This window comes from Solanum dulcamara, chromosome 6 (assembly GCF_947179165.1).
Source record: "Solanum dulcamara chromosome 6, daSolDulc1.2, whole genome shotgun sequence".
NCBI classification, from domain to species: domain Eukaryota; kingdom Viridiplantae; phylum Streptophyta; class Magnoliopsida; order Solanales; family Solanaceae; genus Solanum; species Solanum dulcamara.
Window position 1 is genome coordinate 76,768,807 of NC_077242.1, and position 62,448 is coordinate 76,831,254.

General features: G+C 33.7%; 3 protein-coding genes, 1 long non-coding RNA gene and 2 pseudogenes across 4 annotated transcripts; 3 read left to right on the forward strand and 3 right to left on the reverse strand.

Moving 5' to 3' along the window:
• Positions 1 to 8,009: 8,009 nt before the first annotated feature.
• LOC129893138 (defensin-like protein) lies at positions 8,010 to 9,487 on the forward strand. Its single transcript, XM_055968632.1, has 2 exons — positions 8,010 to 8,122; positions 9,021 to 9,487. Exons 1-2 carry the CDS (start codon positions 8,059 to 8,061, stop codon positions 9,281 to 9,283), a joined length of 327 nt encoding a protein of 108 aa, XP_055824607.1. The 5' UTR covers positions 8,010 to 8,058; the 3' UTR covers positions 9,284 to 9,487.
• A 2,173-nt stretch (positions 9,488 to 11,660) lies between these two features.
• Positions 11,661 to 12,749, reverse strand: LOC129893139 (EG45-like domain containing protein). The gene is made up of 2 exons (XM_055968633.1): positions 12,452 to 12,749; positions 11,661 to 11,849 (listed from the first exon to the last, which is right to left on the reverse strand). The coding sequence occupies exons 1-2, from the start codon at positions 12,691 to 12,693 to the stop codon at positions 11,843 to 11,845; spliced, it is 249 nt and encodes an 82-aa protein (XP_055824608.1). The 5' UTR covers positions 12,694 to 12,749; the 3' UTR covers positions 11,661 to 11,842.
• A 12,380-nt stretch (positions 12,750 to 25,129) lies between these two features.
• LOC129893211 (defensin-like protein) lies at positions 25,130 to 25,793 on the forward strand (annotated as a pseudogene).
• A 1,547-nt stretch (positions 25,794 to 27,340) lies between these two features.
• Positions 27,341 to 28,306, reverse strand: LOC129893530 (putative EG45-like domain containing protein 1). The gene is made up of 2 exons (XM_055969080.1): positions 28,198 to 28,306; positions 27,341 to 27,615 (listed from the first exon to the last, which is right to left on the reverse strand). The coding sequence occupies exons 1-2, from the start codon at positions 28,304 to 28,306 to the stop codon at positions 27,341 to 27,343; spliced, it is 384 nt and encodes a 127-aa protein (XP_055825055.1).
• An 8,176-nt stretch (positions 28,307 to 36,482) lies between these two features.
• LOC129893001 (uncharacterized) lies at positions 36,483 to 37,901 on the reverse strand (annotated as a pseudogene).
• Positions 37,902 to 41,650: 3,749 nt separating this feature from the next.
• LOC129891612 (uncharacterized) lies at positions 41,651 to 44,457 on the forward strand. Its single transcript, XR_008767217.1, has 2 exons — positions 41,651 to 42,710; positions 44,112 to 44,457. It is a non-coding gene; the product is annotated as an uncharacterized LOC129891612 (long non-coding RNA).
• Positions 44,458 to 62,448: the final 17,991 nt, after the last annotated feature.

Genomic DNA, 62,448 nt, shown 5'->3' on the forward strand with positions numbered 1-62,448 from the left:
GTATAAGGATGCATGATGTTGGAAACAACTAAATTAAAGTCGTAGTAGCTAAATCGAAGTCGCGTAGTGTGTTGTTGTTGTGGCGCTGCGGGTGCAGCTGGTTGGGTTGTATGTTTAGGGATTTAAAGTGTTTTAAAAAAGGTGTGGGTGCTGCTGGTTTCAGCCACACGACCCCCCGGTTGGTATGGTTAAAGATTTTACGAAATAAAGGTTAAAAACTCTATTTTGGTATCGTGGTTTTATGCTAGTTGTTTGGAGCTTGTGTTGTGTAAAGTTGGGGTGATTTGATTGTATATATACTGCTGGTTGTTGTTGTTGATATGGTTGTTGACATGGTGGCCGAGTTAGATTCTCGGGGATGGTGTATTTATAGGGGAGATGCTGCCGAAATTTCGGCGGATTAGAAATTAATTTGTTTGAAGGATTAAGACAAGTATATGGTGATGAATCTAATGACTATGTCAACTCTCTTGAATGTATACAAACAAGTTGGAAGCATAAGCGTAGATAGTAAGGCGCGGCACAGGTATGTTAAGTCCAGAATTCCTTTTGGCATGTCTTTAGCATAAGTATGTGAGGCTTACCCTTTTCTTTCAAGGCATGATCCCGATGTTATAATTTCATAAGTGCTTCCATATTTTCTTTGTTTTCAAAAGTTAGGTGTCAATGGTCCCAAGGAAATGACTACTTTTTCTATAACCCGTCAATGTTTTCTAAAATGTCTATAGTTTCCCAAAACAAAGGTTTACCCTTCTTTCTCTTGGCATGTTTTGACATAAGTATATAGAGCGACCCTTTCTTTTTGGCATGGTTTTTATGAAATAAGTATATGACGTTTTATACAATTTCAAGGAAGTCCTATTCGGGGAGCCACTAGGATGGCCAATTTTCTTGAGTTTTCAAAGGATATTTTCTCGTGCTTAGATATGTGTATATGATTCCAAAAGTTTTATTTTTATATAATCCATGGTAATTTTCGAAAGGTACTTGACATGACTCTTGTCCTGATTTTTGAATCATAGGTCATTCCGATTATTCTACGAGTCTTGAAAATTGGTCCTATGTGCATATGTATACGATTTGGCGCCTTACAAGATTGTGACCTTATTCTACGTTCTCTTAATATTATCCTTCGTTGATAGTCTCATCTTATAATAATTGTTCCTTCAAGGTGAGACAAAGTGACCATGGTTAGTCTATAATACAATCGGAGGTTACCGACCTTTCGTCACTCCGATAAATACACGACTTTCGTTGGGCTCTCGTGTATGCTGTCTATATGTATATGTATATGTATATGTATATGGGGGATATGGGGATATGTATATGTGGCTCTATAGATGCATTCCCACCTGATCAGTTGAAGTAATTTTCATCCCGGACGCGGGATGCCCGGACGCAGGACATATATGGGCGAGCCAACGTTGTTTGGTGATATGACTTTTATTTTCTATTTATATGAAAAAGAAATATTTTTAAAGATAAGACAAGTATGCATGACATTCGGCTTAAAAGGAACTCATATGTACAAGTTACTTCTCTACCTCGTGATATGTTCTATATTTCTACCATGTTATTATTCATATTTATTGTAACACCCCAATTTTTTTTTGCCAAGATTCGAACCATTCTTTATGTGTGTAGGATCGAAATCGATGACTTCGAGTTGTGCATGAGTTAGAATCACTTCCTAAGTAATTTAAGGGTGTTAGAGTTGATTTAGGGTTATAAAGGATCCCTAAACCAAGCCAAGTCCAAAGAATTCATCTTGGCTAAGTTTCCAAATGAGTTCGTATAAGGGTCGACTTCCAATGACCATATCTTTTTTTATATGATGAACTGGGTGGACCATGACCTATCAAATTAAATATCTTTGAGTCTTCTTTCCAACTTCACCAAGATTGCAATTTTTGAAGTTCTGAGTCAAAAGTTATGACCATTTTACTGGAGCCGCTCTATCCTGGCAGAAGTCTGACGAACGACGCCCCCTTTATTTTTTAAGGGTATTTTTGTCCTATAACCCTTTGGGGGTTATTCTAATATCCCTAAACTTGTAGAAAACAGTTTTACTTATTAAAAACCCTCTCATTCACTTCTAAACATCAACGCTCAAGAATTTTCAAAAAAGCATCAAGTTAGGGTTCTTTTTTTCAAGATTCTTCAACAAGGTAATTCCTTCACAAATTTCAATCTTTCCAAACCAAACTTCTTCATCTATTCATGAATCTCTAAGAGAAATCTTAAATTCTAACCATAGGGTTTTCAAGAAAACAAAACCAAGATTTTCAAGAAAGGGTCTCTTGATTGTTCTTCTTCAAGTTAAGATTTTTCATCAAGATTTATGGAGCTTTTAAGGTATGTAAGGCTAACCTAAAATATGGATTAAGTTCTTCCATATGTCTCATAGATGTGTTTGATAGAAATTGTGAAAGACTTGAACCCTCCATGAACGTTTTCTTGAATTTTCCTAAAACCCTAGAATATCTTCACATACTATTAATTAATTGATGATTTTCATGACTTGAATTCTTGAATAATTTTCTTTCATATTTATTTCACAAACCGTAATTATATATTGACTACAATGATTTTTTGTATATAAATTCATATGTATTGATAGTGCTCTCGAGTTGAGTTTTGTTGAGAGTATGAATTCATGTATTCATTCACATGAATCCAAGATGAGACTTCTTTTTTTTATAATTTGTTTTGAGGTTGAGATTGATAGTTTTTATGTAAATATTGCTTCCAAAGGGAGATGATGTATTTTTGTAAGTGAGTGTGAATGAAATTGAATATAGAAATAAATGGAAATTGTGGAGCAAGATGTTTGATGATGATGTGAATAATGGTTATCTTTAACATAGGTAGAATGATTGATGAAGAGGTATGTTGATGATGATGTTTGAGATGAAATGGATTGGAGTCTAATATGACTACATAATATGTGATTTGCATAATTTGATTTGACTCGAGTCATATGAGTATAAATGATTGTTTGAGTATGAGTTTTAAATAAATAATTTGTGAACATTTTGCATAAACTATTTATACACTATTTGAGTTTAAAGAATGATTATTTTCATCTTTGATTTAAAAAGAGTTTAAGCATGAGTTGAGTTTGAGAAGTCTTTAAATTATCATTTTTTTGAACATGAGTATTTTGAGTATAAACGAGTTGAGATTTTTTACATAAAAAAATATCGATTTTGAATTTGAGTTGAGGAGTTGAAATTATGTTTTAAATGCATCTAATATTTTCTTCATTGAGTTGAGATGGTATTAAATTCAAAAAAGAAGAATTTGATGATTGAGATGAGTTGATTGTGAATGAAGGTCCAATGAGGCCAGATTTGATTGAGTTTTGAAAAGAGTCCAATGAGACTAAATGAATTGATTTGAAAAGAGTCCAATGAGACTAAATGAGTATTTTGAGTATTTTACTCACTTGATAGATATGAGCATATTGAGTCTTGGGAGGAGTATCGAACACCGAATTGGGTAAGAGTATAGTCCATACTTGAACTAATAAACTACGTCGCCAAACGTAGGAGGAGATTGAACCGTTAAAGTCGGATGTTTTCCATTTTATTATCCTGATATAATAGGACTTGATTGGTTATGGATCCATGATTGGTTGATCGTTTATATCCTGGCAAAGTATGGACGGATGTGGCAATAACGTCGGATTATTGTACTATCACTCGCTCATATAGTAATAGTTGTCGGTTAGAGAAACTCTCAATTGAATGGATTGTGCTTGATATGATTGGCTTGATTGTGATTGTACATGATTGAGTTGAATTGTAAAACATTGCATAGTTCAATTTGCATATTTATTGAGTTGAGTCCTTTGAGTTGATTGTTGAGTTGATTGTATATGATCGGATTGGGTTAGATGAATTGTGATTGGATTGTACATGATTTGGTTAGATACGTGATCGGATTGGATTAGATGATATGTGATTGGATTGTGTACGATTGGATCGGGTTAGATGATGTGTGATGGATTGGATTAGGTGATATGTGATTAGGTTGAATAGAATGATACATGATTGGATTGGATTAAATGATTTAATTGAATTGTATCGTACATGATTAGACTAGATTGGATGGTTTATGATTGGTCTTTGTCTAAAATGTATTCTTACTTTAGACTTATGATACTTTGATTGAGTCTCTCTTATCTTTCTGATTTTGAGATATTTGAACCAATGTTATTCTTTCTTGAGGTATGTTTCATTCTGCCATATTACATACTCGTACATTCCACGTACTGACGTCCATTTGGACCTGCATCACTTCATGATGCAGATACAGGTTTAATAGATCGTCAATAGGAGCACCATTGAGGATCTATTCACACTCAGCATATTGGTGAGTTCTATCCTACATTCGGAGGACCCTGGAACTGGGTGGTTTCATCTTTTGAAACCTCTTATAGAACTGTTGATCAGCTATAGTCATAACCATGTCTGAGCAATCTATGCATCAAAAGCTGGTGCGGGAACCAATGGTGGCTGACCCACCTGAACCTAAGCCATGAGGAGCTGACGCTGCTATGGAGTTTGTACACCAACTCTAGTCTGTAAACCATGTGGTATGCCTATAGCATTCTAAGTAAAATTCTTTAGCACGACATCGAGTAGGTGCCGCTCCTTTGGAATGACCCCTACCTGCAACCACTCTACGGCCTCGGCCTCTCACTCGGCATCTACCTCTACCCCTAGCTGGGGTCTCAACAGCTGCCTCAGGGACTGCCTTCTCTCTACCAATAGACGTGGATCTAATCCTCAGCATCTGCCAAAACAACACATCACACTCAGCACTAGCGATAATAACTTGGCACGATAAGAAAGAATGAATAAAGGATATTTCCTAACAGTCTAAGATAAGTACAGATGTCACCATACCGATTCTTGAGATTCTACTTAGACTTGTCCTGTACACGTAAGACCTATGAACCTGGAGCTCTGATACTAATTTGTCACGATCCGAATCCAGGTATGATGACACTTGTCATTTCCCATCAGAAAAGTCACCCAAAAAACCCAACATCTCGATAAAATAAAGCAGAAATAATCTAAATAAGTAAATAATACGTGGAAGTCTTTCACTTAAATATCCCCAAAGATTGGTTGTCACGTGTACAAGCCGCTAAAGAAAGTAAAATTAAAATGAATGTACAAGTCTCAATATGTCTTCAACTCTCAAATAGAGTAAAGCATAAAAATACAGGAAGTACGAGAGTTCGCTGGATATCGATGGCTACCTCTCTTATCTCCCAAAAGCCTCGAATGATCAAGAAAAGAGACAATGATCAAAGTCTAGGTTCGGAACCTACACAAATATAGAAGCAAGGGTGAGTACCAAACAGCGCGGTACCTAGCAAGCTAACTAGAAAAACTAAGTAAATCTAAAAAAATACACGAACTCGTTTCCAACCCAACCGAACCTCCAAACTACAAGCTTCACAGAAATCATCCCAACCTAATAGTTCATACTATACAGTTCAATAAGATACAGATCACAACTCAATATCATAAGATGTATCGTACAGGTACTCACAAGTCACAAATAAGCATCAAATTATCAACATAGATATACAGAATATGTATATGCATAATCAATGATCACGCATGTGTGAAATTGCCAGCAAAGACCTCAGCATGATAAACTCTGACCGAAAATGACCTCAACCTTATACTCTCTGAAAAAATGACATCGATCCCATAACCTCATCGAAAATGACCTCGTCCATATGCTCTCACTGAAAATAACCTCGACAATAGAATCTCACTAAAAATGACCTTGGTGTATCAATCTCTCGCCAAAAATGACCTCGGTAATGTAATCTAGCCGAAAATGACCTCGATAATGTAATCTCATCAGAAATGACCTCGGCCTAACAATCTCTCGATTGAAATAACCTTTGCAATATAATCTCATCGAAAATGACCTCGACCTATTAATCATATACCTCTCATCACAGTGTTTCAAAACCAATACAATATCATGCTCATACAAGAAATAAGGAATAATTAATGCACACAAACCGCAATCACAATTAGACTATCAAGTATTTCATCAAATACACATAGATATCTAGATTACGGCATGTAAGTTTCAACACTCAACAATATCACACATCATCTTTTATTAACCCCGTCGATTAATTTTTAGATTAATTCATATCACAATTAAACCCATATTCTCATCCCCATTACGCCCCAACACATATACAATGTGATATTTAGAAATTCTAAGAGATTCACAGAGTTTTAAAATTTCACTTGCCTTAGCTAATATGAGATCGGTCACTATACATGAGCTTTTCCCTTCCGAATGCACTCTAATTCACCACAATCTATACAAATTCAAGTTCCCCATCAAAATACGGAATCAACGATATCAATATAATATTTTCAGAAATCGAGCCGAAATTGACTCGAAATGCCCGAAAAACCCAATTCTGAAACAAGCAGAAAATTTCAATTTTTTTGCATAAACAACATCCTCAAGGTATTTGGAGTTTACTAGTGAAAACAAAAGTAAATTTGAACTTAAAACGAGCTTACAATCATCAAAAAATTGAAACTAATTCATGATCTTGAAAACCCCAACCTCTCCAATTTAAAAACCTCAATTTCATGCTAAAACTCTCAAACAATCAATGGATAATCAAGATGGGAGGTTAGAATCACTTACTCCAAAGTTTTCCCATGAAATCTCCTCTGAAAAATTGCCTCCCCAAGCTCCAAAATCACAAAAAATGGTGAAAATAGACTAGACCCCGACTTTGTCATTGTTCCGGGTAATTTGCACTTCGCGAACGAGGATCACTAACTCCGCGAACGCGGAGGCTAACCAGACGTCCCTCCGCGAACGCGGCATAAGCTCCGTGAACGCGGAGGAGGGACAACTATCCTTCCGCAAACGCAGAGAAGGACTCTCAGACACCAGATAATAGCAATGTTACTTAAGTCTCCAAGTCTCCGAATAACCCTCGGGTTTCGTTCGGGATTCCGTATACATAAACCATATATGCATCCACACCAAACTCGATATTCTAAACTCAAGGGAACCATCGGAATTTGATTTCAAAGCCTCCTTGACCCGGAAACCAAAAAGTCACAACTATACCAACATTATGCCTCAAAAGACCAAAACGCCCTCGAAGCTTCTGAAAATTACACAAGAACTCTCCCTAGGCCTAAAATCACCTTCCGAATTCAACGCAGTCGTCGAAATTCAATTCCGAGCATCTGATACTGAAATGTTGACCAATGTCAAACCTATGGCGAAAAACTCAACTATTTCCAACTCAACCCCTCAAATCCACGATATGACCCCAAATGCGATTCCGTCAACTCTCATAGACCAATTTCAATGTTCCAAAACTGATGAAATTGACAGAATTCTATTTCGAGACTCGAAACTCCGAATGACCTCAACTTTTGAGTCATTCTAAACCTCTAAAACTCAAAGTTTACCAAAACTCTCAACTTTTTAAGAAAACTACGAAACCAACATCAGATATCAATCAAATATGACTTGAAAAAACTACCGGAAGGTGTAAAATAGTCTTTTTACAAAAAAATTCAAAAATGACCTTTAGGAGACATTGCATAAAGATCATTTTTGGTAGAGTAGATTGTGATAAGGATGAAGTCACTGAGAATTAGATTGTCTATAATTGAAAGTATTTAATTCCACATATAGTGAGGATTTTTTTAATACAAATTCAAATTAATTGAATTTTAAAATAAATATCAACCATCGGCTGAAAAATTTAAAAATGGCAATGGGAAATTTGTTTCTTTGTGTCATTAATATATTTCCAAACTTCGTAAGTACGAAATGCGGCTCAATAATTTGCTTCACATAGTTGTTGGCCCAATAAATGTATCTTCTTTTTTAAAAAAAAAAATTATTATCTTTTGACTCTTATTTCACTGCCTATAAATTACCTTCATTGTGTTACTGTTTATTCACAACTCTAAATTGAAATCTCTTTTATTATTAAAAAATATATTTTTTTACTCAAAGAAAGAGACAATGGCTCGTTCCATTTGCTTAATGACATTAGTGGTCTTGGCAATGATGCTCTTTGTTGCCTATGGTTTGTCTTCATTTATTCCTCTTAAACATCATATAAAAAATAATGGAAATTGAAATTTAATTAATTCTATGAGTTTTCCAATTTATATGTTTGTTTGATGAGTTTAACTTACAGATACTGTAAAGAAATTTAATTTATACTATCAGGTATTTTTTTTATTTGTTGTAGCAGATATTCAGTTGTCATATTTTTAAGATTACATAAGCGTGTGAACAAAAATTTAGTTGAAACTTGGTAAAAGAAAGTTTTCGAAACTGAAATTAGAAAGATGGTTCGCTGCTGTTATTGTAAATTTTTTATATATGTTTTGTAGTGTTTTTATCTATTATTTGTCATGTTTTCTTTATTGTCGTATGCACTTTATTTTGCGTGCATCACTATTTTGATTTGCTTAATTCACTAGAGCTCAGGATTTTTTAGAATCAGTTTTTCTACCTCCACGAGGTAGAAGTATGTGTTTGTGTATACTCTACTTTTCCAATAACTTATGGGTTACAGTATTGGATATATTATTATTATTGTTGTAAGTTAGAAAAATGATGTTTGAAAGTTAAAGTTATGTATGGATCGGATTCCACTTGGAAAAAAAAGAGTTGAAGTTTTGTACGTGGAAAAAAATCTTTTTTTATTCTTATTTAAACCCAACAAGCATTATACATCCCTTACATATATTTCCACAAATTAAAGTTACACCAGTGAGGCTTTGCCTTCACACCAAAAGCAGTTGAAAAACTCTTCTTCAGAAAACTAACTAGAAAACTAACTAAATCTTATGGATAACCTAATACTTTATAATATCTTTATAATACTAAGTTTAATATAGTCAAACATCTCTATAACAATATTAATTACGTCTCTTTTTTTCCTAATATTTGTTACTACTTGTGAATGATTGTAGAGGTGCAAGCTCAGAAGAATCAGCAAATTTGCAAAACAGTAAGCCAAACTTTCAAAGGAGTATGTATTACCAACTATCCATGTAGAAAAGCTTGTCTCAAGGAGAAGTTCACAGATGGACATTGTAGCAAACTCCAAAGAAGGTGCCTATGCACTAAGCTTTGTGTATTTGAGAATATTTCAAGTGAAGTTAAAACAACTTTGGTTGAGGAAGCAAAAACTCTAGGGGAAGCTTTGCTTGAAGAAGAGATTATGATGGAGTAATTAAGTGAGATTAAGGATTTAAGTGTCACACATAATTAATAAAGTGCTCCCTTTGTTAAAAGTCTGGTAGCCAATATAATGTTGTGCATTAATGGCTTTTAGTAACCATTTTGGCATATTAAATAAGTTGTGACACATCATTAATCCTTTGGATCTTGTACAAAGTTTATCTATGTTTCAATGAAAAATGGTCTTCTATGGTGATCAAGTTGAGTGTGTGTGAATGATATTTGGTTGAAATTTCTAAAAATAATATTTGATGTTTGAAGATTACTTAAAAGGACCGAGTGTGGCACAAATTAAAATATCGTTGCCTTTCTTAAAAGGGTAGCTAATGTTGTGTACTAATTGGAATAAAAGAAAGGGAAAAAAAATTGCGATCACAAAATTAAGCCTGAAATAGTATTTCTTTTGTCGCAAATAATAAGAGGCTTTTAGTAACCTTTTTATAACATTAAAGTAAGTGTGTGGGCTTGTGGCACGTAAATCCTTTGGATCTTGTATAAAATTTATGTATGTTTTAATGAAAAATGATCTTCTATGGTCATTGAGTTGATTGTGTCTGAACAATATTTGATCAAAATTGGAAATATAAAAAGTATTTCATGTTAAAGTTACTTGAAAGGTTGTCACATATAATAAAGGGTTGACTTTCTTAAAAGGGTAGTTATTATGGTTTGAACTAATTGGCTTTTGGTAGCCATTCGACACATTATAATAAGTGCGACACATCAATTCTTGTTGGATTATAGATTATAGTTTCTTCAAGTTCATGTATATATGTTTTAAATAAAATTTAAAATTATCCTCTAGGGTCTTTGTGTGGATTTGATTTACATGTTTTTTATTGTATAATCCTCTAATATTCGAAATCTACTGAAGCAACTATAATCTACTTATTTATTTATTTTTTACAAAAATGGTGATTTAATTGGAGCAGTCCGTCGGACATTTCTTGGACTTTGAGAACACTGACTCGTTATCCTTTCACTTACATAGAGTGGGAGTTGTTTGTTGATTTGTAAAACCAACCTCACGCGGTCCGGCCCACTCTAAGAACCAAGCAACCCATGTTTTCATTTGGACCACATAGCCCAACTCTATGCTTGGGCAGGGCAGGCCAGAAAATAGCCTACATAGCCTGCCTTCTGGAGTAGCCCACAATGCAAGAAAGTCCATTGTGGAGGCACCGTCCAAGCAATCTTTTCAAAAGTTGACAGCAATTTTTGAAAAAGTTGTTGTCCCTTTTTGACATAAAAAGTTTGGCAAGTAAAATTAATGCATAGAAAATTAATGCGTAGAAAAATTGATGCATAAAATTTATTACGCGTTTTGTTTTTCCTATAAATAGAGGATCTCGTGCCCTCATTTAATTCATTCAGAAAAAGAGTAAGTAAGAATACAAAGAGAATTATACACCAAGATAAATATTGTATTCTTGAGTGTACTCTTTAGTAGTTGTTCCTTTTAAAAGAAAGAAGTGTTAATTGTTGTTTTCTCCTTGTACTTAAGAGCAGTGTACTCCTATATTATCATAGTAAAATCCTTCTACTCCGTGGTTTTTCCCTTCTCTGTTTGAGGGGTTTTCATGTAAAATTCTCGTGTCTAATTTATTTTCATTAATTATTATCATATCAAACTTTAGTTGTGGTGCTTCCTCCTCCCAACAACATAGCCTGTCTTCTGGAGTAGCCCACAGTGATGTAAGAAGAACCCTAGATCAGTGCCTGACTTGCTATTATTTCGGATGAATAATACGGTGTTACTATTCTCCTTTCTCAAGCTCAATGTTGAATTATAGGTAGGAGGGATAGCGCTTCCTTTTCTCTTTATATATCTACTTTTTTCACTACTTATGCCTTATAGCGAGAAAGAGGCATCTACGGTAGGATCTGTCATCTTAGTAGGAATCTCGACGAAAAAAAGAAAAAACAAGTACATCCTTAAAGGCCTCTATTTTTAATGTGAACGGTCACTTTTTTGGAATTCTTGAGTTAACTCCCGACATGTTCAATAGTGATCTTTGGCCATTGAAAGGGAACCCAATGGTAAACCGGACTTTGGCTTTAGGAAGAAAGCCCGACTTCGAAGCTCGGCTTAATTAGCCCAAAACTTGAGAATAGAGCGGAAAACTCGACGACTATAATTTTTATCTTTCTTTCTCTTTTAATATTTTTTTCTTTCTAGAAATCGATAATATATAATTTTGATTTATTAAAATACCAAATAATGTTTACGCTACCTGATAAACCAACTATAGATAATACAAATCCTGGTAGGGAGCTTTCACTTAAATGACCTCTATATATACAATGTGAATATATATGAATTAATCATGTAATAGATTTCAAATATCAAATGGTAATACCAACCAAAAATCAGTAAAATTGTTGATATATTAAACAACACATGATATATAGGTTACAACAATTAAACATGTTGCTTCAATGAGCATATAGTAAAAGAGCCAAGATATATGGGTATTTCTTGGCATGCACAAATTTGTGTTTTATTCCAATTCCCTATTAGACGATTTTGCATTAAACGTGGCCTTGAACTTTAGATCCTGCACATCATATCAAAGAATAAAAAAATTTAAAAACTTTAAATTCATAATGCTTTATCAGAAATCTCATATTCGATCCCAATTAATAAAGAAAAATCTTGGTTGGGAGCATTTTTTTCCTTTAATAAACCTCGCTCACCAACATGAATATGGATTATTCAGGGGCCTAAGCAAAACTAGAGCCAGAATTTGAAATTTCTGGGTTCGAAATTCTAGTCCTTTTACGTTATGGGTCTCTAAATTAATAAGTTATACATATTCACTGAATTTCTTAAGACAAATACATATTTAAACCGAAATTATTGGGTCTGACTGAACTCGTAAGATACACACTAGCTCTACCCCCGACCCTAAATAGGGACGCTAGAATTAGCTAGAGACCAAGGTATGGGTTCAGCTGCAAACCCAATAACGTTGGTTCAAACACTATATTTATCTTAAGAAATTCATTTAATCACTATTTTGAACCCATAATCTTCAAATCCTAACTCTACCTTTTACCCTAAATTGAGTATCGGACACTGGATAATAAAAAACCTAATAAAAGAACAGAAAAAAAAAAGACCTTATCATAAGTGATTGAAAGAGTAGTTTCAACTTACTGATTAAAATTAATCTTGATTTTTCCAGCATCTATATTGGCAATTTGGGAAAATGCTTCTTGAGAAAGATCAATTGTTCCTCTACATCCAGGAGGACAATAATCTACAACTTTAACAACAACACTTGTTCCAGTACAAGGCTGTGGAACACCTTGATTAGTAGGACCAGTACAAGTTACTCTATACATTCTTCCACATGCTGCCCTATTTCCCCATATTGTATCACTTGCTGCAGCTATCATTACTCCATTGTCTTGATATCCATAACATGATGAGGCTGCAAAACAAAGAATTAATTCATCGCTAATCTGTAGCTAAATAATTTGTGTTAGATAGGATAAGTGACTTATTTTCATTGTAGTGTTTATACAATCACAAAATTATGTTTTGGTCAGATCAAAGTAATTGAACTTTTTCCCGTTATAACAGTAAAGTCATACGGTAATACTTTATCCATAACAACAAAGTTTTTTTGTCAATTAGTAATTTCCCGTATAGTTACTAAATTTTTACAACAAACAAAATAACAAGAATTATCTGTGAAAATTCGATAACTTAAACTGACAGTGTATAACTTAAACTCAATCATAAATCTTATAGAAATTTTTTTGTTCATGTAATAACTGTCACGCCCTGGGAGGGTACCCTAGACGTAACCGGCACTCAGAAACTATTTTTGGCTCCCAAGGGAACCACATAGCCTAATCACACGTCTGTTCATTCATTCATTCAGCGGAAGATTTAAAAATAAAGAAATAATTTAGCGGGCAATCCAAACTAACGATCTAACTCAAGAAGGAAAGGCCATGAGCCAACAAATCAAACTCCGATCTTTGTCATTAAAATAGTTCGACAAAAATAATTCAGGAAAAGAAAATACTCAATCGACCCATCACTATGTAGTCTATGAAGCCTCTATCACTACTATCTATTTGGTGCCAATGTCATGTTCATGGCTACCTCAAACCAAAATGAAAAGGGCTAACTCGATGCAAGAATGATATAAGCGGTGTCCTCCGAATGTAGGGAAGGACTCACCAATATGTTGAGTGCGAATAGATCCCCAATGATGCTCCTATTGACGATTTCTTAAACCTGTCTCTGCATCATGAAATGATGCAGGTCCAAATGGACGTCAGTACGTGGAATGTACGAGTATGTAATATGGCAGAATGAAACATACCTCAAAGAAGAATATCATCGGTCCAAATATCTCAAATCCGAAAGATAAGAGAGACTCAAATAAGGCGTCATAAGTCTAAAGTAAGAATACATTTGTAGACAAAGACCAATCACACATCATACCATCCCATCCAATCATATACAATATAGTTCAATCAAATCGTATATCCTCCGATTCAATCCAATCGTATACAATCGGTTCAATCCGGTCATATACGATCCGATCCAATCCAATCATATACCCTTCCATCGTACACTATCCAATCACATATCATATAATCCAATTCATCGCACATCACCTAATCTGATCATATAAAATCAACTCAACAATCAACTCAAAGGACTCAACTCAATAAATATGCAAATTAAATTATGCAATGTTTTTCAATCCAACTCAATCATCAACCAATCTCAATCAAACCAATCATATCATGCACAAACCACTCAATTTGGGAGTTTCTCTAACCGACAACAATCCCACCACCTATATATATGTGATGCACAACGAGTCACGTCGTTGCTCCGTCCGCTCATACTTGCCAAGGTATGAACTGTTCAAACCAATCATGGATCCGTCAATCAATCAAGTCCTATCATTTCAGGACAATAAAATAGGGAAACATCCGACACGGTACAATCCCTTCCTACGTTGGCGGCGTAGTTTATGGGATTCGAGTATGGACTATACTCTTACCCAATTCGGTGCTCAATACTCCTCCCAAGACTCAATACACGCATAGCTATTAAGTGAGTAAAATATTTAAAATACTCATTTAGCCTCATCGGACTCTTTCAAATCAAATCATTTAGTCTCATTGGACTCTCTTCAAAACTCAATCAAATCTGGCCTCATTTGACCCTCTTTCAAATCGACTCATCTCTAATCATCAAACTCTTCTCTTTAAAAATCTATATAAATCTCAAAATTTACATTTTTAAGGAAAATAATGCTCAACTCATTTATACTCCAAATACTCATGTTCAAAAATATTTAAAATGACTTCTCAAACTCAAATCATGCTTAAACTCTTTTTAAATCGTAGATGAAAATAATCATCCTTTAAAACTCAAAATAGTGTGTAAATAATTTATGCAAAAATGTTCACAAAACATTTATTTAAAACTCTTTCTCAAAAGATTATTTATTTTCAAAATATTTGTAAGACTCCAATCAACTCAAATTATGCACATCACATACCACAAAATCACATTAGACTCCAATCCACTTCATCACACAACATCGTCAAATACCATTATTCACATCGTCATCAAACATCATCATCACATTATCATCATCATCAAACATCATCATCACATCATTATCAAATATCATCATCACATCAATCGTCAAACATCTACTCCAAAATCTTTATTTTAGTCCTATGTTCAATTTATAGAAGCAAAAGGACATTCTTAACTATCCAATTCATTCTTTTCATTCCAATCAATACACATATACACAAAACCATCCATCTCAACTTAAGAAAAATTATGACCAAAGAAATCTCATCTTGGGTTCATGTGAATGAAACATAAATCCATACTCTCAACAAAACTCAACTCAAGAATATCGTCAACATCTATAAATCTATATGCGAAGGTACATTTGAAATCAATAATATAAAAGATAACTATTTAGTAACTCAAGTCATTAAAAACATCAATCAACTAATAGTACTTAAAAACATTCTATAGTTTAGGAAAACTTTCAAGAAAACCTTCTTAGAAGGTTCTACTCTTTCACAACTCCTATCCAACACATCTATGGGCATATGGAAGAACTAAATCCATATTTTAGGTTAGCCTTACATACCTTGTTTGAAGACTTGAAGAAACCTTGATGTTAGGTCTTCAATGGAAGGCTTGAATCCTTGAAACTCTTGTAGACAATCTTTGTTGGAGAAGGATTTGAAGAAGACGAGGAAGAAGAGAGGGAGAATTTCTAGGGCTTTTTAGAGAGAGAGAAGCTGAATGGTCCAAAATGCTCGAGGATGGTGTATATATAATTTGAAAAAAGTCCAAGTTGCCCCTCTTCCAAAAATCTGGAAATTTGGGCAAAAGTCTTGCTGGCGCTATAATGGCACGTCGCGCCACTACAGCGCCAAGCCAAAATAGGCTTAAAACCCTGCACATCTACTAGTGGCGCGTCGCGCCAAGCCCCAAACTACTAAGGTTGTTTTCTGGCGCTATAGTGGCGTGGGGCGCCACTGGAGCGCCAAGCCCAAATTTCGCCCAGGCTTGAAATTTCTGCAGTACTAGTCTGTAGTAAAATGGCCATAACGTTTGACTCCGAACTTAAAAAATTACAATTTTGGTGGAGTTGGAAAGAAGACTCAAAGACCTTTAATTTGGTAGGTCGTGGGACACCCAGTTCTTTATATCCTAAGAGATATGGTCGTTTTAATTTGACTCTTATACTAACTCGTCCGAAAACTTAATCGATTGAAGTTCTTTGGACTCGACTTGGTGTTAGAGATCCCTTATGACCCCTAAACACATCTAACACACTTAAAATACTTAGGAATTAATCCTAACTCATGTGTAGAATTACAAGTCCTCCGGTCCGAGTCTACCCACACGTAAAGAAATGTTTGAGTTTTTGCGAAAAATTTTCCGGAGTGTCACAATAACCCTGAAGGTCATTTTTGGATTATTTGTAAAAAGACTATTTTACTCCTCACGGTAGTTTCCCCGAGTCATATTTGATTGATATCTGATAAATTACTATAGATAATTAATACTCCCTTATGTCCCAATTTATATAGCAATATTATTTGACTAGACAGAGAATTTAAGAAGAGAAAGAATTTTTAGAATTTTTTTGAACTTGTATAATGTTAATCAGGTCTTAAATATATATGTGTCTTTTAGCTATAAATCATCTCGTTCAAGTTAAATGAGTTAATTCAACACCCTCTGGGACAAAGCTACATAAATAAAAGAGTGGTAAGTTGAATACCGTTTATCAAAAAATTATATTTCACATCCCCCAATTTTATATGAAAACACACAAAAAGAAACACAAAATTGGAAAATTTATCTCTTTAAGTTCTTAACCGAGTTTGTACATGTGTAGTTCATTAAGGAACTCTATAATAAAATCAAATTAAGGTCCATTATTTATTAGATTAATTGTTATTCTTTTGGCTCTTTATAGTGATCAATTCAATTTAGAATTCTTTAGCACTTGAGTTATGATGAGAACATTTGTATAGACATAGCATAATTTTCGTAGTATTATTTTTTTAGACTCCAATTTTATCGATTTTTATGTTTATATTCATGAATTCTTTAATTGTTTTTATTTATAATAATAATATATGAGTAAGTTTGTGCACACTCAAATCTTCAATTTTATTTCATCATGCTCACAAGAACAATAAGCATTTGCATAGATAACACATTTTGAACAATGAACTCTGGATTTTATCTTTTGAATTTTGAATTTAAATGTCTTATTCATAGATAAACCTAGAAAGCTCATTTGATTATTGAAGAATCAATATGAATATGATATAGTGGTAAATACTTTCAAAAATCTCAAATTTGAACTTTCAATATGAAATTACCTTTATTAGGGAACGATTTACTTCCCAATTTGAAACTTTTTTATTTAATTTTGAATTTAATTAAATCTCAATATGGATACTGAACACATAATTAAAAATGTCATTGAAGAAAAAATAATTAGCTGAGGAATTTAAACTTTAAAGAGGGGTCTCAAATTTCAATCATGGTGAAAGACTTTTAATTTTCTTTCCATAGTGTTCTCTTGGAAATTTAAACGAAAAAGTCTTTTGTTAGACCAATATAATCTAATGATACTCTTAATATGGTGTAATATGTTTTTGTTTTGAATTAAGCATATAACAGTTTTTCCAAAGATCTAATTTATATATAGCTTTTCGATTGTTTCAATTATCAATATGAGACTTTATTCATGTAATGATCCTGAAGGTCATTTTTGGATTTTTTGTAAAAAGATTATTTTACTCCTCCCGGTAGTTTCTCCAAGTCATATTTGATTGATATCTAATGTTGGTTCCGTAGTTTTCTTGAAAAGTTGAGATTTTTGGTAAACTTTGAGTTTTAGAGGTTTAGGATGACTCAAAAGTGGTATTTGAGGTTATTCGGAGTTTCGAGTTTCAGAACGAAATTCTGTCGATTTCATCAGTTTCGAAACATTGAGGGGTTGAGTTGGAAATAGTTGAGTTTTTGACCATAGGTTTGACTTTGGTCAACATTTGAGGATCGGATGCTTGGAATTGAATTGCAATGACTCCGTTGGATTCGGAGGATGATTTTAGGCCTAGGGAAAGTTCCTATTTAATTTTCAGAAGCTCCAACGGCGTTTTGGTCTTTTGAGGCAAAATGTTGGTCTAGTTGCGACTTTTTGATTTTCGGGTCAAGGAGGCCTTGAAATCGAATTCGGATGATTCCGTTGAGTTCGGAATGTCGAGTTTAGTGGGGATGCATATATGATTTGTGTATACGGTATCCCAAACGAATTCCGAGGATCATTCGGAGACTTGGAGACTTAAGTAACATTGTTGTCATCTCGTGCCTGAAAGTCCTTCTTCGCGTTCGCGGAGACTTTCCCGCGTTCGCAAAAGGAACGAAGTTCCTTCTCCGTGTTCGCGGAGGCTTGTCTGCGTTCGCGGAAGGATAGTGTTACACCCCACACTCTCGAGCTCAAAATGTCTCTTAAGTTCCTTAGACATTATCATGTAAGCCGGATAAGCTACGACACTATAAAACGACTGTAAGGAAGGGAGAATGTGATACCCCATAATAGAGAAGGTGGGAAATAGAGTCATAAGAATCCGGAAGGAATTGGAGGCCAAGTAATGAGTCGTAGAACTCGATTTACCTACGTAAGCTACTAAATTAGAAGTCCTACATACTTGAGCTACTTGAGGACATACCAAGATTACGTAGCACGGATTACATAGGCTATTAAAATAAGATGAGATTACGAACCCACGAGGGAGGAAAAAAGACGACACATGACAACCAATGAAGGAGTGACATGTGGATACAAACCCTCCTTCAATGCATGGATACGGTGGCCAATAGGGGCTGGACACGTGGGCTGACACGTGCCACCTCCTATGACCACATATATACATGTATATGTGTCTTATACTTCAGTTGTGATCCATTAAACTTCAGCAAAAACTCAAGAACAAAACCCTAGTTTAGAGAGAAACTAGCGACGACTAGGAGGAAAAAAAGAGGTAAGTCCCGATTTCATTCCGTAAATTAATTATCTAGCATATACCACGATGATATGGAGGTATTATAAGTATAACATCACGGCTTGGTGCAGCCAAAACGGACAGCAACCAGTCCACACAGTTTCAGCGCGCTAAAGAGGTTTTTGAGGCGCGATTTTGGCTAATTTTGGCCAATTTCGGGTAAGGTAAGGTTTCTCCTTTAAATTTGGACTTGATGGGGTTGTTATAAAGTGTATTATATACCTTTTATACTGCTGGAAGTATGAAAAAAATCGCGGGGATGCTCAGCGAAAGAAACAATCTAAATTGAAGTCGTCATAGTTAAATTGTAGTCGAAGTGAGGTGTGGTGTGTTTGAGTGCTGCTGCAGGTGTGTGGTGAGGTGTTGCAGGGCCTAAATGTATTCTAAAAGGGGTTTGGGTGCTTCTGGTTTCATCCACACGACCCCTCATTTCGTATAATTAAATGTTTTGCGAAACAAAGACTAGAAACCCTATTTTGGTATTACAATTTTCAGCAAGTTGGGTGGAGTTTATGTTGTGTAATGTTGCCTTGTTTTACTTGTATATGAGCTGCAGGTTGTTGTTGTTGTTTGGCTGTAGTAATTAGGTATGTAATGGGGAATTCGGATAGGGCATATTATAGGGGAGATGCTGCCCAATTTCTGGTAACTCTTTAAACGAGTTAAGGAACTAGTCGAAGAGGCGAGCGAGGGAATGAGTTATGTGAATACTAAGGTGAAACCGAAGATGCTGAAAAGTTTAAGTTATTGATACTCTCCTTTATTCCATGTTAAATAGGTTTGGAGGACGACGACATGGACGTGATTAAGAGAAGTCCATACGAGGTATGTAAAGCTTTCTCTTGGCATGTTTTGGTATGAGTACGTACAACTATCTTTCTTTCCTTTTGGCAAGTCTTAGTCTTAAGTGAATTGTGTATGTAACGTGAGAATAATTCCATTTATAGAACCCCTAGTATGGTTCATCAATCTTATTCACTTCTCGATATTAGAACTCCTGCGATAGTTGAGTATGGACTTGTAAGTCTTCTATATGCTGAAAAGTAGTGTATGTAAAACTTATTCCTTCTCTTGGCATATCTTTGGCATAAGTATGTAAAGTTATTCTTCTTTATTTTGGCATGTCTTAGATATAAGTTATGAATGGTTTGTATATGGAACTTGGGGATAATTCCATTCGTAAAGCTTCGAGTACAGTTCATAATTCTTATTCACTTCGTAATGGTAGAACTCCTATAACAGTTGAGCTATTGCCTTCTTAGGGCTTCTATAGGGTAAAAGGTAAAATATGTAGAGCCTATTGACTCGTGTTCATTTCTAAATGTTAAGGCACTTAAGGTAGCTGAGCTATCACCCTTGAGCCTTCTATACAGGAAGTAGTAACCGGATGCATGAAAAGCATGAACCATAACTCATATTCATTTCTTGATATCAAAGTTCTTGAAGTAGTCGAACTGCTACCCTCGAGTCCCTATATGATGAATACTAGTTGAATGTATGAGCTCCCGCTCTTAAGAACTCTATAATGACAAGTGTCTCTGATTGCATAAGTCATTTGGTAGTACCTTAATAAAAGTCTAGGACTCTTGAGACTCCGTCGAAATGGCCCCTAATGGCATTTAGAGGATACTTGAGATAATGATCATTTTGATCCTCAAATGATAGTCCATAACGATTGTTATACTGAGTCTCAGATGATGAGCTAATTGCATATGGTTCTTCGTTACTCTACTCGTGCATGCTGCTAATACATAACTCACCGCGTCCCATGAAGGGCCGGGCAGGATAAACTCACTGCATCCCGTGAAGGGCTGGGCATGATAAACTCACCACATCTCGTGAAAGGCCGGGCATGATAAATTCATCGCATTCCGTGAAGGTCCGGACATGATAAATTTATCGCGTCCCGTGAAGAGCCGGGCATGATTATTCACCAAGTCCCATGAAGGGTCGGGCACGATATATGATGAAATGATTATTCACTGCGTCCCATGAAGGGCTGGGCATAATATATGATGAAATGATTATTCACCATATCCCATGAAGGGCCGGGCACGATATATGTTGAAATGATTATTCACCGTGTCCCATGAAAGGCCGGGCATGATACACGATGAAATGACAGCTTCACTGAATCCCTCACTGAAGGGACGGATACAGTCTATAGGCATGTATGTGGAAATACAGTGACACACTTGTAGCACCAAGTCCCACAGCGGTGCAGGTATGGTATGTAAGGAAGATATACATGCCCTCATGTCATAGGATGTAGATAGAGAACTTCGTTAACTGTTATATTTGTTTCCTGCATCCATACTTCAGTTGTTAGCTCAGTTATGTGTTGTTATGCTTTATATACTCAGTACACATATCGTACTGACCCCCCATTCTTCGGGGGGCTGCATTTCATGCCCGCAGGTACAGATGTTCATTTTGGAGATCCGCCAGCTTAGGATTTCTACTCAGCGATGTTGGGAGTGCTCCACTATTCCGGAGCCTAACTTTGATACTAGTCATGTAATATGTATATATTTGTTTGTCTAGGGGTACGGTGGGGGCCCTTTCCCTCCATATGTTGCTGTTACTATTCTTAGAGATCTGTAGACATATGTATATGTGGGTTGTTTATAAGTTTATTTTGACTGTGCCTATACGGCATGTTGTAAATGTTTTTATGTTATGGCAGCCTTGTCGGCGCGTGCCCTTTTATGATATGATACGAATGAAAGAGGCTACATGTACATGAAAAAGTTTTAAACTATTGAGGTTTTTGTGTATAGTATCACATCACACACGGTTCAACTTAAGTGTAGCTGATAAATACGCATAAGAGGGCCCAAGTCGGACACCAGTCACAGCCTACGGAGTTGGGTCGTGACAGATAGTTGTCCCTTCTTTGCATTCGCGGAGGGACGTCTGGTTAGCCTCCGCATTTGCGGAGAGCAAATGATCCCTGAAAAGTGACAAAGTCGAGGTTTAGCTCATTTTCACCATTTTTTGTGATTTTGGAGCTTGGAGAGGCTATTTTCAGAGGAGATTTCGTGGGAAAACTTTGGGGTAAGTGATTCTAACATCAAATCTTGATTACCCATTGATTATTTAAGAGTATTAGCATGGAAATTGAGGATTTTGAATTGAAGAATTTGAGATTTTCAAGAACTAGAATTAGATTCAATGTTTTGATGATTGTGAGCTCGTTTTAAGTCCAAATACACTTCCGTTTTCACTAGTAAACTAAAAATACCTTGATGATGTTGTTTATGTAAAAGTTTCTGAAAATTTTCTGCTCATTTCAGAATTGGATTTTTCGGGTCAATTTCGGCCTGGTTTCCAAAAATATGATATAGATATCGTTGGTTTCGTAATTTGATTGGAAACTTGAATTTGTATAGATTGTGGTGAATTGGAGTGCATTCGTAAGGGAAAAGCTCATGTGGAGTGACCGATCGTGTATTGACTTAGGCAAGTGGACTCTTAAAACTCCGTGAATCTCTTAGAATTTCCAAATATTCTGTTGATATGTGTTGGGGCCTAATGGGGATGAGGTTACAGGTTTAATTGTGATATGAATTAAATCTAAAAATGAATCGATGGGGTTAATAAAAGTCTATGTGTGATATTGTTGAGTATTAAAATTTGCATGCCGTAATCTAGACATCTATGTGTATTCGATGAAATACTTGATAGTCTAATTGTGATTGCGATTTGTCTGAATTGATTATTCCTTATTACTTGTGTGAGAATGATGTTGCATTGGTTTTGAAATACTATGATGAGAGGTATATGATTGTGAGACCGAGGTCATTTTCGATTAGAGATGTTATATTGCCGAGGTCATTTCCGGCGCAATTACATTGCCAAGGTCATTTCCGGCGAGATTATATTACCGAGGTCATTTCCAGCGAGATTATATTACCGAGGTCATTTCTGACGAGATTATATTACCGAGGTCATTTCTGGTGAGAGATTGATAGGTCAACGTCATTTTCGGTGAGATTATATTGTCGAGGTCATTTTCGGCAGGATTACATTGCCAAGGTCATTTTCGGCGAGAGCATATGGACGAGGTCATTTCCGGTTAGTAGGGGTGTGCATCAGTCGGTTCAGTTCGATTTTATATATTATCGGTTCGGTTTATCGATTTTTAGTTTTTAAATATGCTAAACCAATAAGAATCCAATAAGATATTTTTTATCGGTTTTCGGTTTATCGATTTTTGGTCGTTAACAGTTGGTTTTCGATTTACCCAATAATAAAATGGCCATAAAATAAATACATGACTTCTCACTTCTCTAACAATTTGGCGCAATGCTACATATCAAATGTTAATCAAATTACAATATTACAAACTTGCAAAAGCTACAATTGGAAACTAAAACAAAAACCAAAGTAGTCAAACAAGACAACTTGAACAATTGCCAGATCGATCAATTATTAAGTAAAATTCTGACTAAGTTCCTAACCAAAAGAATCAGAAAGCTTGAAAGAAAAAGTCAACCACTAGTTTAATTGACTATTATTGTAGCATTAACATTTACATATAATGACAGAATTCTTTCAAAAATTAGATTGAACTCACTTTCTTACGTTTTCAATATTTGTTTATTTGTTCTCAAATTCAATGCACATATAAGAAATTGTAAAAATGATGAACATATCAATTTGGATCGAAATGAATACATGACACCCACCCCAAATGAACACTGTAAGATGACGACTAAATCAACACGAAGTGAACAAAATATAATAAGTCTCATCTGTCATCAATCATCCTATTTCTATTAAATTGTTACTGTATCTGCTCAATACTACTACATGCCACAAACTCTCCTTGAAAACATAGACCAACAACCTGAGGTAAGACAAGAGTGACTTATTCAACACTTTAAAGAACAATAGAAAGATACATTTATTCCTCCCTAAAATACATGGCAATAGCACACAGTGAATAAGTAGTAAAGTCTAAGGTGGTAAACTATAAAGTACTAAAGTAGTGATATTTGTTAGGTTAATTATTAATATTTAATATTTATGAAGAGTTCTTATTAGGTTATCGGTTTACTCAATAACCCAATAAAAAAAATCGAAATCGAATCGTTAACCCGATAACTTTTTTTTATAAACCTATTAAAAACCCATTAACCCAATTACCCATTAGCAATAACCCAATAATATTTTTTCGATTCGATTTATCGGTCGGTTCAATTTTTGCACACCTCTACCAGTCAGAGTTTATCATGCCGAGATCTTTGCCGGCAATTGCACACATGCATGATCATTGAGTGTGCATATACATATTCTACATATCTGTGTGACAGTTTGATGCTTGTTTGTGACTTGTGAGTACTTGTACGATACCTCTTGTGATATTGAGCAGTGATCTGTATCTTATTGAGCTGTATAGTATAAACTGTTAGGTTGAGCTGATTTCTGTGCAGGTTGTACTCTGGAGGTTCGGTTGAGTTGGAAATGGAGTTCGTGTATTCTTTTAGATTTACTTAGTTTTTCTAGTTAGCTTGTTGGGCACCGCGTTGTTTGGTACTCACTCTTGCTTCTACACTTATGTAGGTTCCGATCCTGGACTTTGATCACCGTCTATTTTCTTGAACATTTAAGGCTTCCGGGAGTTGAGAGAGGTAGTCATCGATATCCAGCAAACTCTTGTACTTCCTGCATTTTTATGTTTTACTCTATTTGAGAGTTGAAGACATATTGAGACTTGTACTTTTATTTCTGTTTTACTTTTTTTAGCGACTTGTACATGTGACAACCAATCTTTGGGGATATTTAAGTGAAAGACTTCCGCCTTTGATTATTATTTACCTACTTAGACTTTTTTTGCTTTATTTATCAAAATGTTGAATTTTAGGCTGACTTGTTCGTTGGGAAAGGACAGGTGCCATCACACTCGGAATCAGATTGTGACAGTTCATGCGCCAAACAATCTCCCCTTCAAAATAAGTTTCACCTTGTAAGTTTCTTGCACTTGATAAAGCATACTCAAAATAATTTCCAACATAGAAAAAAAAAATCAATGAACCCTTTTTTCTTAAAATTAATCAACTACATGTATTCATCATTTGTGAATCATACATTGACTAAAATTAACTTTTTTGGTCTTACTCTTATTTTACTACCTATAAATATCTCCATTATTTAGTGTTTATACACGACTCAAAATTGCAATATTCTTTCTCATTATTAAAAAAATTTCCATTCTCTTTTACTCAAAGGGACTATGGCTCACTCCGTTTGCTTCATGGCATTTCTTGTCTTGGCAATGATATGCTCTTTGTTGCCTATGGTTTGTCTTCATCATTTATTCCTCTAAAACCTCATAAAAATAATAAACAATAATGCATAACATTACTCTATTTTTTTGGTCAAAATATTACTTTATTTCTTGTTGTGCAATTACTCAAGTCTGCTTTTTATAAATCAAAAAAAAAAAAAAAAAAGAGGGTGGGGGCTAGAATCTCTATTTCTGTTCTGGGATCACATTTAAAAAATATATAATTAGGTAGATGAAACCTAAAGACTTGAAATAGTGTAGGATTAAATTATAATAATGATCACCTCTATAGTGTATTGAAAGATTATAAGAGCAATATTTCTTCCGATTAAGTCTCTCTTATTCTAACATTTGTAAATGCTTGTGAATGATTGTAGAGGTACAAGCTCAACACATTTGCAAATCACCAAGACAAACTTTCAAAGGATTATGTATTACTGCCCCACCATGTAGAAAAGCTTGTCTCACAGAGAAGTTTACAGATGGACATTGTAGCAAACTCCAAAGAAAGTGCCTATGCACTAAGATTTGTGATTTTAAAACACATTTGGATGAGGAAGCAAAAACTCTAAGTGAAGTTGTGCTTGAAGAAGAGATTATGATGGAGTAATTGAGTGAGACTAAGGATTTGAGTGTCACACAAAATTAATAAAGTTGTGCTTATAAAGTTGTGTTCCTAGCCTTAAGTAGACATTTGACACATTAAATAAGTTGTGACACAACATTAATTCTTTTGGGATCTTGTATAAAGTTCATGTTTTAATGATAAAATGGTTTTCTATGGTGATTGAGTTGAGTGTGTTTGGACAATATTTGGTTGAAATTTTAACAAATAATATTTAAAGTTTGAAGATTACTTGAGAGGAGACTTAATGAATGTCGTAATCTTAATCATTCAGATCTCAGTTATTAAAGTCTGTTTGTATTCAAGGAGTGAATCTTAATCATTTAGGGCATTTGTTTTTCTTATTTTTCAACCACTTAATGGGTCTCGATAGATATATATTATTAAGATTTATAACAAACTCTTAATATCATTAAGATGTCTATTAAATAATTTGTACAAAAATGACAGTTCACCGCTATTCATCTACTTTTACCCACAACCACCATTTCAGCCACAACTATCATCACTGTCAATAACCACCACCTACCATCCACATCCATCATCTTCAGCCCAACCACAACTATCACTACTATTAATTACCAAAATTAATTATCATCACTGTTAGCCATCATTTACAATCATCACTACCCACCATTAAAGAATTATAATCAAATCACTTTGGATCTCTTAACAATGTCAGTAATTGGTGATTACATAATTTAAATAATTTCGAATTTACCTCAAATAAACCATTAGTTTGATTGGACAAAATATACGAATTACGAAGGCTTAGTATTTCATGTGTTACATATTCAGATGTTCAACTTTTGGTTATTATCTTCTAGGAGTCTCTTTTATTCTTGTCAAAGAATTATAAATAAGTAAAAAATAAAAAAAACTTTTGAAGTTTTACTTTTAATTATTTATTATATAATATTTGGGATTAAGGTGTATAGGACAATTGATGTATGGAACAAATGGAAAAAAAGTAAGATTGAACTTTAATAATTCTTAGAATTGATAAGTACATGTATCATATTGTGAATTGATCAAATCAACTTCATTAAGGAATATAGTTCAACATATAGTATAGTATAAACTTGATTTCCATGTTCCATATTGTTCTAAAAATTAGCATGTTGATTAATTAAAGATTTCTTGATGTCCTTATCAAATCCTGAAAATCATAGAGCAAAACAAATCATAAATTACAAGTCCAAAAAAACACAAAATAAATGTAAAAATCATTTAATGGGAAGGAAGGGGGAAGGGGGGGAGGGGGGGGGGGGGATATATTGAGTGACAGATGTAGCATATAAAGAGTTCATCTGAATGTAATAGTTTCTAAAGATATGTATATGTAAAAAGTCCACTACATATTACAAACAGGCAAATTTCAGATTGAAATTTCCAAAGGAGGTCCGTTGGAGATATGTGGAATTTCCAACAAAATGTCCATCAGAAAATCTTCTGATGAGCCAATTTCTAAACGAACTTCCCTCAGAAATTTTCATGAGAAATTAAATTTGCCTATAGATACTAGTTGTTACTTACTGGACATAATCGATCTTGATAACACCGGCCACAGGATTAGCAATGGTTGAAAAAGCTTCTTTAGAGAGATCTAGGGTTCCACCACATCCAGGACAATGATCAACAATCTTCACAACAATACTCTTTCCAGTGCAAGGGTGTGGCACTGGATTTGTTGGTCCAGTACATGTCACATTGAATGTTTTTCCACATATTTTCCCACCATCCCATAGAGGATCACTAGCTGCTGCTATTATTGTGCCTTGGGGTGTGCTTCCATAACACGCCGAGGCTATCGATCAGACAATATATTTTACAATGTCAGTATAGATTAATTAAATTCAAGCGAATAAATGAATGAAATTGATTATTGAATTAGAGAATTGAATAGATATCTAAATGGGGTGTGGCGAAGTGGTAAGGAACAGATTTTTGGTTGGACATAACCGTCAAACTAAAGAATAAGTCAATAAGACCTAAATTAATTGCCTTTTTATTGTTTTAAAAAATAATTTTAAAATATATACGTGTAGTGAAATATATAAAAATCTTAGCAAAAATTAATTTTTGAGAAACGAAAACTGCAAGAAAAATGGCTATTAATGATGGAAAACCGGTCCATAAAAGTATGAATTTGGCTCATAATAGCCCATATAGCGATCAGAAAAATCTGGTTGTCACTCGTCTTATAGGCATTTCCGTCACTTAAAAAAAGAAAAGAAATTGCGACGAAAATTTTTTGTCACTAATTCTCTATTTACTGATGCAATGGATTAACAAAAAAATCATGTTAGCTATAGACTATTTAATTGATTTTATTTTATTTAGTAAAAGTTTAAGAATAGAAAAATTGAAAGGGAAATAAAATACTTACGAACATAGCTAGTATAAAATGTTGCAGTCCCTGGTGTAGCCAAAACTATAGAGAACAAAGTTGCCACAATAGCAATAATTACAAGAAAAATGCTTTTAGAAATTGCCATTTTTTTTGTTGCTGCAAATTGTTTATTTACTTCACTGATATTTTTTTAAAACTAATAATGACCATTTTATAGTGTTTTTCAAAGTGTCCACTGACTAAAATATGGTAACAAGTAAATAGAAAAAAATGCAAATTATAATTATTATGATAAGATTATTATCTCCAAATAAATTTCTTAAGGTAGGTTAGTTGTTAGAGATCAAACTAATAAATGATGTTAGTTTTTTTTTGTTTGTTTCAGTTAAGATAAGTTAATCATTGATTTCACTTGAGGTAGTAAGTTAATAAAGGACGTTAGATTTTTTAAAAAAAAAAATCAAAAGTTAATTATAAGATTTCACGTGAGATAGTAAGTTAATAAAGAATATTGTTGTTGTTATTTTACTGCAAAAGATTGAAATTTATCCTCCAACTAATAGCAATTTAGAGTAATCTGTCAGTAAATACTTACTAACACCCCATGTTTATAGTCAACTATACTAATTCATCGTAATTAAGTGTCATGATCTGATTTCTCAGGTCGTGATGACACCTGCTTTAATTCATCAGTAGGTAAATTTAACCCATAGCTCGAAGTCAGAAGCATCAAGCGGAAGAGAAACAAACGAAATAGGAAAAAAAAATGAGAAAAAAGAGAAATCAATATAGGAACATATCCAAAAAAAAATCCAAAACCTGGCATCAGTCAATATTGGAACATCTAATCAAAATAAGAGTACAAGGCTTATACAAATACAAAATTGATACAGACAGTTTTCAAAAGAAAGTAAAGACCAATCATAACACAAAATAGATGAAAATCGGCAACTCCGAACGCTAGGAGCTCACCAAATCTCCGAATCAAAAGTTGCTCCGCTTAAGTCCAAATCACCGGCGATAACACGTACTATGATCTGCAGGGTGCAGAAGTGTAGTATGAGTACCAAACAAATGGTACTCAATAGGCATAGGCCGACTGATCTCCACAAATAAAGCAAGTATAAATAACATATAAACAAGGTAAGTACAATACAAGTTACTAAACAGGAGAAGTACATGATAGAACAGGAAATAAGGATGAAGAGATATAATACAAAGAGAAAGGAACCAGGGTCGAGGAACGCACCTGAAAGCGCAGTCAACAACCTATTTACAATAAGAAAGCACTATAGAATCCAACTAATCTAGAACGGAATACCGACGGTCAATGCTAATCACATAATCACCTAAGGACTAATCCAAATAAACCTAGCATGGAGTACCAACAACAAATCCAGACTAAGACATCTAGTAGACCAACTATAAATACAACATAAAATAAATATAATTATAATTAAATAATAACTAATCGGACGCCCATACTCTCGAAAGATACAAATAATGACAAACAACCTCCAAACCCCATAAAACCGAGGGACCAAACAGCTAACAAGTATACTGGTGATAGGCGATATGAATGAATGCAGGTTCGTAGTAAAAATTAGTAGCCTCATTGATAGCTCTCAGATATCATCAATAACAAAGTGTATAGACCCACCCCGACCCTCGACCTGCCAGGTGGGACCCATGCAGCTCCCTCATCCGGATTACTGGTACATCAGTCATAGGGTCAGGAAGTCTATATGCATAGCCTGGATCCGAACCATATTTTATACATAACACATAACATCTCTGTCGTAGTAATGAAGAGTGAGTAGCCAAGCCAATGTAGAAAAGGGCGGCTCTGCACCTGATAGTCAAGTACAGAATAAAAGCATCCCAGATGCAGCTACTATACAAAAAAGTGAAGTCGCATCGAATATCGATAACAAGATGAGCGCATCCTTGATTCCTTTGATACTGTAGAAAAGAAGTATGTCCTCAACGCCTTATAAGTGTCAAAATTAGTTTCCAAATAATTCAGGTAGTACGACTCTCGTAAAAAAATCAGTTAAAAATAGTAAAAGTATGAGAATACCTTCTCAAAAATAATAGTAAAAATTCATGAAAGAATTGAGATCGTACCACAAAATATATGAAAATGCCCAATCAATGCAAACATGGCATCACCAGCATCTAGACAAGGTACACACAATTCAAAATGTAACATCAAGTCTTACCTTACTATCAAATCAAAGAAAACTAACTTGGGATCCTATCCCTTCTCAAATACGGCCTCGGGCCCAACAATATAATATTAGTCAACAAGGCATCACAGCCTACCGCTAAACATAAAACAAAGTAATCGAGAAAGGGCTCAAAGTCAGAAAGGGAGAGAAATATCTCTAGGATCGATGCCTTACCCTAAGTATGCCACTTCAGCTTCTAACGAGCACAACTAAGCCAAAAATATGGCTACAACAACCACTAAGGTTTCAAGTACTAGCACAAGGTATACCATTCGAAATAAGCCATACCAAAAGCTGCCTAGCTATGGGCAACAGAGCATACACTAAAGCACCTAAGGCTCAAACCTAGCCTAAGTCCATGTATATAAATCCTAAAAAGGATAGAAATGTTAAGTCAATACCTAAAATAAGACCCATAGCCTAAACTCAGAATTCCACGAGACTACTCTAGTTTAAGGCTCAATCGGGAACCAAAAAAATAGAATGGGAGGAGGCAAACTCTATTCTCAGCAAATACCAACCTAAATCACATGCAATATATGCTAAACAACCTAATAAAGCTCTGTCAAAGTGGGAGACCGTAGCCTACCTCGAAGTTGATCATGCGCGCTCTGAATCTACCAATTTGAAACTTTCCACCTTCGAATCACCTTCAATTTATGACACACTAATAAAATATTAATCACAATATTAATACGAATGTTTTGACACTAAAATCGCATTATTCAAAAATGGACCTAAAATCATGTCTAAAATAGAATTATGGGACCCACAACAGAAATTTCAAAATCAACTCCGTGAAAAGGTTCATTTGAGATTACTGAAATTGTGTCCCAAAATGGGACATAATTCGATGCTTGGAAAGGAGGAAATCATCTCATGTAATTTATTCATCATTAAAGCTTTAATTTGGGCGGAAATTACCTCAATAAGACAATTTTCACGTTTTTCCAAGCACTCCATTGCCTAACCATAATCAAAACAAATGCACAACACTTGAAATCACTCAAGTTAAAGTTCTCTAGCTCCCAAAATCGCAAAAAGATTAAGTGAAATCGAACTGAAATGGTTGTTGGACTTAATTAAAAGACCATTTAGCAGACCTTCGCGAATGCGGGAACCAGGTCTGCAAACTCGGAGGGAAAGTATCATCCTTCTACGCTAATACTGGGATCAGGTCCGCGAATGCAGATACCAACCCAAGGTGCACTAGCAAGGGCTGCATCGGCTGAACTTTGAGGGTTGAAAATACTCCGACGGGGTGCTCAAGATTCATTTGAAATTCCATGCGCGCAAACAAACTATGTTATTCCACTAAATTCGATGTTTTGAACTCAACAACGTAGTCAAAATTTTCATCTGAGGTCATCTCAACAAAAAATGGGTCTCACACTCAAGCGTCATTTAAGTCAAAATCCACAATGGAGCTCAAAATGAGATCGAGATTCTCAGAAACCTCACGAAAGGTCATTCTAGATCAAACTCATCATTTTGGAGCTAACCACACTGACGAAATTTCAATCTGAATACGTTTATCAAGAATGTAGACCAAAGTCAAATTTAGGAAAAAACTTAAAGGATAGAATGCCTAATGGTTCAAACTCGTACTGAAGGCCTCGGGAAGTGAGCCAACTACACCACTTACCTAACATTATCATTCTGAAGCTGATGGAATCGTCAAATTTTCATTCTGAAGTTGTTTTTCTGAAGTTTTGATGAAATCAACCGTTAAACTCCAAGAGTTCCAAAACACAGACACCGACATAAACCCTAAAGAACGACCACTTGGTCGAACTGTCAGTGCCAGCAAGTCGTAAATGATTTAGGGTCGCTACAGGAAAGTTTTAAGCGCTGAAAGATTGGAAAACAGAGAAAATGACCTAGAGGGTCATTACATTAAGATGATAAAAGTGTATTGAAATGAGCTAATATGTGGTTTATAATTTAATCACTCCAATTTTTACTAAGTTTTAATTAAGGCAGAACCCATCGATGGCCCCCTAAAGTTGGTACCAATTTTCACATATACACCTTAACTAAGTTTTGTTCATTTTAGACACCTCAAGTAAGGTTCCGATGTGTAATTTTGATACTTTGTGCTAACTTGGCACATTGCGTGTGCTGCACCCATTTTGAGCGTGTGAAGAGCGTTTTTTAAAAAAAATATTTTTTTTCTTATTCTTGTTTTTCTCCATTTTTAGCTATCATTTTTCATCCATGGTGAAATAGATTTGAGCCAAATATAAAGTGAATTCGAATGCCACGAGATTTTTTTAAGATTAAACACCTTTTTTGTTGCCTTCTTCATCTTCGAAATAATTTTAAAAATATCGACAAAGATTTTTAAAATTCTCCAAATTATTTTAAAACCATCTTCATATAATCAATTTTTTTATTAGATTCAATAACTTATAGATACACAAATCTTTCTCCAAAACCGACCTCATCATCACTGGAAACTCATCATCCGCTGGAAATTCACTGTGAGCCACACGCGGAAAAAGTCCCACGTTTTCCTTTCCTCTGCCAGCATTCTCAAAAAAAATTGAAATAACCACCATATTTCTTCTTTACGAATTTTGAATTCTTTGCATATACGAGAACTGAATTTTGTATCCTTCCATTGTTAATTAATGACTGTGTTTTAGAAGTAAAGGAAAAAACAGCTCTTTTATAAAATAAATTTCTCAAAATAATTAGTTTCCTTTAAAATTGTTTCTTGAGAAGACGGGGTAGGGATTGATGTTAGGGTGGGTGGGAGTGGAAAAGATGATTTGGTGGGGGTGGGGTTGGAGTTTGGGGTTGGGGTGGGTGGGAGTCAAGAAGAAAACTAGGTGGGGTAGGTGGGAGTATCGGAGAAGATGGCTGGGGGTGGGATTTTTCTAAAATAATTTTTTTTGAAATGGTTAATTTCTTCTTCTTTTTTTTTAATTATTATTTGGATTTTAAATGCCATGTGTCATTAAGTGATTGACCACCTTTTTTCTACTAAAAAGAGAATTGTTATATATATATATATATATATATAGTGTCTTCAGTTAATTCGTCACATTGACACATCATCGGCGAGTGTATTACACACACCTTATATATTTGGATGATTTTTAAAAATATATCAAAATGACACAGTGGAAATGATGTGTTTAAAATGAACAAACTCTAGTTGAGGTACACCTAAGTGAAAGTTGATGTCAACTTTAAGAGGTCAGTGATGAGTTCAACCTTTAATTAATTTATTTGTTCTTTTATATCTCTTTTAGTACGTAATAAAATTATATTTTTTATTGTGACTATATATAATATATCAAATTTAAAAATATCTTTTTATATATTAGCCCAATCTTTTATGGGTTGAAATGAAGGGTTAATAATCTATCTAAACTTGAATAAATTAAGAAAAAACTACCTAATTAGACAAACATTTCTACCATATTTACTAATTCTCTCTATAGTTTGAAATAATTACATATTGTCTCACTAATTAATAATTTCATACTAGGTTTCAAGACAGATACACCTAAATACACATATTTTACTACCATGTACACTAAAATAAGGAGAAAGCTGAGTGAGAGACGAATGGAGACAAACAAAGTAATCTACACACTAGATATATATATATATATATATATATATATATATATATATATATAAAAGATACTAATGTGCGAAGAAACCTGTCTAAGAAGTATCATGACATGGTTATCAAATCATTATGAAAATGCACAATCGTCAATTAAAGATGTATTACATAATATACTGATAGTTTAGTAAATGGAATAAGAATAACAATTTTTGAAATAAAATGTAAGGTTATTTTATTTGGCGCTTGTTATGAGTATTAATTAATTAGAAATTTATTTTACTTTATTATTTGTACAAAAACTATGAAATTAGCTATTCATATATAGAAAGTAAAATAACTAGCTAATCTCATTTGATTGTTGGTTCTTTTAAAACTTATAAATGTCTATTTATGAACTTCACCTTTTATTTTATTTACGAAAAAAAATCAAAATTACCCTTTAACTATTTGAAATAGAGCACATATACCCTTAAACTATATTATGGCTCAAAAATATCATTCTCTTCATACTATTGGCTCAAAAATACCCTTCACGTCATACTATTGGTGCATTTCTACCCCTCCGTTTGACGGAATGAAATGTGGCATCCCCACCCCACCCCTCCCCACCTCATCAATTAAAAGACTCAAATCCACCGATTAAAAAAACCAAACTCATCATTGACTCTCGTAGTTATGGTTATCTTGACTCCCATAGTTATGACTGCCACAATTAATTTGCAAGAGTTTTTAAGCAAACTATTAATTGAAAATTTATTTTGCTAAACTATAGTTTTCTCCAATACACATAGCTAACAAACACTACAAGAAAGTGGCTTATTAAGGATCAATATTTAGTGACGGGCAAACAATATCGTCCTTAAAACTCTATTTATAGAGATGATATTGATTGATGGTCCCTAATTTGCAATTTTACAGCGAAGGGACTCAATCTGGTTTCTAAACATGTTGCCATCTAGTCGTTAATACTCTAATTGAGAGGTGTGAGATAATATGCCATTTAATTTTCACTAAAAAGAAAATGAAAATTCTTATATTATAACACTATTTTCTCAATATAATATTTTGTTTCTACCTCATCTCTCAATACCCATAAATCCAAAAATCACCATCTTTCAAGATTTTATTGTTCCAATTTCTTCTTCTACTGCTGCAGATGTATGCATAGCCGTTTGATTGAGTAATATTCTTCTTCTTGAAGTAAAGTAGTTACGAGATATTGATGTATCATTCATAAATTTGGTTGAAGCTTGCTGGAAATTTTAGGTATGTCAAAAAATTATCATTTGAAATACACTCTATAATGATTAATCCCGTCATTCGTATCCTTTGAGTTGACTAGCCTCGAAAGGGGACCACAAATTTATATAGGGCTTGAAATCTAGAAAAAAAAATTGGGGTTTAGTAAACTATGTCCAGCAAATTGATTTTCTTATCATCCATTCGTTAGAAGATAGTGATTTCATTCTAAGATATACTTTTGATGGATTTACTGTGGAATTGAAATGTTTTGTTTTGTCTGCCTGTCTTATCCTTCTGTGCTCTTTGTTGTGTTTATCTTGATATTTACATGAGTTATGACATATATGAGGCCTTTTATCTAAAAAAAAGTTTTTTTTAATTATTGACTGGGCAAAATTGCATGAGTGGTGACAAAAGTTGTTAATCATTCACTAATTAGTTTAAATATTGAATATCACAGGTATGCTAAACTTTAACAAATTAGATTTTCTTAGTATACATAATATTACTCTAGTAGGAACCTTGGAAGGACAATAAGATCTTAAGTATATTAAAATTCAAATGTATCTCCAAGCTTCTAAGTCAAATTTGAGTTATTGCTGTAATTTTTTTGCATTAAGACATTGTTTTTAGTTGGTTTGAAACTTAAAATTGCATTATCTAGTGCTTCATAGGAATTCTGATCCTGAACCACACAAACTAGAAAAAGAATAAAATCAGTCCATATCCCTGTTCAGCTACGGTCATCCCTCTCCTTCACAGATCACCAACGGCCACTAGGCAAGTCCTTTTCCTCTCTCTTGTCATTTTTTCACTCTCTTGGATCCTTCCCATTCACTCCTAGATCTTAATTGATAAACTTATCTTCTGTACTCTGTGTTATGAAGTGCAATTCTTATTCTTCTTACTTGTTTGAGTATTGTTTGAATGCAATGTTCATCTATTAGTATAGTTTTCAATGAATTTGGGAGGGTGTAATATATATCTGCAGTTTAACATTACATCACTAAGATTTTATAACCATTAACTGTTCTTTTGAGGAGAAAGAAGACACGATATATTTTAAATTAAACGAATTGCTCATTCAATCATAAATCAATCAATGAATAAAAGTACAACATGAGTTACTTTGTTTCTGCCCCTGACGAGACAAGATGATCCTACATCTATTCTAATGAACAATATTGTTGAAAATAAGAGGAAAATGGCACCGCGAAGCAAAACGTACAACCAACCAGAGAGAGATGCCAAAAAATATTATCCTAGTTGGAGCTGGTTACAGGGCCGCTGCTAGATAGTTTCGTGCCACTTAATATATTACCACCAATTGTGCTTATTTGGATATGTGGATGGATTCTTGATAGGAGCACCTGATATTTATTTAACCAAGGTTCAAAAATTCACCATTTTCTCAATATGTAGGTTGTGCATACACGTAGCTAGAGGCTGAGCATACTGGTGATAAACAACAAAAGGAGCTGAAAATAGTAATATAGGAAGCACTTTGTAACTACATGCTCCATGGGTTCAATTTTGGAACAGTAATTATTAGGCTGGAGAAATCATTTTCTTTCCACAACTTGATGGCCTCGAGGGGTGCTTTCTGACTTGCTTTTATAGATTTAACAAACTTGATTATTGGAGAATGAACTCTTTCAGGTGTTATATCCATGCCACTATCTTCAACTGACACACCAACTTCTTCTTGACCGCCAGAATGAGTAACAGGTAATGTTTCTTCCTGACTCTCAAACACTGAAGCTTCAGTTTGAAACGAATTCAGGTCAGTCAGTGCTGCATGCACAATTCTTTTACAGATTTCATCACTTAAATTAAACATCCTTGTGATATCGACAGAAAATGGTGACGGACGATCCACGATAAGTATTGCACACATAACCAGTACCTCCTAGGCATTCTGCAATAGCACCAGTGAAAATACCACAAAGCATGTCCACTATAAGTACATCTTGATTTGCAGTTACATTCCCTAAGTAGAGGAGTACAGATAGTGCATCCACTCGTATGAATCCAATTTTTTCAGGATGTTTCTTGAAATAAGCTTCACAAATGCTTTGTGCAAACTGCAAAGGGATGCCTCAATAGAACTCGAGGTGCATATTTCTCCTGTTTCTTAACCCTATACTTTTCTTGTGAAAATAATGTCTTCTTCTCTAAAGTTGCACTATTTGCAGTGAGCTTCAACTATTTCATACCTTTTTGCTCCCTCCTTCGCATCTAGTCAATATCTTCACTAGGAGACTCTGGGCAGTATTATTATCAACTACTGCACGGTTGTCTTTAGATCAATCCACATATTTTTCTTCAAGGTGGTTACTTACTGCATTCTCAATAAAACATGTCAAAAGGGTCCTTCTTTCTTTTCTAGACTACACTTGAAATAGATACCCAAATGACCAACCTATAAGAGGCTGAAGAGAACACTTTTTATTCCCAGTTTTCAATGTCGAGGCAATACTAAGACGAGAAAAAACTAAATGGTTTTGCGATGAAGGGGACCATTGACTGATTGAAAACTTGTTTAACTGAAAATATTAATCCCTGGAATCAAGCTTGTTTCTTTGTCTTGGAAACTAAATCATGTGCAAGTTTAATAGCAACAGACATGAGAGTGTCTGAAGTCGTACAATATGATAGTTTAGCGACTGTGATGAGAGCATTATTGGATAATTTACCTTTTACTTGCTGCTTATCTCATGCATTATGATGTACGAGTATGACTAAGTGAAAAAAGTGCATGAATATGCCATTTAGCTATATTTGATTGTGTTGTATTTTTGACAGTTTGTGTTCTCTTAGCTATAAAGGAAAGGAAAGTTATATTATATATATATGTGACTCAATTTTATTTTATTTTTGAATATCACCTTTAGTGTGTGCATTATTAGAATTTATTAATTTTGTTAAAAAAGTGTAGGAGGAGTTTGCAAAAGTAGTGGTTCCTATTATTCTAATATGCGTGGCATTACGGGTTATATCACCATTTTTATTTTATGAACAACGGTATAATTGTTGCTTCAATTGCTATGTATGCTTCCCCTTTGGTTGTTGTGGTGAGTCATTTTACTAATTGGATTTCAACTTACATATATATATATTGCTAGCTTAAAAATATTAGTAGTATATTAGCTAGTACGATGACTAATAACCCGTCCCCTATAGTACACGATGATTTCTAAAGTAATATTAATGTCAAACAATTTGTAACATTTCTCTAATAATTAATACTCATATATGTTCAGAAGAGACAAGTGATAAAGACAGAGTGTGGAGTTTATGCCATTTTACTTGTCAATATTCTCTTTTCTTGCTACTAGTCTTTGGATGGCCTATGGACTACTCAGTCATGATCTTTCTAGTTGTTTGTATATTACTACTACTTATCTTTTTAAATTCAGATTAATCTAAGATTTAAGTGTAGTAGCTAGAAGAATATAACTTCAACTAGCTTCTCATTTCACTTGAACACGGATCTCCTTTTTCTTCTCTTTTCAGACTCCAAATTTAGTGGGAACACCCCTTTGTATCATGTAACTTATACTGTATTTCAAGTACCAAAAGAACCCTGTAAAGGAATAAGAACGATAGAAATGGTCAAATTTGGAGTATAACAATGACACTTTCAACCAAGAATTTCAGTTAGATCAGAAGAAAGAATCAGTGATAGTTATCACTAAGAATCTCAGCACCAAGATATGATGACCTCTCCTTGTGTATTTATTAATTAAGGTATACTACTATAGATTTCTCTGTCATTGGATATATTCTCTCATGTGTGTTGAAATCTGTTTCCTTCTTGTTATAACTAAGTAATATGTGTTATTCATTTTGTGATTAACAGGTAAAACCTAGCTCAAGTAATATTTTTTACTCGATAGAAAGTAAGCTTGCTCATAAACACATGAAAAACAGCTCTCCTCTATGGGCTTGACACAAACTACACCCTGAAATTGCTCGAAAAAATTGTTGGACCTAACTATTTTCATACATGAAAAAAAATGGTGGTGGAACGCAAGAGCCTAAGCAGCTGGATAACCTAACAAGACTTTTTGTATTTATATTATTTAATAGAGGATTGTTAGTTTTTTTTCCTTTTCCCATGAAGCAGTTGTGTAAACAATAATATGACTGATGTATTATGGTGTGTATTTGTATATGCGCGGAAGAAGATTGTGATAATTCTATATATATGCATTTGATAAATGCCATTAACTTTCTTTCTCTCTCTCTCTCTCTCTATATATATATATATATATGTATGTATGTATACTGCCCAATTAGGATTTTTAGGACTAGTAAACTGATCGTTGAAACTATTCAAACACTAATTGATAGTATATGTAAGGACCAGTAAATATAGCTCCTAAAAAATGATTTCAAGACCAGATTTTTGCCAATTAGAGACCAGAAATATGGCCCCTAAAATAATTTTAAGGACCAGTTTTATACCAGTCGCAAACACCATTTAAGGACCAGCTAGTCCATTCCGTCCTTAATGACTTTTAGCGAAGAAGGCTATAAGGACGGGGTTGCGATCATATTTTCTAGTCGCTATTGATCTTTAGGGACTAGAATTTCATTTTTAGGGACCCATTTTCCCTTCTCTATCGGGCCTTTTTCTTGTAGTGAAAGGGTGATAGGTTTAATTTTTCAAAATGACAATTAAATAAATATGCTATCTAATCAAGTAGATATTTTTCTAGGAAGAAGAAGGGTGCGGTCGGATTTGGAGTGAGTTGCAGAGCAACATAATCGTAAGTTATACATGATCAATAGATGCTTGGAAAGTAGTTGAAGTGTTCTTCCTAAAGCCAGGCCAACAAGCAGGGGTGTCTGAGTGCTGTAAATTGTTACAAGAGTTGCTTAAAAACTACTGCAAATTAATTGTGACAGCCATAACTACGAGAGTCAAGGAAACCATAACTACTGGAGTCAAGGATAGGTTTGGGTCTTTTAAGTGATGAGGTGTGATGTGATGCTTATGTGGAAATTCTATGTGGCGTAAATTAATACACATGAAATATCATATTTCATTCCGTCAAACAGAGGGGTAGAAGTGAATCAATAGTATGATCTGAGGGATATTTTTGAGCCAATAGTATGACTAAAGACATTTTTGAGCTAGAATATAGTTTAAGGATATATGTACTCTATTTCGAATAGTTAAATGATAATTTTAGCCTTTTTTCGTTTTATTTATACAGTGACGATTTAAAATAAATTTAAAGTAAAAGTCTATTTGCAGCTTTTGTTGTTGCCGGAACTATGTGGTATGGTTCGGCAACTACCCCGATTGAATTATTTGATGCACTCTCTTGGCACACATTTCAATACAGCACAGATACCTACGCACTTTTGGTGTCTTGCAATAGCATTTCCTATCTTTTTTCCATGAAATTTCCTGCTTTAGTAAACTAAATTAAGGAAAATAACAAAAATGGTTCTTAATATATTTGAAAATTTCATTTTCTATTTATTTTTATTTATTCAATATTGATTTTGTATATTTTTTAAACGTAATAAATAAAATGATAATTTTATTATATCACTAAGTTATAAGCAGCACCTTAAAAGCACGAACAAGCCACATATAGAAAAACATGTGAGTGTGGTTCTAATCGGAGCCCTAGGTATACTGTACTAATATGTGTCTTGAAAACATAAATTCAATGCTTTGAAAATAATAAATGCAATGCTTTGAAAAATATCTTTAAAATGACTATAGTTAATAATGAGAAATTAGAAATTAAGTGATAAATTATCTTTTTTTTATTAAATTAAATAAATAAAAATAAATAATTATTTTTAATATAATAAATAACTAAAAGTTGACAGACAAAATAATTTTTAATTTTTACATACGATGGTAGAATAATCTCCACATCTTTGGTGACCTTGGTACTTTTTGCCAACTTTTGTTCAAACCACCACGACAATATATCGAGTGAAATTCCACGAGTGAAATTAGAAAATGATAAAATATACATAAACTTTATAATTATTTTATGGAGATAGAAATATTATTTTCTGAAGATCATCTACTTAAATGTATCAGCCCCAAATAAAAGGAAAAAACAATAGATATAATATATTGGCTAAAACAAAAAGAAATATAAATTCTATACGATAAAAATAATAACAATAGCAAATAATATGACAATCGAAAAGAAACAACATAACTATAATGACACAACTAGTCCTATGATCAACCTTAAACTGTCACAGGCCAAATAACATTCTACCCCTACTAGCCATCTACCTTAATACGCGACATTCATTCCTTTCTATCTAAGGTCATGTCCTCGGTGATATGAAGTTGCGCCATATTCTATTTAATCACCTCTCCCCAATACTTTTTTCGATCTTCTCCTACCCCTCCGCATAACCATTAAATCTAACCACTCGCACATTCTAACTGGAGTGTCGACACACATCCTTTGCACATGTCCAAACCATCTCAATTTCGCTTCTCTTATCATGTCTGCTACAAAGTTTACTTTCACCTTCTCCCGAATAACATCATTCATAATCTTGTCACTCTTAATATGTCCATAGATCCATCTCAATATCCTCATTTTTATAATATATATTTTTTGAACATTAGATTTCTAAACTGTCTAATGCTCGACCCCATATAACAAAAACGATTTAACCATCATTCCGCAGAAGATACTTGAATCTATTATGCATAACACATTATTCTATATTATCGTGGCTATTTTCACGGTTGGAACCCATTTGATCAGAAGCTATGGGCCATTATTAGTGGTATCATCATCATCTCCTTAGCATCTCTCCTCATCCCCTTTTCCCAACAAACCGACAAACCATAGTTGATCAGATTGAACTTTGCATATCTCCTTCTCTCTTTCTCACACCAAAATATCTCATTCTTCCCAAATTGAAAACACCCAAATCTCTGAAATCTTGCAAAAACGCCCAAATCCATGCCAATTCCGATTCAAAATCAAGAAACTAAACCGAAAAGATTGATTTCCCTATTCATAAAATGCGTAATCATGGCTTTATTCCTATCCCTTTTCTTGATTTTCCTTCTTTTTCTCGGTTTTGCTGCCCTTGTCCTTCTCCACTTCTTAATCACCTCCACCGCCTTCCACCGCCGTCATCGCCGTCGCAACCACCACCACCGATTTCCGGCGAACCCAACATCCTCGTTTGATCTGCCTTGTGTGATTTATTGTGGGTCACAGCAATCTTTTAGGGATTGTGCGATTTGCTTGGAGGGATTCAAGGATGGAGAATTTTGCAGGAAATTGCCTGATTGTGGACACCTTTTTCATGTGAAATGTGTGGATTCTTGGCTTACAAGGGTTTTGAATTGCCCTATTTGTCGGACCCGGGTTCGGGTCGATTCGGGCAATTCGGGTTCTGTTATTAGTGATGAAGATTGGAAGAGATGGTGGGCTGTTGGTGTTTCAGGGTAGCTGAAATTTCTGCATTTTGGGGTTGTAAGTTCTTGACAAAAATCCCTTTTTTGATACTTTGTTTATGTACATATGTTGAGCATTGTAATGTATTGTCAATTTAGTTGATAGTAGCTAAGGATATGGTAAAAATTTATTCAATAAAGTTGGACAATTTTGTTGATAGACCTTTTCGATAACCGCGCCAGCTTGTGCATACCTCTAACCGATTCCATGGGGTGTTTGCTGTTCCCATCAGCACAGTTATCGGTGCATACCTCTAACCGATTCCATGGGGTGTTTGCTGTTCCCATCAGCACAGTTATTGGTCGACGGATAGGAATAAATCACTTAGTGTTTTTGATTTATTATCGTTGTTGTATATAGTATTGTGTGTGCTTGCTCTAGGTGGAGATTTGAGTACCATGAATGCATTAGTTAGCAATGTTGCTCGGACTCTTAAAAAATGTCACTTAGTGCGTGTTTGATCCTCCAAATCTAATGCATTTAGAAGATCCGACACGCATGCAAAAATATTTTTGGATAGACTGAGTAACATGGCTAGTTAGAAGTTGATGATTTTTCATTGGAGGAGGTAAATTTTGCTGTTATCATATATCACTTAAATGGTATGTTGATTTTACCTCTTAGTGTGTCACAGAGCTATACTTGAGAAATATGTGTACAGAGTTTTAAACATACTAGGCGGAGTTACCCAGTATCTTTGTCTGTGTTGTTGGGGAGTTAAGCACATTTCGAGTTGAATAGTCGAGGTGTATGCAAGCTGCTTGAATGCCACCTTTATTAGAAGGAGGAAAACTTTTGTACATGCATTTCTGTGCAAATATATGTGTTTTGAGATGGTTCGGGCATGTGAAGAATAGATATGCGGATGCCCCAGTTAGGAGGTGTGAGTGGTTGACCATTGTCGGCTGAGGCGGGGTAAAGGTAGGTCTAAGAAGTATTGAGGTGATTAGGTAAGATATGGTACAGTTTCAGCTCACCGAGGACATGACCCTTGATAGGAAGGCGTGGAGGAGATTAGGGTAGAAAGGTTAGTAGGAAGGTGAGTGTATTTCTTTTGATTCTCAGAGTATTAGTATTCTTCTTGTTGTTTTTCCTTATGTTTAGATTTCTATTACAACATGTTATTTTTTAGTACAATATCTTATTTTCTTCTTGTTGTTTCTGCTTGTTACTACTGCCTCCTTTTCATCAATCTTTCAAACGAGGGTCTATTGAAATAGCCTCTCTACCTTTTCAAGCCAGGGGTAAGGCCCGTGTACACTCTATCCTCCCCATATTCCAGCTGTGGGATTACACTTGATTTGTTGTTGTTATTTTTGTTTTGTTTTGTTATCTAAATGGATGCTAAATTTTGAGAAGTCATAAAGTATTATAGTCTTGGGAATGTCTAGTTGATTGAAGCATTTTGATTTACTCTAGGAATTGAAACAAGAAACCACAAAACAGGACACAAAGTAGTACAAGTTAGAGGAGCAAAAGATATGCTGATACCAAGAGGAGAATGATGGAGAGGAAGTGCAACGATTTGCTTACCCCGTGAACTTATGGAGGTTTGAATCAATGACTTCTGATGTGAATTTCACTGCGTAAAACAACATGAACTGTAGTTTCCTTCATGTTTCTTTTAGTGTAGTTTCTTCCCAAATTAATGATTTGGAGATGATCATATGTATAAATGTAATTGCATGCTTATTTTAGTTGATCGCAAAACATAAATTTTTGCCTTAAAACTGTGTATTGTACATGGATGAGTTTTGCACTTTTCCTTGATTGTGTCTAACTTTTTTAATGCTTAGTACTGTCTCTAAATTGAGGAATACATCTCTATTGTACAAATGTTTAGTTGGGAAATGAACATTTAACCGTTCAAGCTTTTTGATCAACGGGGCATGAATGAACTTTGATATCGTTTATTATCTGCTTAGTTTCTACGTGTGATCGAGCTCTATTCCTGCAAGTTTGCTTCTTGTTCTTGGCAGTGCAGTTTTATTGTTATCTGTTTTCTCTAAGCCATGGCATTTGGTAGTGTCTGAACATCTTCTTTGGGCAATAGCTGTGGGTATTATAGCAAGTCCTTAATTTGAAGGTAGTATTATAAGCCATTTCATTTATAAATCTTGCTTAAGCCATGTAGATTTTAGCAATATGACTTATGTTTCTTGGACTCTTCAAAAATATCATTGGTTGCGTTGGATCCTCCAAAGTCTGCTTTTTAGAGGATCACTCCTCTTGCCACTTCCAATTGTTCAGTGGACACGTGGAGTTGAATTTCTCTCTAGAATGTTGCGTAAATAGATTGATTATTGTAGGTGACTGTCTCTAGTGTATTAGAAAGTGTTCAGTTTTTGGAGGATCCGATACGGCTAGGATAACATTTTTGGATGATCAACCTGGATCATGGACGTTTATTCAGTTCTAAGGTTCATCTAGTTATTAATTAAATAATATTAATTAGTGGTTAGGAGAAAGCAATGGTTTGTCGACGTGTTTGCTTCTAGCTGAGGCACTTTTGGAAACTCAACACTTTCTCTGTTTTAATTTATTTCTTACATTTTTATTCGGTTATATATTTCAAATTTATGTAAAAGGTACTACAATTCACAATAACAAACAACCTAAAATATTTAAAAGTCATAAAAAATTTAGTTGACTCTCGAATAAATTGGAATAGGGATAGAATCATAATAATTAACAATTTAAAGTATTTATAAGATAAAAAATTTAATTGATCCTCAAAATTACTCCAGTGCCCATAATTTGATAAAGAGAGTAACATATGTTATTTAAAAATGATGTAAAAACTAATCTAAATTATAATAATCAACAAATTAGGATGCTTAAAAGGCAAAAAAAAAATAGTTCAGACTTTTGTAATTTTATTAGTACCACATAAATTGGGATGGAAGAAGTAATATATATTATCTGAAAATTATATAAAAATACTATTAATCATAATAATTAATAACTTAAAATATTTAATATCATATAAAATATTTGATTCACTCTTTGAATTTTATTTGTGACATAAATTAGGATAAATAAAGTTATATATATTGAGCACGAGCTGGCACAGACTCTTGTATCTAGTCTAGTGTTATTATAAAAACCATTAAGAAAAAATCTGTTTGCCAAAGGGTGCTGACAACCTCAATATGATACAAATGGAAGTTTGGGAACCAAACTGCATTATCAAATTGTTGTGGGCTCTGAGTCAGAATAAATAGAAGCAATGGATTGCTTGGGTACATACATGTTACAAAAAGAAGCAAATGTTGGATAACATGGAACTTATAAACTCAAAAAAGCGGCGTCTATCCATGAACAATTATGAGTATCATTAACTAGGTCGTTATAAATAGACCCAAAAAATTAAGCTCAAATAAAATTGCAAAGTCGATCATACACATTTCGAAATAAGAATTTAAGATTTTTTTAATTTTTTGTGTGTTAGTTCATAAATTTTTAAAAATATTACTGATCGATTTTTTTAGAATCATCCGTAATGACCTGGAGAATCATAATTATAGCCTCTACATGAACCACATCTTTTTTCTATATCATTTAGGCATCACAAAGAATGAATTCAGGATTTTCTTAATTTTTCATGTGTGTAACTCCATAAATTTTTGATAATATTATTGACCGGCTCTCTTTAGTCCCATTTTTTGTAGGATCATCCGTAATGATCCGATGAACCATATTCATAGCCTCGACATGATTCACACCACCTTTTATAGCATTTAAAAATTACAAAATAGAAATTCAGGATGTTCTTAGTTTTTTGTGCTAGGCGTGAATTTTTGAAAGTATTACTTGAACTCTTTTTAGCCCAAACATATTTTAGTATTATCCATAATGACCCGGTGAATCATATCCACAACCTCTACACGATTCACACAACTTTTTTTATAACATTTAAGGGTCACATAATATAAATTCAGGATGTTAGTTTTTTGTGTGTTGGTCCATGATTTTTAAAAATATTATTGACTAGCTATATTTAACCCAAATATTTTTTAGGTTCATCCGTAATGACCTGGTGAATCATAGGCAAAACCTTCATATGATCCACGCCATTTATATACTCTCTCCGTCCCAATTTATGTAAGTTAGTGTGACTTGTTAAAGAGTTTAAAAAAGAAAAAAAGATTTTTGAAATTTGTTATCTAAAATAAGTTATAGATTTTTATGTGGCTATAAATCATTTCTACGTACCGTCCCCCAGATCATTGGGGAGGGTCATGTTAATGTTTTGAAAAAAGGTGCTCGAAAATCATAATACCTAAAAATTCATTGACTAATTCATGTTGAGTGACCCTTTAATGCTAAAAAATGAGTGGATCATGGTGGGGCTATACGTATTGTTTTCCTAAGTCATTGTTCATTATTGAGGCTCTTGTAAAGTTTTTGGAATAAAAGTGGGCGAAAATCATATCATCAAAATATTTGTTGACTAACACACACAAAAAATTGAGAAAATCGCCTAATTCTCCTGTCTAGTGGTCCCTAAATGTTAAAACTGACGTGAATCATGGTGATGCTATACATATTGTTCCCCTAGGTTAATGGAGGGTCATGTAAAAGTTTTGGAATAAAAGTGGGCGAAAATCATATCACCAAAAAATTTATTGACTAACATACACAAAAAATTGAAAAAATCGCCTAATTCCTGTCAAGTGGCCCCTAAATGCTAAAAATGACGTGAATCATGGTGATGCTATATGTATTGCTCCCCTAGGTCAATGGAGGGTCATGTAAAAGTTTTGGAAAAAAACTACCTAAATCAATAATTTATTGACTAACACGCACGAAAAAATGAGAAAATCGTCAAATTCCTGTTGAATAACCCCTAAATTCCAGTTGAATGACCCCAGGTCATTACAGAGGGACCTGTAAAAATTTGAAAAAAAAATATTCGAAAATCACATCACCAAAATATTTATTGGCTTACACACGAAAAACTAAAAAAATTGCCTAATTATTATTGAATGACTCCTAAATGCTAAAAGAATAGTGTGGATCATGGTGAGGCAATACTTAATATTCCCCTAGATTTTTACGGAGGATCTTATAAAGGTTTTGGAATAAAATTTGTCCAACAATTATGTCACAAAAAAATACATTGATTAAGAAACGAAAAAATTAAAAAAATCGCTTAATTTCTATTTAGTCGCCAAATGCAAACAAAATGGTGTGGATCAAGATAAAGTTATCATACTATTTCCTCGGTCATTAAGGAGGCTGTGTAAAGATTTTGAAAAAAAATGATTGAAAATCATATCACCAAAAAATTTATTGACCAACACACGAAAAATTGAGAAAATCACATAATTTTATGTGACCTTCTAAATGCTAAAACAAATAGAATGAATTATGGTGAGGCTATACATACTTTCCCCCGGGGTCATTTATGGAGGATCGTGTAGGTTTCGAAAAAAAAGTGTCCAAAAATAATATACCAAAAAATTTATTGAATAACACACAAAAATTTGAGAAAATCGTTTAATTCATGTTGAGTGATCTCTAAATACTAAAAAATGCCTAGAAAATTGTGTGGATCACAGTGAGACTATACGTATTGTTCTCCCAGGTTATTATTAAGGGTCCTATAAAAGTTTTGAAAAAAAAAATGCCTAAAAATCATATTAAAAAAAATACATTGACTAACTCATACGAAAAATGAAAAAAATCGCTTAATTCCTATTGAGTCGTCCTAAATACAAAAGAAAATGACATGAATCATGGTGAGGCTATACGTACAGTTCCCCCAAATTATTGAGGTGGGTCCTATAAAGTATTTGAAAAAAAAGTATCCAAAAAATTGTATCACCAAAAATTCATTGACGAAACACATGAAAAATTGAGAAAGTTATCTAAATACCGTTGAGTACCCCTAAATGTTAAACAAAATGGTGTGGATAAAGGTGAGGCTATATATATTGTTTCCCAAAGTCATTATAGAGGTTCTTGTACATATCATCAATTGTTTTTACTAACACACGAGAAAATCACCTATTTTATTGAGTGACCCCTAAATGCTAAAAAAAATTGTGTAGATCATGGTGAGTCTACGTATACTATTCTCCCAAGTCATTATGGAAGGTCTTGTAAAAGTTTTGAAAAAGAAAATGTTCGGTAAAGATATCACTAAAAATATTTGTTGACCAACATACAAAAAATTGAAAAAATCGCCTAAAGGTGTGGGTCATGGTGAGGCTGTACATATTGTTCTCCCAACTCATTACGGAGGGTCCTACTGAATTTTGAAAAAAATGCCTAACAACCATTTCACTAAAAAAATTATTTGACTAACACACGAAAAACTCAGAAAATCACCTAATTTTATTGAGTGACCTCTAAATGTTAAAACATGACGTGGATCATGGTGAGACTATATATACTATTTTTCAGGTCATTATGGAGGGTCCTGTAAATGTTTTACGAAAAAATAGACCGAAGTCATATCACGAAAAAGTTAATGGCCAATACACAAAAAATTGAGAAATCACCTAATTCATGTTGAGTGACCCCTAAATGCTAAGAAAGTAGCGTGGATTATGCCAAGGCTACACATATTATTTCCCGGGTGGTTACAAAGGCTCTTATATAGGTTTTATAAAAAAAATTGACTGAAAGTCATACGATCAAAATAATTCAAGGACTAACACGTACGAAAAAATGAGTAAACCATCTATTTTTTGTTGAGTGTCTCTTAAATGCTAGAAAAGTGGCGTAGATCATGCCGATACTACATGTACTGTTCTCTTAGGTCGTTACGGAGGGTCCTTTATAAAGTTTGCAATTTTTTTACTAAAAGCTATGTTACCAAAGAATTTAAGGACTAACACACACGAAAAACTAAGAAAATTGCTTAATTCTTGTATAGTGTCCCCTAAATGGTAAGGGTGTGGTGTGGATCATATCGATGCTACACATATCGTTCTCCAAATTGTTTTGGAATGTACTGTAAAAGTTTTGCAAAAACAATTGACTGAAATTCTTTTCACAAAACAATTCATGGGTTAACACACACGAAAAATTGAGAAAATCATCTACTGAGTGGCCCATAAATTCTAAAAAGGTGTAGTAGATCATGTCAAGGCTGCACATATTGTCCCCCTAGGTGGTTATAGTGAATCTTGTGAAGGATTGAAAAAAATTGACCCATAGCCATATCACCATAAAATTAATAGGCTAATAAACACGAAAGACTGAGAAAATCATCTAATTCATGTTGAGTAGCTCCTAAATGCTAAAAAATAGTATGGATCATGTCGAAACTACACATACTGTTCCCCCAAGATATTACGAAGGGTTCTATATAGGTTTTACAAGGAAATTAACAAAAAGTCATATAACCAAAAAATTCATCAACGTTACTCACGAAAAATTGAAAAAATCGCCTATTCCTATAAAGTGACCTCTAAATGCTAAAAAAGTGACATGAATAATGTCAAGGCTCCCCGTACTATTCTCCTATGTCATTACAGAGGGTTCTGTAAATATTTTACAAAATAACTAATGGAAAGTCATATCACCAAAAAATTCATTGGCTAACACACACAAAAACTTAGAAATTGCTTAATTCCGGTATAGTGGTCCCTAAATACTAAGAAAGTGGTGTGGGTCATACCAAGTCTACAAGTACTATTCCCTCAAGTCATTATAGAATTTTCTTTAAAAGTTTTGCAAAAATATTGATCGAAAGCCATATCACCAAAAAACTAATGGGTTAACACACAAAAAAAATTAAGAAAATTACCCAATTTCTGGTGAATGATCTCTAAACGCTAAGAAAATGGCATGAATTATGACGAGGCTAAATATACTATTTTGCAGGTCGTTACGGAGGATCCTTTATATGTTTTGCAAAAAAAAATGATCGAAAATCGTATCACCAAAAAATTCTTGGGCTAACACACACAAAATTGAGAAAATTACCTAATTCTTATTTAGTGGCCCCTAAATGCTAAGAATGTGGCATGGATCATGTCGAGCCTGACTCCACGTATTGTTTACCCATGTCACTATGGAGGATCGTGTAAAGGTTCTACAAAAACAAATTGACCTAAAGATATATCACCAAAAAATTTATGGGCTTACACACAAAAAACAAAGAAAATCTCCTAACTCCGATTGAGTGATCTCTAAATGCTAACTAAGTGTTGTGGATAATGCCGAAGCTATATATACTGTTCCCCATATTGTTACGGAGGGTCCAATAAATATTTATCAACAAAATTGAATGAAAGACATATCATCAAAAAAATTAATGGGGTAACACACACAAAAGTTGCATGGATCATGCTGTGGCCACACACACTGTTCGCTAAGTTCGTCATTGAGGGTCTTGAATAGAATTTGCAAAAAAATTAATCGAGTACTATACCATCAAAATATTCATTGACTAACACTCATGAAATACTGAAAAATCACATATTCCTATTGAGTGACCTGTATATGCTAAGAAAGTGGTATGGATCATGTCTAGACTATACGTTCTGCTCTTCTAGGTCGTTACTGAGGATCCCATAATAATTTTGCAAAACAATTAACGAAAGTCATATCATCAAATATTAATGGGCCAATACACACAAAAAACTAAAAAAACTGCCTAATTCTTATCGAGTGACTCCTAAATGCTAAAAAAGTGGTTTAGATCATGTTGAGACTCCATGTACTATTCATCAAGTCATTACAAAGGGTACTATATATTTTTGTAAAAATATTGAGAGAAACCCAAGGTACCGAAAAATTCATGGGCTAACATTGTGATAATCGCCTAATATTTTTGAGTGGTCCCTAAATTCTATGAAAGTGGTGTGGATCATGCCAAAACTACACATAATGTTCCCCAAGTCATTACAGAGTGTCTTGTGAATGTTTTCCAAAAATATTGATCAAAAATCTTATTACCAAAAAATTAATAGGTTAACACACAATTTTTTTTTGAGAAAATGGTCTAATTCTGTTGAGTTGCGCCTAAATGCTACGAAAGTTACGTGGATCATTCTGAGGCAACACATACTGTTCCTTCAGGTTATTATAGAGAGTCATCTTAAAGGTTTTAGACAATAATTGACTGAAAGCCATAATTCCTGTTACACGACCTCTAAATGCTAAGAAAGTGAAGTAGATCATGTTGAGGCTACACATATTATTCCTCCAGTACGTTATAGAGGGTGTCGTAAAGTTTTTTTTAAAAAAATAACAGAAAAACATATCACAAAAAAATTATGGGATAACATACGAAAAACTGAAAAAATCTTCTAATTCCTTTTGAGTGTTCCCTAAATTCTAAGAAATTGGCGTGGATCATGTCAAGGCTACATGTATTGTTCCCCATGTAGTTATGAAGGGTCCTATATAGATTTTTCAATAAAATTGACTAAAAATCAGATCACCAACAAATTCATGAATTAACATAATGAAAAATTGAGAAAAATCGCCTAATACTTATTGACTGGCCTCTAAATGCTTAGAAAGTAGAGTGAATCATGCCGAGACACTCCGTACTGTTCTCCCACGACATTATAGAGGGTCCTATAAATTTAACCGAAGGTCATATCACCAAAAAATTAATGGGCTAACACATACGAAAAACTAAAAAAATCGCCTAATTAATATTTAGTGGACCCTAAATGCTATGAAAGTTATGTGGACCATGTCGAGGCTACTCTTACTGTTCCCTCGGGTTATTTCAAAAAGTCCTGTAAAACTTTTGCAAAAAAAGATCGAAAGTCATATCACCAAAAAAAATTAATGGGCTAACACACACGAAAAATTGAGAAAATCGCCAATTCCTCTTTAGTGGCCCTAAATGCTAAGAAAGTGGTGTGGATAATATCGAGGCTACACATACTATTCCACCAGGTTGTTAGAAGGGTCTTATAAAGGTTTTGCAAAAATATTAATCGAAATCCATATCACCAAAATATTTATGGGCTAACGCAGATGAAAAACATAAAAAATTGCCTAATTCTTATGAATGTCCCCTAAATGCTAAGAAAGTGGCGGGGATAATGTTGAACCTACATGTACTGATCCCCCCCTCCCAAATCATTATAGAGGGTTCTGTAAAGGTTTTGTAAAAATTGACCGAAATTCATATCACCAAAATATTCATAGGCTAACATACACGAAAAATTAAAAAAAAGTTCCTAATTCGTGTTGAGTTGGACCTAAATGCTAAGAAAGTAGCGTGGATCATGCCTAGACTACATGTACTGTTCACTTAGACCGTTATGGAGGCACTTATATAGAATTTAAAATAAAAATAAATCAAAATTCATATCACTGAAAAATTAATGGGTTAACATACACGAAAAACTAAGAAAATCTCTCAAATCCTGTTGAGTGACTCCTTAATACGAAGAAAGTGGCGTGGATCATGCCGAATTTGCATAGCATTGCAAAAGGTCATGTAATGATTTTACAAAAACATTGACCGAAAATCAAATCCTTAAAAAATTAATGGGCTAACACACATGAAACACTAAGAAAATTGCCTAATTTATATTAAGTAGCCCATAAATGCTAATAAAGTGGCGTGAATAATGTCAAAGCTACGTATAGTGTTCCTCTAGGTCGTTATGAAAGAACCTGCAAAGGTTTTGCAAATGAATTGAACGAAAACAATATCATCAAAAAATTTATAGGCTAACAAACATGAAAAACCTAGAAAATTACAAATTTCCGTTGAGTGACCCCCAAATGCTAAGAAAGTGCCTTGGATAATGTCGAGGCTACACGTAATGTTCCTCCTGGTTGTTATGGAGGGTCCTATAAAGATTTTACAAAAAACTTCTGGAAGCCATATCACCAAAAAGTTAATAAGCTGACAAACACGAAAATTGAGAAATCGCCTAATTCCCATTGAGGTACCTCTAAATGCTAAGAAAGTGGCATAGATCATGTCGAAGATACACATACTATTTCCCCAGGTCATTACATGTGGTCTTGTAAATATTTCGCAAAGAAAATGACTGAAGACCATACCACCAAAAAATTCATAGGGCTAACATATACGAAAACTGAGAAAATTGCCTAATTTGGTAAACTAGCTTCCGGATAATTCTTTTAAAAAACCATTATTGTACTCTCCGTAAATATGCAGGTGATCAGTACTTGTAGCCTTGACACAATCCACTACACATTCATAGCATTTAGGGATCACACAAGTGAAATTAGGTGATTTTCTCATTTTTCGTGTGTGTTAGCCATGGATAATTTGTTGAATTGGATTTTGATCAATTTTATTCGAAAATCCTTAATGGACCCTCCATAAATTCTAGGGGGATCATTAAGTGTAGCCTCGACATGATTCACTCCTCATTCATAGCATTTAGGAGCTGTACAAGCAAAATTAGGTGATTTTCTCATTTATTTTCCATACGTTAGTTTATGAATATTTTGGTGAACTGACTTTTGGTTAATTTTTTTCCTAAACCATTATGGGACCTGTTGACACCCAATTTTGGCTGTCCGTACTCAAAATTAACGTCTTCAGACTACTTGATCGTTAAAGAACACAAAATATAATATTTATTTTTACACATTTTTTATAGTTTTTTATTTATTTATAATTATCCTTATTTTTAGCATTTTCATGAATTTGTTTTCTCATTTTTTTATAATTTATAAATAAGCATTCTTAGTTTCGTAAATAATAAGATTCTTATCCATGTTGACATCGATCCTCCACAATGCAAATTAATCATCGAGCTTCTCCAATTTTAAACAATTTGAAATAATTAATCTTTTAAAAATCCAAAAAAATATATTTTAAATACTTTAAAATAACTTTGTCATTTTATAATTTTTGAATGATATATATAGTTATATATAATAATTTATTACTTTTTATCATTATTCAAAAATAATCTCAAACATATTTTATTTTAATTAATTATTTCGTAAATTAGTGTTAACATCCAATTTTGACCGACCTATAACCCATTTTTCGATTGCTATTTAATTAAATGTGTATTCTTTAAATTTTTATTTATTGTATGTTTGAGCTTACATTTGGTATAATATTTTAAATTTTATTATTGTTATTATTATATAAATAATATTATTATTTACTTCATTGGTTATTAATTTAGAATATTGATTCCAATCATCCATCTCCTTTTGACTAATCCTACATAAAGAAAAAGGAAGACAATCTTGTTTTTTTTTCTTCTTTCAAAAGAAGACTAACACATACTACTCTCTCTATTATCTTCTCTTTTTCTCCCTCACAAACACACCACTCTCTCCATTCTCTTCTCTTTTTCTTCCTAAAAATACACCACTTTCTCCATTATCTTCTTTTTTTCTCCCTCAAAAAGTCTCAAAAGAAGCTTGTTCTTTCATCTAGAACAAAGCAACTCCTCCCTTGTTGGTAAGTAAATCGAAATCGATTTTTGAAACTGCATAGCCGTTAGTAATTTTGGCGTATCTCATTGTATAGATCTTTGGTTTTAGTAAATAAATATGTTTTGGAAAGATGAAACAAGTACCTACAACTTTTATGTTTATGTTGGAGCCTAGATCTGCTGTTATTAGGTCGAAAAATAGGACGCAACATAGGACAAATTTTTGTCCAGATTTTTATTTAAAATTTCAGCATGTACAACCGCTAGTATTTTGATCATATCTTTTTGTACAAAAAGTATTTTGTGCTGATTCTTTTCTTTTTGCAAGCTTAAGACATATATCTACAACTTTCATGAAGAACATAAAGTCTAGTTTTGCCGTTTGGAGTTTCAAATTTTAGGTACAACATGAGGTACATTTTTGGTCGGATTTACTGTTTTGATAGCCTTAAGTGTTGTTGTTTGTTGTTGTTGTTGTTGTTGTATAGCCTTAAGTGATAATATGAAATATTACTTCAAATTTATATATAGTTCAAATTGTAATTGGCCAATGAAAAAATCTTTCCGTCGATTTTCGAGGCCTCCCCATTAAAAAAAAAGACGGAGATTTTAGTTTAAGTTTATATTTTACGTTATATTTTGCAAGCTAAAACAAAGTCCAATAGTGTTAAATCAATAACCTCCGGAGTAGCTCCATCTTCGGGAAACAACAACTAGCTATCGCGATGGTAAATCCGGTAAGAAACTAACAAGTAACAACTCTATCTCTTCTTTATTTGTTTTTTTTTTATTTTTTCATTGTTGTTTTTACTTTTTTTTTGTTTATAGATCTACTTTATTTTATGATAGATATAATTATTGTGATTAATTTCTATTATTTTTTTACTTATTGTTGTTGTCTCCATCATATCTTTTATTAGTAACATCTATTGTCATATATATTTGCTTTTGATTATTTTAATTGATTGTTTTAAAAGATATGATAGTTTTAATCTACTTTGTTTGATGATAGATATAATTATTGTGATTTGTTTCTATTATTTTTTTACTTTATTGTTGTTGTCTCCATCATATCTTTTATTAGTGACATCTATTGTCATATATATTTGCTTTTGATTATTTTAATTGATTGTTTTAAAAGATATGATAGTTTTAATCTACTTTGTTTGATGATAGATATAATTATTGTGATTTGTTTCTATTATTGTTTTACTTTATTGTTGTTGTCTCCATTATATCTCTCTATTAGTGATATCTATTGTTTGTTGAGTAAAAAATATTATTTTGTTTTTGTTTGACTACTTTTGTTAATAGTTTAACTTCATTTGTTTTGGTTATATTTATTCATCACTTTTGTTTGTTGGTGGATTATAATTGATGATTAGTGTATACTTTATTTATTTATAGTTATCTTGTATCTATTTTTAACGTTGTTTGACTACTTTTGCTAATAGTTTAACTTCATTTGTTTTGACTATATTTATTCATCAAAGGATTATAATTGATGATTAGTAATAATTTATTTTCTTTAATACATGATTTCTTATTTAATGGATGTTGATATTATTGTTTTTATTCTTTTTGACTATGTAGGATATACTAAAGCTAGGTTGATTCATTTGTCATTAACTTTAGTATTACTATTTTATTTTTTTATATTATCATGTGTTTAAGTTAATTAATAAAATCTTCTCACTTATTTTTTTGTCATATTGTACCTTTATTTTTGTGGGTGTTGGTGCTTGATGATGTAAATATTCACTAGTTATTTTTTTTTCTTTTGTTATTTTGTTTATGTTACTATTTTTGTTGAATTATTGTTGTTGGTTTGAATTTTACATCTTTTAAGTAGTGTATTTCTTATTATGTTATTAATTACGCTATTATTATTTCACTTCTCAAATATCTTATATGTTGTCTCTATTATGTCGATTGTTTCATCAATTATTGGTTGTCATGGCTTTCATGCCATTTTATTGAAATAATTTTATTATTTTTAATTATTATTGCAATTCATCATATTAAATAGAGATTACAGCTAATAGGTCGATGAAGAAATTACCGTCGATTTCCAAGGCCTTCCATGTTTATAAGACGGATTTTATTTTTAGTTATTATTATTATTATTATTATTATTATTATTATTATTATTATTATTATTATTATCATCATCATCATCATCATATTTATTCTTTATTAACACTTCTATTAAGTCTTTTACAGGTACTCAGAATTGCTTCCTGAGAAAGCTATTCAAATTAAGTTCGAATAATATGTTTAATTTATTATTGTGTATATTATTGACGTTAGGCAAACATTAGGCCGTTCCTTATATTATTGTTTTAATTTATTCTTTATGTATATTTCATTACATATTTGCGCAATATTTTCATCTCCTCAATTTAAAAGCTGAGTTTAGCTGGGACCTGCAGTTGTGGATTTCGAAGGATGCTGATACCTTTTCTTTGAAATAACTTGAACCCCTTACTTAGGATCCATTGAATTTGTAGACATTTTTAAATAATTGATTGGTTTCTAATTATCCTAAAATTATGGTGACTCCTTAAATTAAACTATTTTCTTTTAAAATCTTTTGAACAATTGAATTGATTTTTTACGAACCCCATGACGTTCTAATAGGGATGTAACACTTATTACAGTTACGCCTTTGAGCTTACTATAAAATAGAATTCTATTTTTTGTAGTATATATACACACATATTTTAAAATTATTTTGATAATAATTTACTCATTATTAATATTTTACCAAGTGTCTGTATATGTATTCGGAGATATTTTCTGTAAATGATATTCAAAATTATTTTTCTTTTCATATGATAAAAGTGTTCTTTGTTCATATGAATAAAGGGTTATTCTTTTAATATTGCATAAAAACTACCTTTTTTATATACATATACCTTCCTCATATTTTTCTACACATAATTGGTGATAATATACTTTACTTACTTAGTACATACTTTTTTTTATACATATATTCTTATACAATTTTAGTGTATATATTTATATATATATGTTTGTTATATTTGCAAATAATAATTTTATCTCCTCCCTTTTTGATGAATAAAGTCTAGCTGGGTACCACATTTTGTGAATTTCGAAGGATGCCTAACACCTTCCCTTTGGAATAATGTAAACCCTTACCTAGAATCTAAACTGTTTTTTCGCAGATTGAAACGTGAGTCATACAGGTCATGCATCAAATAGGTTTTCCTTATTTTCCTTAATAAATTAGGTGGCGACTCTATACAATAATTAGTCTTTTTCAGAGTCCATATGTTGTGCTTTATATCTAACCTCGGTTAAAAATAGGGCATAACAGTTTGGCGACTCCGCTGGGGAAAATCCAGGTTTTAACCATAATAGGCTCAATTTTTCAATTAAGGGAGGTATTGTTGTTCATATTTTTCACATGTTAATATATTTCTTTTTTTCTTTGATTCTTTTCGCATCCTGTGAATTGTGTATGTCGTACATAAATTCTTCATTTTATTATCAATTTTTTAATTTAATATTTATTTATAGACCGTAGTTGTATATTTATTAACACTCTTATTTTTCATGTATGTTAGCCTATAAATATTTTGGTGATATGGTTTCTGCTCAATTTTTATCTAAAACTTATGGAACCCTTCGTAAGTAGTCGGGGGAAGAGTGCGTGTAGGATCGGGCTGATCCATAATGCATATATAGCATCTAGGGTCCGCCCATGCCAAATTAGGTGGTTTTTTCAATTTTCATGTGTCTAAGCCCATAAATATTTTAGTGAACTGGCTTGCAGTCAATATTTTCTGAAATTCATATGGGACCTTCTATAGGTACCTGGAGATAAGTACATGTAGCATTCCGCACAAGCAAAATTAAGCGATTTTCTCTGTTTTCATGTGTGTACGCAAATGAATATTTTATTGAATTGAATTTCGATCAATTTTTTTTCGAAACCTTATGGGAACCTCTGTGAGTACCCGGGGATCAGTACATGTAGCCTTGACATGATCCACGATGCATTAATAACATTTAGGGCCGCACAAGCCGAACTAGGTGATTTTCTCATATTTTTCATTTGTATTAGCCATAAATATGAAAGGGAGCCTTGGAGTAACTGGTAAAGTTGTTGCCATGTGAACAGGAGGTCATGGGTTCAAGCCTTGGAAACAGCCTCTAGCAGAAATGTAAGGTAAGGCTGTGTACAATAGACCCTTGTGATCGGGCCCTTCCTCGAACCCTATGCATAACGGGCGCTTTAGTGCACTGGGTTGCCCTATTAGCCATAAATATTTTGGTGAATTAGCTTTCGGTCAAATTTTTTTCCGAACCCTTATGGGAACCTCTGTTAGTGCATGGGATATCATTACGTGTAGCCTCGGCTTGATCTACTGCGCATTCATAGCATTTAAGGATAATATAAGCAAAATTAGGCATTTTTCTCATTTTTTATGTGTGTTAGCCCATTAATATTTTGAAATTAGGCAATTTTCTAATTTTTCATGTGTATTAGCCCATGATTATTTTGGTTAGTTAGCTTCCGGTCAATTTTTTTAAAATCCTTATGAGATCCTTTGTAATTGCCAGAGGGATCATTACGTGTAGCCTTAACATGATCCACGATGCATTCATAGTATATAGGTGCCACACAAGCGAAATTAGGCGACTTTCTCATTTTTCGTGTGTGTTAGCCCATGGATATTTTGGTGAATTGGTTTTCTGTCAATATTTTCTTGAAACCCTTATGGGAACCTTCGTTAGTGCATGGAGGATCATTATGTATAGACTCGACATGATTAACGGTAGATTCATAGCATTTAGGGGCTGCACAAGAAGAATTATGTGATTTTCTCAATTTTTATGTGTATTAGCCCATTAATATATTATTGAACTGGCTTATGGTCTATTTTTTTGAAACTCTTATGGGAACCTTGTCAAGTACCGGGGGGATCATTATATGAAAGCTCGGCATAATCTACGGTGGACTCATAATGGAGACTTTTGATCTAATATTCCAAACTCTACTTTAAACTTGACTCAAATATCAAAAAATAAAGGAAAAAATGAAAAGATGAAAGATAAGGCATAAATCACATTCACTAAACGCGATGTGTGAACAAATTTGGTGATTTAAAAAAATATACAGTCCAACATAAATATTATGGTATGTATCTCAAATTATAATACAATATAAGAATTTATCTACGAAAATTCACATTATTTTGTTAAATTACATATAAATCCTCATGACATGATTTCTTTTTCTTCATTTCAAGCACACTCTTTATGTATAGTACGTGTATATTCATATATAATAAGTTTGTATTTACATCTATTTTACCTTAAAGGCGTGTACGACCCTAAATGTAATGAATGCCTTATGGATCGTTTCAAGGTCGCACACACTGATCCCTCGGATACCTACGAAGGGTCCCAAAACAGTTTCGAAGAAAAATCAATCGGAAGCTGGTTCACAAAAACTATTCATGGGTTAACACACACACACAAAAATTGTCTGATTCCAATTATACGACTCCTAAATGCTATGAATGAGCCCAAGAGACATGCGACATCGACAAAGCCCAACGCCTAGGCAACGTCACTCCGACAGTCACGCACCTCAGCACAAGGAGCACCATGGCATCGGTGCACCCGAAAACAATGGCACCAATGTATCTGGGCACCAAGGCACCATGGCACTGGTGCACCCGGACACCAAGGCACCATGGCACTAGTGCACCTGGGCACAAAGGCATCATGAAAACGTGTGCATCCGGTCACCTAGACACAATGGCACCATTGCACCGTGTACACCCGGGAACCATGACACCGGTGCATCAGAGTAATCGGACAGCATGGAACTAGCAAAACTGGACACCACGATGCAAGCTCACCTGGGCACCATGGAACAGGATCAACCGGGCACCATGCCACGCCAAAATATTTAGAAATCAAAATTGATTTTGTTTAATTAGATTTTTACTAAAAATTACTAAAAATATTCTACGAATTGGGGGGAAATTTAAATTGGTTGAGATAAAGGCATTTTTTTAGAAAAATGGCTCAGCTAAACCGTCGTGCGACAGTTTGTCAGGAAAGATCTCAAAGAATACAAAAAATAAAAAAAAATGTAAAATGGATATCTATGGCCAAAGTTATGAACGTTTGAAGTTTTGCCTTTTTAAAAGCTTGTGCGGTCCCTAAATGTTATAAACACATCATTGATCGTGCAAAGGTCGCACGTACTGATCCCCCGAATAAATACAGAGGGTACCATAGCGGTTTCAGATAGAAATCTATCGGAAGCCAGGTCACTATGAAAATACATGGGTTAATTCACACGAAAAAATGTCAAAATCACCTAATTTCGCTTTTGCTGCCCCTTAATGATATGAACGCGTTGTGGATCATATCGAAGCTGCACATACGGATCCACCGGGTAACTACGAAGGGTATCATAGAAGCCATTTCACCAAAAAATTTCATGGGCTAACACACACGAAAAATTGGTAAAATTGGATAACCTCGCTTGTGCAGGCCCTAAATTCTATGAACGCGCAGTGGATTGCACCAACGCTGCACGTACTAATCCCCCGAATACCGACAAAGGGTCCCACAGTGGTTTTCTAAAAGAATTCACCAAAAGCCAGTTCATTAAAAATTTTCATGCACTAACACACACGAAAAAAGGTGAAATCGCCTAATCTTACTTGTGCGGCTCAAAATTCAATGAACGCGCAGTAGATCAATCCTATGCCACAGGTAATGATCCCTCGGATACCTAGGGCGGTCCTATAGCAGTTTCGAAGAAAAATTCACTGAAAGCTAGTAACTCAAAAATATCAATGGGCTAACACTTATGAAAAAATGACAAAATCATCTAACTCGGCTTGTGTGACCCCTAAATGATATGAACGCATAGTGGATAATGCCAAAGATGCACTACTGGTCCCTCTTGTACCTACAGAGGGTTTCGTAAAGGTTTTCGAGAAAAATTCGCTAGAAGGCAGTTCATCAAAAATATCAATAGCTAACACACGAAAAAATAGTAAAATTGCTTGGTCTCATTTCTTATTTATTCATCAGCGTAAGACTTGAGAATACTAATGTGGGCTTGTTATAATCAAAGGAAAAATAGATAATTCTTAGAAGAAGTAGTTTTTAAGGAGAACTACTCTGATTACATCATCAAACTCTGTCTGTGTAGCCTCTAATACTCTTAGATGGTGTCAATGACATGTCCATGACTACCTTAAAAGAAATATAATACTCAACAATATAATACTCGACGAAAATAATATAGCCTCTGTATTTTGGGCATAACTTTTCATATGTTGGTCTAAATTAGGTGATTCAAATTTTTAAGTAACCACAGCATCATTACCTACAAC

Excerpts from the sequence above, each read along its gene's own strand:
- LOC129893139 (XM_055968633.1), bottom strand. The coding sequence starts at position 12,693 with ATGATAGCTGCAGCAAGTGATACAATATGGGGAAATAGGGCAGCATGT.
- LOC129893138 (XM_055968632.1), top strand. The coding sequence starts at position 8,059 with ATGGCTCGTTCCATTTGCTTAATGACATTAGTGGTCTTGGCAATGATG. Across the intron at positions 8,123-9,020 it reads GATGCTCTTTGTTGCCTATG|AGGTGCAAGCTCAGAAGAAT; the intron begins GTTTGTCTTCAT and ends GAATGATTGTAG.
- LOC129893530 (XM_055969080.1), bottom strand. The coding sequence starts at position 28,306 with ATGGCAATTTCTAAAAGCATTTTTCTTGTAATTATTGCTATTGTGGCA. Across the intron at positions 27,616-28,197 it reads ATTTTATACTAGCTATGTTC|CCTCGGCGTGTTATGGAAGC; the intron begins GTAAGTATTTTA and ends TCTGATCGATAG.